The sequence below is a fragment of the Syngnathus scovelli genome, chromosome 3 (genome assembly GCF_024217435.2).
Source record: "Syngnathus scovelli strain Florida chromosome 3, RoL_Ssco_1.2, whole genome shotgun sequence".
Classification (NCBI taxonomy): Eukaryota; Metazoa; Chordata; class Actinopteri; order Syngnathiformes; family Syngnathidae; genus Syngnathus; species Syngnathus scovelli.
Genome location: NC_090849.1, coordinates 13,155,519 through 13,206,046, shown reverse-complemented (window position 1 = coordinate 13,206,046; position 50,528 = coordinate 13,155,519). Strand labels below are relative to the sequence as shown.

General features: G+C 40.2%; 1 protein-coding gene across 4 annotated transcripts; it reads right to left on the bottom strand.

Annotated features, from left to right (window-relative positions):
• Nucleotides 1–25,691: 25,691 nt before the first annotated feature.
• atad1a (ATPase family AAA domain containing 1a) lies at nt 25,692–50,175 on the bottom strand. Of its 4 annotated transcripts, none has more exons than XM_049763980.2 (11): nt 38,926–39,046; nt 37,851–38,073; nt 37,670–37,768; nt 37,084–37,204; nt 34,075–34,275; nt 33,470–33,576; nt 33,217–33,306; nt 32,897–32,947; nt 32,632–32,804; nt 31,280–31,421; nt 25,692–26,632 (listed from the first exon to the last, which is right to left on the bottom strand). In XM_049763980.2, exons 2-10 carry the CDS (start codon nt 38,019–38,021, stop codon nt 31,292–31,294), a joined length of 1,143 nt encoding a protein of 380 aa, XP_049619937.1. In that variant the 5' UTR covers nt 38,022–38,073; nt 38,926–39,046; the 3' UTR covers nt 25,692–26,632; nt 31,280–31,291. The 4 variants fall into 4 exon arrangements, with proteins under 4 accessions (XP_049619937.1, XP_049619938.1, XP_068506297.1 ...); XM_049763981.2 differs by lacking the exon at nt 25,692–26,632 and adding an exon at nt 38,447–38,499 and having other exon boundaries at nt 29,256–31,421; nt 38,926–38,986; XM_068650196.1 differs by lacking the exons at nt 25,692–26,632; nt 38,926–39,046 and adding an exon at nt 50,033–50,175 and having other exon boundaries at nt 29,256–31,421.
• Between the last annotated feature and the right edge of the window lie 353 nt (nt 50,176–50,528).

Here is a 50,528-nt window from a genome sequence, read left to right as displayed (position 1 = left end):
ACTATAATTTCAATAGGAAAGAAATTTTGTGTGCCAACTCTGGCTTGTCAGGTGGGAAGGAAGTAGCTCATCGTGCCCATATTAATATGTACAAGGTAGCCTGTGCCGTATTATGTGGACTGACTGCTGTCAGTCTGTAAGTGTAAACTCCAGTTCACTCAGGTGCTTTGTGCCGTCTAAAGCTGTTATAGCACCAGTCAGTTTGTACCTGCCTCTTGTCACTGCACATTATTCCTGATCTCTGGTGCTGAGCTTGTCCAAAGATTTCCTGTCCCAGCATGTTGTCTGGCTGCTCATAAATGTCACCTCTATTTGCTCCTGTGACTCCCACCACACAATACTTGGTTACTCACCTCTGGTGAGTGTTAAAGAGCAGTCAGGATTGTTTGTCTTTGGCACTCGTGGGAGATAGTCGGGCTTACCAGTATAACCAAAAGTATTTTCATTGATTTGGTCATTTTCTTACTCTAGATTGCACCCATACCACCACGGTGTGTACGGAATGACTATTTATGTTGACAACACATTTGCAGTTACATATTGCCCTGTAGTTGGTTGGAGACTAAACTTGGTTGTACCCTGCTTCTCATCCAAAGTCACCTAGGTTTGGCTCCAGCTCACCAGCAACCCTAATAAAGATAAATGGCAAAGAAAATGGATGGATAAATTTGCATTTAGGATTTTATCAGTAGCACCTCCTGTAATAGAGGTTAAAAAAATTCAACGATCATTATAACATTCACAAATTGGAGTAACATTCCAAAAATGTCTGTGTTTACATTGTACTTTCTACATGGAAAGGAAAACTAAAGTGAAATTAAAAAAACAAAACAAAACTGCATATCTGCCATTGACAGCTAAGGAAAATGACGCAATTTGTGTGTGACTTCTTATTTATATTTCCAGCAGGAGAAAAAACATCCCATATTTATTCTAACCTTATCGATTTCCTGAAAGCATCTTGCTTGGGCACTGATGATGACAAATTCTCATTCTGTAATATTTGTTTTGCAGTTTTGACCCTTTGTGTAGATAATGGTGCTTTGCAGAGGTTGAATACAACTCAGGCAGTTTAAATGACCTTCGGGAGACGATGCAGCTAGACACTGTTCTCTTTTTTTAGAGTTCAGTGCTCGATGACGCATGATGCTGCTCTTCTTCATTTCAACTTCATTGGGCATCGTTACACAAGACAGGTGTTTTCAAGAATTGATCATTAAAAAAAAATGAAGCAGGAAGAACAATTATATGATTGAGTGCTTGCCTTCAGTGCTCATAAAACTGCTGTATACTTGGAACAAAGTGACTGTCTGAAGTGTTTTTGCAAAATGACTTGGGTTGATTCAAATTTGCAGCCATGACCAAAAATAACCAACCGCCTCTTCAGCTGAGTGCATCACACAGCCTGAGAGATGACACTAGTTTTCCACACTATATACCCAACCCTTCATAAAATCAATACATCCCTTTTATTTAACAGTGGTAGTTTTTAAAAATGTTTTTTTACAAACAGCTCCCCCCCCACACACACAGGTTTTACTAACTATCTTTTTATATGACTATTAGGAGGTACGCTTTTTTGGATGAATTAGTTGACGATTCATTTTTCGTAGATGTTGGCATGTTTGGATGCATCTTGTGAAGATATAGATGCTCAGAAGCAGCAGGGAGTTAAAGAAAAGGGCAATAGTCTGATCTGAGCACTCAAGGAAGCCATTGAATTCTGTTAGCGAAGGATTTGGCGGAAGAGAAAGGACCCAGCTGGGCCAACAATCCAGCACAAAGAGCTGCTATGACTTGGCTATCGCACACATGCAAGCCTGATTAGCGTGCTTTTAGCCAGCCTCATTAAAAGTCACGCTAACAACATGGGGCAGTTGCGTGTTGTTGTTGATGTCAGCGGAGTATAAATTTATGGAGACGCATTAGTCACAGACCTCAATTTCTAACTTAAATCTACACAGAGTACGGTACTAAAATATGCCTTTGGATAAGAGGAGGGAGACAAGGAGTCAAAACTGGCATGGGCATGTAATGCAAATGTTTTCAGGTCATCTGTAGACAGAACTTTTCACAGAGGAAAAATGTTACCCGATCATTCTTGTATAGACATGTCCTCAGATGACATGTTCTTTCACAAGCAATGTTCTACCGCATCGGGACGGAGATATGATAACAGGCGAGATATATGTGGCTCTCGTACAATCATGGTTCCCTACTCCTGTATACTATACCCTTCGGTCCTCATCCGTCCGTCATCTGCATTTTAAAAGCACTTCCGTCACCGGTCCTTCCGCCTGTCTATCGTCAGTCCGTCATAATACAACAGGTGAGAAACCCAATTTGATTAAAATTGGGGAGTGCATTGATCAGGTGCTGGTCAACAAGCCCCACCTCCAGCCTTGGCTCCAGAGGGGTTCCACAGTGGACAGTGTCCGGGAAAGGGAAATCCTGGTCCAATAATTTTATTCTAAGGGGTTTACGTGAGCCATCATTTGTCTGGTTCCTCACTCGGGGCTTGTTTGCCATGGCTGATCCTGCCAGGAGCATAAAGCCACATTTAACTTTGCTCCTACCTATCATTGGGAGTCACAGACCCACATTAAGGTGACAACTCATGGAAGAGGTGATTAATCAAGATTAATTTATGACAAGATCTGCAATTAATTAGATTAATATTTTTAAATAAATCCAGCTCTAGTTCAAACAAACTAGATTAACGGTGATGTTGTATTTGCTAACATGAAAAAAGTGCAAAAGTTTAATTGGCAAGAGCAGTGCATTAATGACAAGTACTTGTTAATGAATCATTGAACACCATTTTAATGCTGGTTTGGGCCCTCATTAGACAAGTTATCTTTGCCAAGGTCTCTTGGCTTATTACTAACTCCAGTGGAGTTGGTAATGGATGACGCTGTACAACACAAGCACTTGTCTGCATTGTTACCATGGAGACCAGCCTGTCGAAAACACGACACTATTTTATACCACAAATAAAATCTAGTAATTCAGATGTTAGAGTATAATGAAGATGGCAGTGTTGCCGTGATTATAATCCTACTACACCAGGTGTATGTACAGACCTGGTTCCTATTAAATAAACAAGATCTGAGAAAAATATTCATCTATTCAATATCCAGCTGCAATAAGTTTACTTTTGCACATTACTGTCTAATACATCAGATGACCCATTTATATTCTGCTCTTCAGAGTGATATTTACACTTGTCACACCTCCTGTTCTTATGACCTCTGCTGAGTTTGACACAAAGCTTTTTATTGTTAATCTAATACACAAGGACAAGTGAACAATGCTTGAGGGATTAGTCTAGGTATTAAATCACCCTCTGCAAGAATTTAAGATAATTGTGTTATGGCAATATGCACACCAATGCATTCTTAAGAAGTGAATGGATTATAAGACATTTCGTAGATTTCTCCTAACATCAAATGTCAGTAAATCAAAGGTTGCAGACCTGAATAAAATAACTAAGATAAAACGACATTCTGATTGTGACTTTTGTTGTTTTAATCAAAATCCAGCATGTTATCTCAAACCAAAAGAGGACATGAATGAAATTCTCTTGTACTCGCTTTACAGTGATGCAATTGAACAGCCAATCAATATTTCCAATTCAGCTATGCCTTTGTATTATGAGCAGCAAACAAAGCCTTGTGTTTTTATGTCAACGTTCCTCAGAGACCCTTCACTGAAGGGCGACAATAAAAATCACTGACAGCAGATAAGAGACCCTCATGACACAATAAAAAGTGTTTGGATTTGCTTCTATCACAATAGAATGGATTGAGATAGTTTTATCAGAGTTGATGGTGGACACAATTCAGGTTCTTAGTTGTACTTGCTGTGCTGTCGATAAAAAACTGTAATGACTTCACATCTGGTGTTTCGTCAGCCGAATTTTCATCCAGAGAAATCTAAGTGAGGTAAACATCAGTGCCAGAATCACTTCTTTCATGGAGTGGCATAGAAATATAACACATTGTCACTGACGTTACTCATATTTGACACCTTCTATCCTTTAAAATGAGTAGTGTGAAGTGTCTATTTCTGGATTGCCACCTTTTCATTTACTATGAGGACAGTTCAGAGAATCAAGTTCAAAAATCGCCCTTCAACAGACTATTTGGAATTGGGTACGCAACTGTGAACTACATACTGATTGAAACTTTGTCTCATATGAATAACAGCAAAAAGCTTCATAGAGGTGTGTGTCCACCATACAAATTTATGAACATTATTCGCACAGTATTTCCATGAGATGGCTCGTTGAATCAAGATAAGTCTGACAGAACTGCCATAACCTGCCACTTGTATCTGTTTGTCCATCCATCCAACATTTTTACACCGGGTACCCTGAATTGGCCACCCGGTCAAACAAATGTTTAACCAAGATTCACTTTTAACAGCGTGTACTGTAGTGATTGACTGGCGAGGCTGTCAGCACCCGACTGCCTGATGTTTACTTGGTACTTTTTCTTCCTATCCTGTGGAAACCGGAAGTCAATTCCCTTCTTAATGTGGTATCATCCGCAGTTTGTCTTCATCTTGGATGCTCCATTGGCAAAGAGTTTAAATCAGAGTCTTTTTATTAATGTCAATTCTTTATTTATTAATATTATTTATTATTTATTTTCTTGGTGAGGCTGGAGATTTAATGCCATTTTTGAAACATATCTTCAATGCCAAGTTATAAATATGTTGTGTTATTCAAATTACTACCGTCATTTCCGGACTATAAACCGCACCGTACTTTATTATAAACCGCACCAGCTAAAATTAGGGGAAAATTTTGTTTTTCCCATATATAAGCCGCACCGGGCTATAAGACGCCTAGTTTACGATAACTACTCATGCACAATACGCCACTACTGTCTTCCTCGACACATATATTCCACCTCTCTCACTCTTACCTTTTTTGCTCGAGCCCCCCCTGATGGCCATTAGACAAAATGCATGTAAATTAGCCGCATCATTGCATAAGGTGTTTTAATGTTTCATTACCATTTGTAAGGGAATATACACAAAGAGGATTGTCAGGAAAGAGATGGCTCTTTGGGGACGCATACCTTTTATTAACATAACGTTTATTGACAGAGATGAAGGGGCTCTGCAAACATGCATAAATCTCGGCGTAGACCCTAATAAACTTAATGTGCAGGGACCACAAGCAACACACAACTAAAATGGGACTACTTACAGGGTTTGTGTATGAAAGGTTCCTTTCTTTAGTAGTGTCCATCTTGATCTTGGTCTGTCTCTTTGTATGAATTATGCGGCACTATTTGCCTGGCGGATGGACATGCGATCAACACACCACTCTTCCCCCCCAGTGACCGTGTCACATATCCCTCCGCCCAGCAAAGCGGTGCCGCGCAACAGAGGTCCACAGCCTTTTTATGAGTCTATAAGTTAGTCATGACAAAAATCACGGAAAAAATCCAAAGAAAGGCCGCACCGGACTATAAGACGCAAGGTTCAAAACTTTGCATCTTATAGTCCGGAATTTACGGTACTTAGCCCCTTCCATGTTTACAAATGGATATCAGCAATATTTAATAAAATTTAACATTTTGGGGGATACTGATTGCAGCCTATTAGTTTTCTCAGGTATTCTTTGTAAAAAATACAGTATAATAAAACTAGAAATTTACTACTAATGTAGGTGCTACAAATTCTGATCTTTCACTAACAGCTGACTGGTCCTGCTTCCACAGACAGGGCACATAGTGTTAAAATGCTAAAGTGAATGACTCACAGTCACAGCAAAAAATAACACCTCTGCTTGACACCCTCAGTTTTCACACTTGCGGTTGCAATACTAAAGAATATCACAAATCGCCCCAGTTTGTTCCCTGCTAAGAGATGGAAAATGTTAAACAAATGACACCAAATACAGCCAAATGACAGGGATTGTGCGCACGCCATCATCCTAAAGATAATCCATTGGAAATTTGCACGCCTCCCTGAAACTACATCTGTTTTTTGGGGCTTTGGCGGGCCACGGTTTGAGTCCCTCTATCGACAAAAATGGCAAAATGGCTACTAGTTGTTGAAGGTGCACGTTTGCTTGCTGGCGACGACTGTACGAGTGACCTTGAGCTAGGCCAGAGGTCTGCAACCATTATGATCAAAAGAGCAATTTTGCCTCCTCTTCTACCCAGAAAACATCGGCGAGCGCAGCAAAGAATAACAGAGCGCACGCACGCACGCACGCACACACACAAAATACATTTCACAATTTTCCCTTGAGGGATTTTAATGAGCAAAAGAGATTGATAATTAGAACAATGTAAAAAAACCCAAAAAAAACATGGATAGAACAGAATGGCCAGAAGGCAAATGTTTCTAAGAAGAAATTTCGGTGAAATTTACGATGATTTCTTGGGCTTGAAAATCATAATTATGAAGATATAATTACATTAAATTGGGAACTGAACAGAAACAGAAAGCTCAATAAAAAAAAATCACTTTCCTCTGTCATGATAGACCTATAAATATGTGCAAGTATGCTGCTATGGACTCTTTGGTAGACACAATGCTGGGAGGACCGAGAAACGAAGACATTGGAAACCTTGACCTATGTCCAGCCAAACCTTTGAAATACAGCTGCAATCACTGATGTAGAGGCCAAGCAGTGCAGAAAGATTTAGTCGCCGTGGCAACTTGATGTGACCATCTTTAAAGTACAACCGCAAGCAAAGCCTGCAGGTTGCCAAGTTTTTGTGCAACTTAGATATTAGATTTCATTTTGTGCGGTATGCTTCCTTGTGATGGATTAGCGGGTCACAACGAGGTAGACATTACTATCTGTCATTTAGACTTTGTAGAAGAGCCCACTAGCCAAACACAAGCAGAAGATTTTTTTTGTCTTAAATCACTGTGACAACACAGGAGATCTTAGTACAGCGCGTGTCTCCTTAATCATTTAACACTTTTCACTGCCAAACTAAAATTAATCCTCAGTGTACATTTGAATGAAGATGGTGCTGCTTCAAAATTTCAGCCTTTAAATACTCGTGCTTGAGGTTGTGCTGCATCCATGGCTGCACGTAACAGTTACAAATCTGAGTGGGTAACAGGCAAGATTGCAAAGGGCGTATGGGATTTTTTTTTCCGTTTGTTTAATCTATATAATTCATAATGCTGTGGTAATCTGGCCCTTGAGGAACAACAAAGTCTAGTTATTTCAACTAATGGGATCTTTTGTTGCAGTGCATGAAATTTTAGATTTTAAGACATCGTTTTGGATACTGAGAGATACTTCTTGAGTACTTAGTAATGAAAAAGGCTACCATTCTAATAGACATTTAATGACTACCATGTGAAATGCTTAATTTATATAAAACCCTGCCAGGGTTTACATTTTTAAATGATCACTTCTACTACATTCCCAAGAAAATAATGTCTCATCAATGGTGATCTATTCCTAGAACAGGCCCACGGGCAACTCATGTGGGCCAGTGTGTAACTGCTGTTTTTTTAAACACATCTGACTGTTTGTCTTTGCCTAATAAAATAGTTTTGCTCTGGTTAATGCTGAGATGCTTGACAAAGTTCTCTCCACTGTGAGGCCCACCATATATCTTGTGGATCCTATCGCAACATCACGTTTTAAAACCATTTTATGGATTGCTTCAAGGAGAACGTTCATCTGTTCACCCATTATCTGAACCGCAAACATGATAAATTGCTCTATTTAGAAAGGCAACTTCCCTGCGGCCTTCAAAGTGGCAGCCTTGAGGCATCTGAAGAAGAGCAATTTAGATCTGAACAATCTTGATAACTACTGAAGTGGTTATTATAACTCAGTTTTTACTATATTAAAATATTTCTGAAAAGTTGCAGTTCGGTTTTAGGATAAATTACAGCACTGAGTCAGCCTCTTTGAAGGAACTAAAATGCTGCTTACTTATCGTAGCGAGACATGAAGCCAGTGGCGGCCATATTCCATGTCACTTGCCAAGTATCCTTAATTTAAAATGTGTTGATTTCTCTGACAAAGCACGGCTCACCCAAGCCCCTTATGATGAGTGATATAAATGGACTTAGTTTTCCCTCGCCCGGACGCGGGTCACCGGGGCCTCCCTCTGGAGCCAGGCCTGGAGGCGGGGCTCGAAGGCGAGCGTCTGGTGGGCGGGCCTTCGCCCATGGGGCCCGGCCGGGCATAGCCCGAAATGGAAACGTGGGTCCCCCTTCCCATGGGCTCACCACCTGTGGGAGGGGCCGAAGGGGTCGGGTGCAATGTGAGCTGGGCGGCAGCCAAAGGCGGGGACCTTGGCGGTCTGATCCCCGGCTGCAGAAGCTGGCTCTTGGGACATGGAATGTCACCTCTCTGGCTGGAAAGGAGCCCGAGCTGGTGTGCGAGGCAGAAAGATTCCGACTAGATATAGTCGGACTAGCCTCCACACACAGTTTGGGTTCCGGTACAAGCCCTCTCGAGAGGGGCTGGCCTCTCTTCCACTCTGGAGTTGCCCACGGTGAGAGGCGTCGAGCAGGTGTGGGTATACTTATTGCCCCCCGGCTGGGCGCCTGCACATTGGGGTTCACCCCGGTGAACGAGAGGGTAGCCTCCCTCCGCCTTCGGGTGGGGGGACGGGTCCTGACTGTTGTTTGTGTCTATGCACCAAACAGCAGCTCAGAGTACCCACCCTTCTTGGGGTCCCTGGAGGAAGTGCTGGAGAGCGCTCCTTCTGGGGACTCTATCGTTCTACTGGGTGACTTCAATGCTCACGTGGGCAATGACAGTGAGACCTGGAAGGGCGTGATTGGGAGGAACGGCCCCCCTGATCTGAACCCGAGCGGTGTTCTATTGTTGGACTTCTGTGCTCGACACGGATTTTCAATAATGAACACCATGTTCAAACATAAGGGTGTCCATGTGTGCACTTGGCACCAGGACACCCTAGGCCGCAGTTCGATGATCGACTTTGTAGTCGTGTCATCGGATTTGCGGCCGCATGTTTTGGACACTCCGGTGAAGAGAGGGGCGGAGCTGTCAACTGATCACCACCTGGTGGTGGGTTGGATCCGATGGTGGGGGAAGATGCCGGTCCGACCTGGCAGACCCAAACGCTCTGTGAGGGTCTGCTGGGAACGTCTGGCAGAATCTCCTGTCAGGAAGAGCTTCAACTCCCACCTCCGGCAGAGCTTTTCCCACGTCCCGGGGAAGGCGGGGGACATTGAGTCTGAGTGGACCATGTTCCGCGCCTCCATTGTTGAGGCGGCCGACCGGAGCTGTGGCCGTAAGGTCGTTGGTGCCTGTCGTGGCGGCAATCTCCGAACCCGCTGGTGGACACCGGCGGTAAGGGATGCCGTCAAGCTGAAGAAGGAGTCCTATCGGGCCGTTTTGGCCTGCGGGACTCCGGAGGCAGCTGACAGGTACCGGATGGCCAAGCGGAACGCGGCTTCGGCGGTTGCTGAGGCAAAAACCCGGGCGTGGGAGGAGTTCGGTGAGGCCATGGAGAATGACTTTCGGACGGCTTCGAGGAAATTCTGGTCCACCATCCGGCGTCTCAGGAGGGGGAAGCAGTGCAACGTCAACACTGTTTACAGTGGGGATGGCGTGCTGCTGACCTCGACTCGGGACGTCGTGAGTCGGTGGGGAGAATACTTCGAAGACCTCCTCAATTCCACCTACACGCCTTCCATTGAGGAAGCAGGGCCTGGAGACTCTGAGGCGGATTCTCCAATCTCTGGGGTCGAAGTCACTGAGGTAGTTAAAAAACTCCTCGGTGGCAAGGCCCCGGGGGTGGATGAGATCCGCCCAGAGTTCTTAAAGGCTCTGGATGTTGTGGGGCTGTCATGGCTGACACGCCTCTACAACGTTGCGTGGACATCGGGGACAGTGCCTCTGGATTGGCAGACTGGGGTGGTGGTTCCCCTCTTTAAGAAGGGGGACCGGAGGGTGTGTTCCAATTACAGGGGAATCACACTCCTCAGCCTCCCTGGTAAGGTCTATTCAGGGGTGCTGGAGAGGAGGGTCCGTCGGGAGGTCGAACCTCGGATTCAGGAGGAGCAGTGTGGCTTTCGTCCTGGCCGTGGAACAGTGGACCAGCTCTACACCCTCGGCAGGATCCTCGAGGGTGCATGGGAGTTCGCCCAACCAGTCCACATGTGTTTTGTGGACTTGGAGAAGGCGTTCGACCGTGTCCCTCGGGAGGTTCTGTGGAGGGTGCTTCGGGAGTACGGGGTGCCGAGCCAACTGATAAGGGCGGTTCGGTCCCTGTATCACCGATGCCGGAGTCTGGTCCGCATTTCCGGCAGTAAGTCGGATTCGTTCCCAGTGAGGGTTGGACTCCGCCAAGGCTGCCCTTTGTCACCGATTCTGTTCATAATTTTTATGGACAGAATTTCTAGGCGCAGCCGAGGCGTTGAGGGGGTCCGGTTTGGGGACCTCAGCATCGCGTCTCTGCTTTTTGCAGATGACGTGGTGCTGTTGGCTTCTTCAGGCCGTGATCTCCAGCTCTCGCTGGAACGGTTCGCAGCCGAGTGTGAAGCGGTCGGGATGAGGGTCAGCACCTCCAAATCCGAGTCCATGGTCCTCGATCGGAAAAGGGTGGAATGCCCTCTCCGGATCGGGGATGAGATCCTGCCCCAAGTGGAGGAGTTCAAGTATCTTGGAGTCTTGTTCACGAGTGAGGGGAGGATGGAGCGTGAGATCGACAGGCGGATCGGTGCAGCATCGGCAGTAATGCGGACCCTGTACCGGTCCGTTGTGGTGAAGAGAGAGCTGAGCCAAAAGGCAAAGCTCTCAATTTACCGGTCGATTTACGCTCCTACCCTCACCTATGGTCACGAGCTATGGGTCGTGACCGAAAGAACGAGATCTCGGATACAAGCGGCCGAAATGAGTTTTCTCCGCAGGATGTCCGGGCTCTCCCTTAGAGATAGGGTGAGAAGCTCGGTCATCCGGGAGAGACTCGGAGTAGAGTCGCTACTCCTCCACGTTGAGAGGAGCCAGATGAGGTGGCTCGGGCATCTTATCAGGATGCCTCCTGGACGCCTCCCTGGGGAGGTGTTCCGGGCATGTCCCACCGGTAGGAGACCCCGGGGACGACCCAGGACGCGCTGGAGAGACTATGTCTCTCAGCTGGCCTGGGAACGCCTTGGGATCCCCCGGGATGAGCTGGATGAAGTGGCTGGGGAGAGGGAAGTCTGGGAGTCCCTCCTAAAGCTGCTGCCCCCGCGACCCGACCCCGGATAAGCGGAAGAAGATGGATGGATGGATGGATGGATGATTTCTCTGTCACATTTTCAAGTTAATGTGTGGCGTACGGTTGTACCAGGTCTGGAAGAAGCACTAAATGCAAATTTCAAATGGGGGATTACTGTACAGACAAAAAATCTGTAAAATGATGAGGACTTTGTTTTGTGCCGTTATCGTCAGACAATATTAAATTCAATCAAGAGGAGATCTTGCCGTATTGTCACCCTATTGAAAGACAACGCAGTTAAACACCACCAGTTACACTTAGGGGAGGGAAGGCCACCATTTTGTCACAGTACTCAAGACTATTATTTGGAATTATTCTCAAAAACAAGACGAAAACTGCCCGGAGAGCAACGCTCCACCCAAGCATTGAATGACTCATGTGTGAACTAAATGACTCACATAACACAACACATCAAAGTATGCCAAGGAAGGTGGGCACGCGCACAGTTAACATATTGCAGATGTGCTCACATGAAGGGCATGCTGGCAAAAATGCCCACCAAATGTTCTGTAATAAAATTCGCCTCACTACAAAGAAATTATTTTTAAATTAACATCCCAAAGAAACCACACGCCTTAAAATCTGTGATGCATCTGTTGCTGGTATGGCAAAGAGCCCATCGAAGTACTGCCACCTAAAAAGCCAAGGCTTCATAAGATTAAGCGGAATGTGTCTATGTGCAAACAAGCCTTATCGGCCCTAAATGTGTGACTCACTATTTGTTGCTCAATTGCAAAATTGTGTTCTAAATTTAGCAACTAATTGCTGTACTTTGTGAAAACTGCAAAAGATGCATGTGGTGACAAAATGCTGCTATCAAATCAGATTTTAGCTCAGGATAAGCTAATGAGAAATAGCCGTATAAAGGTATTCAGTCTGACTCACTCAGGTGAAAACTTGTTGGATATCCAATAATACACTGCCACTTAGAAATACCTAAAATTAGAATACTACTTAATAATGTTCCTTTTTTATGATATGTGAGTTCTAGTATGGATTGGAAGGGGAAAAAAAGAAATATGTTAGGAGGGGGTGGGCGACTGTCAGTGGGTGACAGATGTCAAACAGGCAGCTATAGCCTCACTTACCCCGGAGCAGTTCTGCAGCCGACATATGCCAAGGCAACAATTGTCAACAAAGCCATTATCAAGTCCTTGATTGTCAGATGTAGTTTGCTCCTGCCATTTGCTGAAAAAACATTTCAAACTTTTCTTGAGGGTTGTAAATACAGACCAATCTCCAAAAGATTATTTACACTTCATTCCAAAATGATTTAAACCAAGATTTTGAATGATTTCTTTTTTAAGTATCTTCTGGCTGCAATTCACACAATTTACAGTTTTCAGACCGAAGACATGCATATGAATCTATTATCTTTTCTCAAAATCCTGTGATGAGATTAGCACCATTTTGTTATTTTGTAAATATGAATGAAAATAATGAATAGAACATTTTGCCTGCCATTCAGAACTTCAGCTTGGCTTCCTCCCACATTCAAAAACATGCATCCTAGTTTAATTGAAGACTCGAACCAGCAATGTACACAAGTGAATGGCATTTATTTGTGATTTGACATTGCATTTATTATTTATCATAACTAATCATTATCAGAATTCCAATTTAAATACTATGAGAGGCTGGTTGTTGACATGAGTGCTTCTCTACAATTGGCGGCATAACCAGTGGATGAATTGTAAGAATGAATGGACTGTGGTGAATCCGCTTGCACAGTCACCATTAGAGCCAGGGAACATGCGAAGGTTTGATTGGCAAGATAAGACCAACTGGATAAAGTGACTTGTTGTCGGGAAGAAGCAAGGGTAACTAGCTATGTTCGGCTTATGAAATCTGAGTTCAAATTTTGGCAATCGTGGCCCCTGAACTAAAATGAGCAATAACCATTAGAAAATAGAAAACTAGAAAAAGATTTACTGACAATTAACCTGCGCAATAGAGACAGCTTTATTTGACGGGTCCAACATATTGAAAACAAAACATAAGAATGATGGCACATCAGCAAAGACAAAAATACTGGCATCCAAACCAATGTTTTCCACAATCCTTTGAGCTAATCACTGCCACTGAATGACTTCTGTAAATCTTAATCACACTTCTATATATCTGTTAATTGTTATTTTCATCCAACAATATTAATTTAATGTTATTATATTAGAATTTTTGTTAGTTGGATATTCAAAACAAGAACAAACTCAAAGCCATACCTGAAACAAAAAACAAATTGTACAAATGTATTCAGTGCAACAGTTCCATTGATCTGTCGGACTGGTGCGTGGAAAACATGAAATCAACTCCAGAGTGACAAGCACATGAAACACATATTTCTGTGGTATCGTCATGTGTAAAATACAGTAAATTATTAAAGTTGTAACACAGTACATAGTGTAGCTTCCAACTTTTAAATCAACTGAAGCAGACAAGATTGAAACGAACATCTGGTGATTCCCCAAAGGTGAAGCTTGAACACATTCCATGAGTAGCTGAAAACGCATTGCCCAGTAAATGTGCATGAGTGAACCGTACAGTAATTCCTCTGGCTACATTAGCTTTAAAATATAGTGTCATGCATTGTAGTGATTAAAAATATTCCCTGTCATGTACAAACAAAACTGCATAAAAATATGCCTCAGAGGCATTCTGGATTTAGATTTGTATACAGCAACATCCTCTTTAACTTCCTCACTGTGCTAAAGAAGGACATAGTGGAGGCGTGTGGCAAGACAGAAAGTCAGTAAGTCATAAAGAGAGGATTTATGCCATGCCTACGTCCCTGATGAGAAGTACAAGTTCATTGGTGACATTCTAGTCACCAAGATAGAAGGCTGCTGAAGACAGGGTGATAGCAAAAAAACAAAACAAAAGGCTTGAGGAAGGAGAGAGTTTGATTCGCCTTAAAGTACCACCTACAGAATAGTATCATAGCATCCGTGTTTTTGCCAGATTGTAGACCAGAGGACTCCGATAGTCCCACTGTGGCTTCATGCCTGGTTTGACACTTTTGTGGGTAACAGCTCTGCCTAACTGTGTAACATAAAATCACAACAATTTAGCAGAAATGCTCATAGGTGAGTGATTCCATAATATTTCCCTCTGAACATGTAACCGTTGCTGACTAACACATTTTCCTCCTTTATTTCTTTCAGTGTTATTTCTTAAAGCCAGAAAGTTGCCCTTGGAAATTACTTTAAAGGCACTGTTGATGGAGCGTAACATTGGCATGAGTATATACAGTATAATATTACCACACAGTATTTCATTGGTCCGACCGTCCATACGTGCAAGCATCCGTCCGTCTCTCCATCCTCTTTCACTTTCCTGAGGTTGGGTCACGGCAGCTAAATCAGGGAAGCCGAGACCAGGTGTGTCAAACTAATATTTGTCACGGGTCGCACCGTAGTCATAATGTCCTTCGGAGGGCCAGTACGACTATGAACAAATCACAACAAATGGATGAATAACTAGTTTCGAAATCAGTGGCGCGTAAAACTGTTCAAATATTTTAAAAATGGGAACATAAAATGTATGCAATATCTCTTTTTTTTTTTTTTTTAAAGTGAAGACAATTTGCAATTTTAGTATTGACGCATGAAGTAGATGCCCAATAAACCCACATAAAAATGATGTGGTCAGCTGTATCTGGCCCCCGGGCCTTGAGTTTGACACCACTGGCCTAGACTTTGCTCTCCCAAGCCATTTCCTCGAGCTCCTTCTGGGGGATCCCTAGTCATACCCAAGCCAGCCGGGAGACATCGTCTCTTCAGTGTGTCCTGGGTCACCCTCGGGGCCTCCCCCCAGTGAGAGATGCCCGGAGCACATCACCAGGGAGGTTTCTTGGTGGGATTCCTGAGCCACCTCAACTGGCTCCTCTCAATGTGGAAGAGCAGAGGATTGACTAAGCCCCTCCCGGATGACCAAGCTATTCACCTTATCTCAAAGGAAGAGGCCAGACACTGCTAAGGAAACGCCTTTTGGCTGCTTGTATCTGGGCTCTTATTCTTTTGATCATAGCCCACTGCTCATGACCATAGGTGAGGCTAGGAACATATATTGACCAGTGGATCAAGAATTCTTCATCACAATGGACTGCACCAATCTTCTTGTCGATCTCCCATTCCATCCTCTTCTCACTTGTGAACAAGACCCCAAGATTACACATACATCCAAGGATGCTTCTCCTTCATTCATGCCTGCCTCCCCTTCGTAGAGGTCTTAATACTTTTCCGTTCAAACGCCTCATCACGCCCCTCTTCCCATGGGATAGTAAGTTCACTGAGGATTATCTTCTTAACTACTTCCGACCACAGCAGCACATTCGGCATCAGGGATGTCTGGACGAACTGTGAGAACTTCAGTCTTCTCCCCAAGTCAACCTTCATTTCCCAGGATTGGGCCTTTTGCAGCAGACTAGGTTTTGCTTTGACCGTGGTTGGTGGAACCAGAACTGGAAAACATTCAAACAAGTACTGAAAACTTTGAGACTGAGCTGGTGTCTGCTTCCTGTATGTTGTGTTAACTAGAAATCTTGGTATAACATTGAGGTGATCTTATCTGAGCTGAGCACCAGCTGAGCTTGGGTGGTAAAAATTCACTCAATCAGAAGCCTCTGCCACCCTGCACAAAATAATTGGATAGGCACTTATCATACATTACATACAAGCACACGGTTAGACAAGAATTAAGTATTCACTTTGCAGCAGTGAATGTGCAAGATATGGCAATTTTGTATCGAAAGCCCCAGGTGGCAGGCAGCAGCTGTGGTAAAGGTGTAATAACAAGCGTCTTCTGCAGTGATTTGGATCCTTAGCTACATGCAGTAATTGAACCAACCTTGAACCCAAATGTCTGTGAAATAATCATTAGGGTTTCTTTTTTTTTTTGTTAGAGCCAGACACAGATGTTCGAGTTCAGTGTTCTGTTCCAGATTATTGACAACTGTGATGCTTGTAAAAACGTGAGGAAAATAATGTTTTCAAATTGAGCCATCAAATGAAGCGACCAAATTCCCTTCAGAAAACAGAATGTGCCTGCACTTTGAATTCATTTAGCAGGAAATTATAAATATGGGCTCACGAGGACTCCTCACAGGGAAGTGGCTTTATTGAAAAGGTCGTCTCTGCAGTGGTATGACGTTCTACCCACACAACTCTCTACAAGGGGCTTCATCTGAACTGCCAGACCCACTTTCCACTTTTATATCATACAAAACGCACGAGTGCATACACACTCCCTCAAAGCTGTTATTAGTGTCAAGGCAAACTGCACGAGAATCCATGGAAGGGGAGAAAACCTCGTATTTTTCTGCTTTTGTATGCCTGCTTTCCATTAGGTAAACCGGCACAAGCAAATGCAGCCTTTTCAAACTTTGAGTCAATATTAGAAAGTCAAAGCGAAAGCACCTTTTCCAATCAAGAGGAATAGCATTTAATTGCTCTGCCTGACATAAGTAAATAAGACCCGGATTCTCCCATTGATTTAAGTGTTCACGTTACTGATACACCTTAATGAAATACTATATGCACCCTAGGAGGCACGACCTTGAAATGAGGGTGTTCCCTGACAAATCAGAGCAGTTTTTCCACTTCTGCACTTGGGAGACTATACTAATCAGGTGTGTTACTAGGGATACAGGCTCTATAACTTTGCATTTATCAAAAAATTCAAAGGGTTCAGGCCAATCAAAATGGATTATTTCACAAACAATACTTAGAATAATAGTTCAATAGCAAAATGAATACCAGGTATGCAAGTGTCAGTAAGAATCAGTGGTGTATGCAGTGCATAAATGTCAATGACTGGGTGGCTGTGAAGGTGTTGCCATGTCTACATGAAAGGCAACTGGAACACAAAATGAACTGAAGACAAACCCAAAAGCGTTACCTGTTGTGGGAGAGAGCAGAGAGAAAGAATGAGCATAGCCCAAACAATTTAACACCTCAGGTGCAACCATTCAGGTAGCCCCACCCCGGCCTGCCATGGGAAACCTCCCACAACAGGCAGGGGAGGGCCGTGAAAAAAAGAACTATGGACTTCATCAATCGTGTTTGGAACCATAAACTTAGTTCATAAAATTCTAATTAGGAACTATGAACGGAACAAAATTTGTGAACTGAACTTTGAATTAGTTTGTGTAGAAAATGAAACAGGAGAGTGTTTTGTTAAACATGTTCAATTAACGGTTATTCAATTTCAAAAACATAATCGTGATTTCAATATTGAATAGAATAATTGTGATTTTGATTTTTACCCATAATCGAGCAGCCCTATTGTACGGTTTGATTCAGTTAGGTGTTTCTATGCTCTGCTGGTGACAGCTGCATGACAGAGCGGCTGCCAACTTGTGCTCGCGGCTTGGAGTTTGTGTGAAAGCACCACTCACAACAACTACATGCAGTCATTGTAATGCATACTTGCCAACTGGGTTGTGAAAAATTAGGAGAATTTTCTTTCATAGGCAAATCGTCTCAAAGTTTCTTTGCCAGGTTTCCAGGTTTTTGCCTAATAGTTACCTTTTGGAATATGGGTGGAGGCGGCAGAACTGAAAAGGTTAGAATATGGTTTTACACTACAGCAAAAAACAACCACCAAAAAATATAATGATGAAGTTAGCATAATAATAATAATAATAATAATAATAATAATAATAATAATAATAATAATAATAATATATTTAATAAATGCATAGTTTTACAAATATCAATATAACAAGTCAAATTTGTGAAAAATGATCTATTTAAAGCTGATATTTTATTACATTCCTTGTTTTGAATCTTAATACGTCGTGTAGGTGATGGAAAATTGCACTTGATATAAAACCATTTAAAAACAAAGACACAGGCTGGTGGAAATCGCAGAGCCGTTTTGATGCCACAATTCATTTTAGATTTCATTATCATCAGCTCTACTATTGTCTATTGCAACAATCAGACTCTTAAAATTTACCTGAAGATTTGCAAGGTAATTAGCATCATTGGATCGTTATGTTTACAAACTAAAACAATGATACTGAAACACTAAACTCTACGGTATCCAAAAAGTAAATGGTCTGTTGTAGACATGAAAATAATTTCCTGTCATTTGGACGGTCACTGTTTGTGTCACTATCACACATTGTGCCACTTGCCAGTTTGAGTTCGGAACTGAGTTGACACCATCAACAGCCACCTCCAATGCTTTTGCTGACACTTGCTTCCAATTTCACACTTTCATGCAACTAAATGAATGCCCCCTCTCCACTTCACGAACTGTGAGATCAACCGATTAGTATCTTTGCTGTAAAGTTTGGATACCAGCTACGTGATACAAGAGTCTGCATGCTCAGCCATTTCAAGATGGATCACTACACTTTGCATGCTCTTTTGCATGCTGTTGTTCAAAACAACGTACATAAAAAATAATTTTGAATTTTTTTTAGTCTTTTTACTCTTATTTTGCCCACTCATTATTCTCCCCTTCTTTAATTTGTCCTTGAAGTGAATTTATCTACACCTTGCTATAGATTTATGACAACTTGCTTAATCTAATATATCAACAAGACTTTATGAGGATGATTATATTCAGTTTCAGATTGACATGCACTGATAGTTATTCATTTAAAGTTTGTTATGCGTAATATTTTGCGGAGTTTCTTGAGCTATTGTGTGCGACAAGGTCGACTTATTAGAGACAGTTCTCAGTACTATGCAGTTCAATTCTACATTGCAAACTACAATCACAATAACAAACACATTGTTAAAGCAACATCATGTTTCTAATGGTAGTGTTTGACACGGACCTTGTATTGTATCATTAGAATGAGGAAGTAGCAATTATGTTATGGCTTGTCTCGGTTTTTCCGTCCTTGATATGTGATCTTTGAATATTGTTGAATATGCATATTTGAATTAATAGTATAATATTTGAATATGAATATTATTCAACTTGGGTGTCTGCTGTGTCTGCAAACGTCGACCTTGCGTGCCACCAGGCGGTGTGGCTTGGCGTACGTAGGCATTGTTGCACAACAGTAAAAACACGATACAATGAAAGGGTTGGTTGACAGCAGTGCAGTGCGAAAAGGTTTCTAAATTCCTTGCACAACATAGTCCAATACAATCCACACTGTATCAAGCAATCGTCTTTTTTTTTTCTCCCCCCCTGCAGTTTAATGAAAGACTAAACCAATGGAAGCAATAACAAGGTGGAAAATAAAAATGCCAAAGGGAGAGAAAGAAGAGGATAAATACAAACAACCAGTGGGCTGCTGACTGAATGTCAACAGCAGCCTGCGCTGAGTCACCGGGGTGAAAAGAATATGGGGGGTTGAAGACGGCGCGTCTCAACACTTTCTGCACTGAGTAGTCACCAGAAACACAAAGACAGAACTAACTATGCAGAATAAGACCCACGCTGCCATACAAAAGGTGTGTCGAATGTCTCCCTCTGCGTATACTAGCATGCATCATTAGTGGGAAGATGGCTTGTGTAACTGACATGACTAGTCTGTGATACATACACATCTATTAGAGGCGGGCAACTTGAGTCGCTGACTTGATGAATTCTGACTTGCTCGGCAAAACATTTTGAAAAGCGTGCCCTGATTTTGACTTGGCATTATTGAGGCTCAACTTGATTTGAAGTCCATGACTTGACAAGTAATTCTGCTTTCATCTGAAAATGTATTTCTTTTAATCTAGTGTGTCTTTTGTTTTTGAAAGAAAAGTTATTCTAATTATGTTCACTTTAAACCATCATAAGTAGGCTACGCTGAGCCAAAGGCTGACACTGCCTTGTTGCGCAAGTGTCATAAAAGAAAGCTTTATTAATTTTGGACTCATTAAACTCTTAAATTCTTTTTTTTTCCTAGAGGGTCAACCCTGAAAAAAAGCAAAATCTATGATCTGCAAAAGTAAGACACATCTATGTCGTTTAGCTTCATCTTCAAATATTTTACAGTAAATGTTTTTTTAAAAAGCAGAAGAAATAGCTAAGAATTGCTTTTAAAATGTTTGCATGAAGGCTGTTTCATTCATATGTGTTGTTTTAATTTTCTGTTTCCCTAAATAGTTGGTGGTGCTATACTCTCTTTATTTTATAAGCTATCATTTTTAAAGAATAGAAGTTGCACACGTGTACGTGTGTGTGTGTGTGTGTGTGTGTGTGTGTGTGTTTGGATCTCGCACAGAACACCATTTAAGCTTGTACTGCCTTTACCTGACAACCTGGGGGGGTGGTGGTAATGTGAAGGCTGTTCTTCAGCCAGACACTTGATGTTTCATTTAGTTTATTTTTTCTGTGACCTTCTTTGCTGACTTTCAACAGCAGTTGATGAGTGTATTCCATCAATCAGCTGCGACCTGCATTGATCTCACTTTTGTACTGTCGCCTGCTAAAACTCCACATGGAGAGATGGGCAACATAGTGCGAGAGTTTGACTACTGCTAGGTCAAATCAATGACGCACTCAGTCAGTATCGTCCCCTCACACGGGGAGGTAGACAAAAGTCAGAAAAACAACATCAATGATGCTTATTTTGCAGCACAGATTTAAATAGAATAAAAGTGCAGTCTAATAAAATAAGATATGGAACATCCAAAAGGCGAACAAAGGGGCAAGAGAAAATTAATAACAAATTGCTAGAACAAAGACTCAGGAAATGAAATGTGAGGGACTCATTTTTGGGAGTGATGAACCATAACTATCCATTTGCTTAGCCTAAAAAAGTATTAGCTTTTTTAATTCACACAGAGAAGACTGAAAGGAAGCTTATTTAACTGGCAAGAAATTAATTACAAAAGTTGTAGGTCCTGTTCTCATCCCATAGTCATGACATTTTAAATTGATGTGGTTGACCTACTGTAAAGAAACGCTATGGAAGCTTAATAATTCATTTGCATCAGTAGCCTTCTGTTCAGCGCTTGACAAAATGCCACCTTGACAAACAGCATGATTCATCCAAAAAGAACCCATGGCCAAGTTTCCCCCGTGTAGTATCCTGATTAAATTCCTTCAAGAAAGAAATTGTGCTAATTAATAAGGACTCTTTTGAAATAACTCAAAAACCATCATTATCGCTGACCTAAAATAATTTTAGCATTGTAGGCATCTCTTACACGCACTCGTGTGTAATTCTTTGTTATAGAGTGTTCACAGGACCTCTCGTACCCTTTTAACCTGCCAATGAATGATTGACATGACTTTGCCAACCGCCCCTGTGTCTCTCTGGACTGGACTGTCTCGACAACTGTTTGATGGAGCGGCATGACATTTGCTGCAAACACTAGCTGATCTTTGAGAATCAATCCCAATGACATTAGGCAGCTGCTGGGTATGAGTGAAAATGTCTTGACATTGCGACAAACATTTCATGATGAGATTACTTTCTTTTATACTTCGGTCAAGGACAAAATTAATTTTCTTCAAATCTACTATATGAAGGTATGTTGAAGGAAGGGATGGTAGTTAAGGATAAGTCTAGCCGTTGAGAATAAGTACGTCATACACTGCATGACAAAAAATTCCCTCATGTTGTTGGACTGCATTGACAGTGGCTCCGAGCATGGCAATCATAAGATCATTAATTTTCTCTGTAATGCGCAGCAAAGTGAAGCCTTTTGATTTATTTTTGTTGAAAGCCCATTTCTCTCACTGGGAAGGATAGTTTTGTGAAGCATGCGCAGCGCTTTAGTTGTGTTTGCATTTTGTCTGTGGTAATGAGAAAAAAAAAGAAAACCTTTCAGCAGGCAAATAAAAGATGGCCTCTCAATTTTTCTTTTCATCATACAATACAATGCGCCAGAAAGGAAATGAGCCCATTGCTTAAAGCCTAAGAGTCTACTAATTGCAGAGATGTTTTTGCAATTTACCTTCAATTTGAGCATATTGGCATTCATCTCATAATTTTTCATATGAGAGGGATTATATTTCTCTGTTGTGACGCATGCCTTCTTAAAATGAATGTGGAGAAGAATGATGTGATTCCTGCTACTCTGAGGGCTGTGTAGGCTAATGTGCTGTATATAGAAAGACAACATTTTCATTTGTAGGTGAAGTGGAAAATAAATTAAACTGAGAAATAATTAATATCCAATAATATCTTGATAGCTGTCGTCACTCTACTCTGAGAGAGCGCTCTGATCTTTCGACCACATCCAGAAAATGGAGAACAGGGATGAGTCCCATCTGAATGAAAGGTTAAACACAAACATATTGTGGAAAAACGTAGGATTATGACAAGATTACTGGGGAAGATGAGTTACAGTCTTTATTTTTTACATCTATGCCACATATATTGCAACATTGCTTTTCTCTATGAAAACAGGGTTCATGGACTTGCCTCGACAATTCAGCTAGGCACTCCAATTTGCAGTGATATTAAACTGAGGTCTCAAATTTACGGATAAACAGTTTTCTGGAAGACGTCACTGAGAATCAATTTGTTGGTTCTTGTTGGAAAAAGCATTCAATGTGTTGCTTTCAACTTGACCGTTTCATGGTGTGACAAGCGGGAAATCTTAGATCCATCTTGTTAATTATACAGGATGTGAGGTGATTAACAAATTATTGGACATATAAATGGCCCTTTTTCCAGCAACTCACGTATTCGCATCAGTGCCGAGACCTAAGGAAAAACAACATCTTGCTGCAATAACCGTGTCTCACTTGACATCAGCTCATCCAAAGTGGAAGTGAGTCATAGTATCTTTCTCCTGTGTCGGTGGAGAAGAAACAAACAACATGATAGACCCCTCCCCCGAATGAATAATTAGTCATCATTATCCCATCTCCGTTCTCGCAGTGGCTGCTGCGCTTTTGTCCTTTTCTGCAAGATGGGCCACTTTTGACAAGACTCTATACAAATATGAGAATCTGTGCTGCAGTGGTCCGGCACAGCCTGTCCCAGATTCTGATTAGCTCAACATGGTCCTAATGTTTCTTCTTCCTGTGATGAAGATGAAGTGTGAAAGCGGGGAGGGAAGGAAGGAAATGTATCTTGGGTAAAATGAATCATGCCATTAAAAATGAGGATTTTCCTAATGTGCTTTCTTTCATATTTGAGTGAAGCATGGTGGTGGGATGATTTATTAAATAGTATGTACTACTACTATTAATAATATTAGGAATAACAATATGGTAATAAAAACAATGATGGGTGGCTTGATGGCCAACTGGTTTGCACTTGACAGTTGAGATTTTGATTTGAGTTCAAGTTATGGCTTCGGTGTGGATTTGGCATGTTCTCTGCTGTGCCTACCTGAGTTTTCTGCGGGTACTCTAATATCCTCTAACATTCTCAAAACAAAAATGGGAGGTAGTGATGGGTACAAACTGATATTGATATTTTTTTGGCCAGTGTCATTCTGTTGCTCAATAGGGCACCTGCTGGATCTTACATCATTGCAGTGTAGGCAACCTGCATGTATGCATTATTGGGCACCTGCTGGATCTTACATCATTGTACTGTAGGCAACCTGCATGTATACATTATTGCAGTGGCTCTTAACCTGGGTTCGATCGAACCCTAGGGGTTCGGTTGAGTTGGTCTCAGGGGTTCGGCAGAGCTAGCACTGCGGAGGTCCGAACACACCTGATTTAGCGTGTACATTCGTGATAAGGCATGAACTGGTCTCGGAAAGGCACACTGATTTGCAGCTATGCAATTTGTGTTGGTTTTGTTCTTTGAACAAGGTGATGATCATGCATGGCTCATTTTGTGTACCAGTAAAAAACAACTATGTCTTGAATTTGAATTTTTTATTATTTTTTTTCGCTAAAGAGGGGTTCGGTGAATGTGCATATAAAACTGATGGGGTTCGATACCTTCAACAAGTTTAAGAACCACTGCATTATTGTTTGATTGTGTTTGTATTGCGTGTTATTTTGTATTAGTCTGTTTCCAGAGGTGGGCATACTGTCCCAGGGACAGAAAAAAGATTTGTGTATTTATGCAAGAGAGACTCTTTTCAGTTACTCTGTCAGCCAAAGTTTGGTCATCATTTTGTGTCCCTGCAGTGTCTTACTAAATAATTTCATTTATTTCATTTTTATTTCTGTTTCAGGAAATAGCAAGGCAACATAGTCAGCGTCATATTACAACAAACACATGAGTAACAAAAATCAATACGCCTGAGAGGGGAAGTGGGAAGGAAAAAAAAATTCATAAAGATTTCATTCCACACAAATAAAAAAAAAACAAAGAGCGAATGTGAACGCTATTATGAAATTTGTTATTATTATTATGTTTTATGAAACCTCTCCCATTATCCTCTCATTAACTTCTTCAAGCATGACAAAAAATGAAAGCTGTTTGCCCCAGAGAAGAATGACTCCTCAGCTTTAGGTTGGCAGCCAATATTTTGTACAGCAGCACAATAACAGACTTGGATTTCATTCTACACTTGGCTACAATGCAAAGCAGGATTGCGGTTAGAGTAAGGCAATTTAAACAAAACTTTTGGGAGTTTTAAGGGTGCAAATAAAAATAAGTGAATTTGAGGCTTTGCAAAGCTCTTTGGCAGCTATCAAATGCGTAGATACTCTGATGCATGCCACTTTTCTATTCAAATTGGGGTTCTCATCTTTTGGACTACAACTTTTTTTTTCAAGGGAGTCAGATTGCACTGCTATTTGCACTATTCAAGGAAAATGAACACTCAGTAGCGTCTGCACATTTTGTTCAGAGATGCTGGAAGGGCTATAAATTACTGAGGTGAGGCTACATTTTGATCTTGCTTGCAGTTTTAACACTGCAATGTCCCCCATTAAATGTGGTGCCTCAGATGTAGCTCTTGGATATGAGATCAAGGTGGCACAAAGTGCAATTTTAGTCAAACCATGCAGATGACTCGAGTGCAGTGAACTCGGCAGTCAACAGCGGTTTATGAGACAACAACTGGCTGATGTAATAAAGCTACCAATTCAAGTAGAAGCCATAAATTTAAAAGGGTCAAACTATCTGTGAGGGACACAGGTGAACATCAGGTAACACGGAGAGAATACGTTAGGCTAAAATAAACTATAAAATACCGGACACGATCATGACAAGGCCATTTTCGAGGACATGCACTCCTCAGAGAAGTCTCCAGAGAATATTCTTACTGATTCATTTTACCCAGGACATAACCTCTTTCAATTCTTATCCTTCGGTTGGTTCTACTGAACTCAACAATTTTGATGTGTCAGACACCATTTCTGACTCCGCACAGTCACACGGGTACTCTTCAGAGGGATCACATACGCACACCAAATGTGCTATAACCTTTACAGTGAAACTCAATTTGAACTCTCAACTTTGGAACGCACGCGCAGCCTCATAATATGTCCATGACACTCTCCAATTGCATCAGCAAACAGAGTAGACTATCCTTGAACTTTGCTCTCAACGCAGTTACAGCTGAGAGTGCAGTAAAGGTTGTGCATAGGCAAAAAAAAAAAAAAGTAAATAATCACACACACTCTGTTCAATTACCATATTCAGCTAATGCAGCGTTTTTTTTATTTGGACTAAAGCAGATGATGTGCAAAGTCAATAGTGTTTCCCAAACAGGGATCGTGAGCTCATTGCAGGGTCTCGGTGGAGACATTAAATCGTTTATTTTTGGGCTGCAACTAACTTATAGTTTAATAATTCGTTAAGCTGTTGTTTTGTTTCAAGCTCAAATGAAACTTAGCAACTTTTAATTTCCATCCCTTCATTCAAAAACATTAGCCCAAATTGACAGTGCACAAAGAAATTAAGATTCAGTTGTCCGTAAGAAAAAGGACAAACGTGTTGATTGTTTTCCAAACAAAAAGTAAATGCTTACAAATGTCTTATTTTGATTGAACTCAAAGATAATTAGTCCTCATCGGGGACTGAATAAATCAGAGAATATTTACTCGTGAGAGACTGATTTGGACAATTTTAAATTACTCAAGGTCTCATCGTTCAATAATTCTCAAAAATGTTTTTTGACTCATTCAATAATCAATTAGTTGTGGAATAATCGTATTAACTGTAATTTATTTTCAAAACAGTAAATATTTTCTGTCATTCCATAAACCCAGCAATAAAGTGTTATCTGTGGCACAGGCGTGTATCAGTTCATGAGTCTCATTGAAGCTCGGATGCAAACTGCCATGGAGGACCTTAATATGAGTCAAATGAGGTCATTTTTTTTTTTTAAAATGCTACTTATGAAAAAATATGTACAATAATTATTTTGGTGTCTTATTGTTTTTAAAGCGTATATAGATTTTTCATTCTCAGGGCAGTTCCAAGTACAATGTTGTGTTTGAACTTATCTTGATTATATCTAAAACGGTCCATATGGGCATGGACGCAATTCTTCTCTTCTGACCATTTCTCCCCTCATTCTTCTCCCAAATATTTTTCTTGGATCATGCAGCTCCTGAGCCTACCAGCACTGCACAAAGAAACAAAGAGACAGGGTTGTGCGTTAGGCAAGGAGAGGGAGTCAAAGAAGGCAACCACCCAGCAGCAAGACAGCTATCTCCTCCTGAATCAGTCATCCTTTCTCAAGGGTTTTTCCTTTTTTCCCCCCAAAATTATTCTTCCCTAGCCTTGGGAGTTTTTACCAGGGGATGTTGTTGATCTCTGTGAACTGTGTGTGTGTGTGTGTGTGTGTGTGTGTGTGTGTGTGTGTGTGTGTGTGTGTGTGTGTGTATATATATATATATATATATATATATATATATATATATATATATATATATATATATACATGAAGAAAATCTAGCTTCAAGATTCCACACAGATTACTGAGGAAGGATAATGTAGGGCAAAGCCTCACTGCCGTGCAAAGAAATGTACATTACAGCTGAAAAATCTCTGACCCGCACAGGCTGCTGCTGCAAGTGCCCTCGGGATGCAGGATTTCTAAATGGGGGTGGCATACAGCACCCACGCGCAAGGAGTTATCGGGATGAACCAGGATGTATTCACGTTAATATGAATTCATCCCGTGAGTCACAAGTTTCTCTATTAATAATGAGAGCAGTCCTATGCAAGGGTGCAATGAAAGACTTGACTCAGTTTTAATTGACACAGCCGAGAGGTACTGCAGGTGTCCGAAGTCCAAAATGGCAATTTTTCAGGATTCACTGACAAATCACTGTGCCCAATAATGCAGTTTTGTTTTGACACTTTAGTACCCACAGGGTGTGTTGAGCATATCATGCGGATTGACTTCAAACATTTCATAAATTCAAATGAGTTGGCTTTATTTGTAAATGTCAGCATTAAGTGTCCTAGTTTTCTTCGTACAGAGACAGATACGTTGTTGCACATTAGTTGTTGCTTTTTTACAAAAATTTTAAATCACTGTGATAAAAAAATATAGCTTTGAAGAAAATTGGACAAATCACCCACTGTCCTCAAACCCAACACCTTTCAACTTTGGATTTTATTTGCCAGTGTGAAGCTTCCCATTGCTTACTTATTTGATATTTCTTTGCAAAGGATCTCCTCTATTATTAGACGGCAGCAGGATATCATGCTGAGAGTGTGGCTAAGGGAACAGCCACTTGCCGATTTCTTCGGAATTGCTCAAACACATTTAAAACCACTGGAGCTTTTAGAGCACCGTGATCAAGAAGACGATCTGATAGGAAGAAAAAGTTGAGATTGGAAGACAAGGGCTGAGTGCTGCTGTCAAGCCCGCTATGGTCAGACAAAAGTGGATCAATCAGAATCTAAGCTTTCCACTCCAGAGAAATCATGAGATATCAAGCCAGCGGTGACAGATAAAAGATTCTTTCATCAGTGACTGGATGCCATCCTCTCAGGGAAAAGTGTATGGATGGCAAGTGTCACTCTCTGTATATAAATAGGTCCATGATACTTAATGTATACGTAAGAGTAGTTGAGTATTTAAGATCAGAAACACAACGTTGCAGAAGGTACGTGGAAAAAACCATTGCACTTTGCCTCATTAAAGACAGAAGGGTAAATAACACCTTACCATCTGTTCATGCAACAGGCTTACGCATTACGCCTGGGGGGGGGAGGATGTGAATGCACTTGGTCTGTCAAAATGATTAACTGCATTAATAGGTCATTACGGATGGTGAATTAGCCCAAGGTTCTTACATAGACAGACGGAAGAAATGTTCATCATTGAAACACATTCAGAGACCTAATGGAGCCTTGGTTATTTGTGATTATCATGATGTTGATACGCTATGACCAATAGGTATTAGCATGCTCCATTAGAGAAGTAATCGACCGTATAAACTTGGTTCCTATTAAACATTCCTTTGCATATGGATGAGAGAATAGAGCTGGTTGATGATGCAAATCACTTGTTGCTTATATATTTAATCACGCCCCATCATTTCTTCCATATGAAAAGGCCAGCGAATAATTGTCCGACAGTGTCAACAAAAATGTAACTGTCGTCTTTTTAAAGGACTTTGGCCAAAGGGCTACGGCGTATCTACAACATGGCACTTTTGCAATAACTTCGTCATCTCCCACACTAGGGATAGTGTGAATTAAAATTAAATCAATATTAAATTAAATCATTGCAAATTTGATTTCATTCACCAAACAAAGTAATAGCCGTGTGAATTCATTTTAGCAAGAGGGTGATTATTTGAAAGAGGTTTAAGGGCAATCAAGCGCATTGCTCGTTGTTCGTACCAAAATTGATTTTGATCAAACAAATACTGTTTATGCTCATGACACTCAAAAGAGATCGGGCAAGCAGATGAGGAGCCATTATCAGCCACCGCAAATTGCTTCTGACGTGAAAAGATTTCGCTTCCTGGAAGGGATTTTTTTTAATTTGCAGGTAATTAGTAATTCCCGACCTCTGACCATTTAGCCAGACAGCTATTAGTACCTCAGACTGTAATTTTGAGGTATTTATTCCGTCAAACAGTCTGAGAAAGCGTGAGTGTTTTTTGTTAAACAGTACTGAAGGAACAATACAGTGATTCAGACTTCAACAACTTGTTTACCTAATTCTGAAAAAACAGCGAAAACATACTAAAGCAGATATAGTACTGTGCTATAGTCAAGCAAAATCATTATTATTAGGATGTTTATTTGACGAATAACAACAATGAAACCTTGTATTTTTTACACTTTGTGTACTCAATAAGAATGCAGCTTTGACATTCATAAAGCCTGACCGAGGTAACATCTAAACAGGGGAAATATTGTAATTAAACAGCTTGTGATCAACATAAAAACATGATGTGGTGAGACACAATTACAAGTTTTCATGGAAATGGTTGACATATTAACTGTCATTTATTGTATTCTAACCACAGAAATACCTCATCATCAATAAATAAGTCCCAAAACAAAAATTTGAGGTACATTCTGGGCACATTAAAACCTTAATGCTACAAGAAAGATAAAAAAAAACAAAAAACAAACAGCCTTTCAATGTCAACCTGCTTTGGTGAAAATCAGTGCGACTACAGCGCCCCCGGGTGTTTACTTTGAGACACACACGCACACACACACTAATGGAGCCACGTTCATAAATCTTTAGACCAGTGGTTCTTAACCTGGGTTCGTTCGAACCCAAGAGGTTTGGTGAGTCGGTCTCTGGGGTTCGGCAGAGCCTCCACTGCAGAGATCCGAACACACCTGATTTATAAATTTGTGATAACGCATATCTGAACTGGTCTCGCAAAGGCAACAGCAGAAGTCACACTGATTTGCAGGTATGTAATTTGTTGTAAGTTCCTTTATTGTGTGGGTTTTGTTCTTTGAACAAGGTAATAATCATGTACGGCTCATTTTGTGCACTAGTAAAAAACATCTTTGTCTTGAGTTTGAAAAAAAATATTTTATTTTTCACTAAAGAGGGGTTCGGCGGTGAATGCGCCTATGAAACTGGTGGGGTTCGGTACCTCCAACAAGGTTAAGAACCACTGCTTTAGACCAAATACGAGACTGTAAATGCATGCAAACATGAAATGATACATCAAACGTGAATTGTCAACCCCTTCAACCCTGCATTTAAATTCCAAGCATTTCCCTTCCAAATCCAAAGACGCAGCAGAGTGGTGAGCGGCCACCCAATATTATCGGTATCAATATTGATCAATTGCATGGTGTAAAAACTTGTCATTGACTATGTATATGTATAGGTGTGTATATGTATATAATGTATATATATATATAATGTATATGACACACATAATATATATAAAATATAATATAATAAAAGATAATAAAAAACAATAAAAGAAATACATTTTTTTTTTAAAAAACAAACAAATAAAGATGTATGGGACAGTAAGCGATGATCAATGTTAGATGTCTTCGTTATAAGTATAATGGGATTTTTGGACCACTAGGAAAGACATTGCTACATTCAAAAGAAGGGTGCAATTTCAAAATACTTTCAGACCGAGAAGTGCCATTAAAACACGCCTGCCCCAGCATACACAATCCGGCTTTTATAACTTGATTATTTATTATCTTTGTATTGCTGGTATAGAGCAGCAGCTGGTATAGAGCAGCAGGAAGTATGTTGTTCAATATCGTGCTTCTATCACCAAGGATATGTTCCCAATGTGTTTCACCCGGAGATCATTTACATAAAATCACTGCGCTGGCAGATCGGCGATAATGCAAGACGGCGCATTAGTTGTTGCCATGACTCACAATTTAGAAACCAGCAGGCTCATTCATATGCATCAATGTTCATCAAGTTCTCTGCATTGAGCTTTTAGGACTGAATGTGGGTGTGAAGAATTTATTTTGGTGTGCTAACAGCCTACTTAGGCTTTTCTTTCTTGAAAAACATGCATGACGTAGCAAGTACATATAACTAAAACCCAATATCTGTTTCTGCTATTATTGTTATACATAATTTCATTTACTGCTTGTGTGTCTTAGGTTTGAGAAAACATGCCGTATTTCAAATAGCAACAGCAGGTACAACTGTTAAGTTTTGTACATAACTCAAAACTTAATAGGGAAGTGCCACAAACTCAGTGCTGCCTCCGGTTCAATGCACAGAAGAGACAGGTAAAGACGAAAAGCAGTGTGTACCTGATGGACATCACCGAGAACAATAAAAGAAAACCTTGAAAGATGTTTAGTCCAGTGGAACCTCGGGAACAGTAGGTAACATGGTCGCCGTGCCCCGTTTGGACTCCCTCATCTTGTCCAATCCAAATAGTAGGTCGAGCTGGGTGATTGGACGCAATTTATCCTCATTCATGGGTCTGCAGCACACAACATGAAGTGTTACTAACAACACGCAGTCAGAGATATGAACAATACACTTTCTCACAGTCTTAAGATTACACCATGTACAATCTAACATTGCTCAAAACAAGACTAATAATAAATACTGTATTTTGCCTTTACAAAGAAAATAAGGCATTAAGAAAGACAGAAAGGCATTAAAATGTATTTGTGCTTGTAGAATTGTATTGATTTTTAGAATTTTATTTATTTTTACATGGTGTAGAAAGATGTATTTAATTAATTTAATAATTTCCGTAGTTCAACTCAAAGAGGCACTCAAAATACTCAAATCTTCTTTGCCCATTGAAATGCATGGAAACACCAATAATTATTATTTTTTTAAAACAGAAAAATAACACCCTACAGTGTTGTACTTTATAAAATTATACTGTAATAACATACTTAAATAGATTAAGTAAATTCAAGGTTCAGACAGGACATGAAATATCAGGTAGCGCCACATTTCTCTCTTGCTTTTGTTCACCGTGCAACTACATGGGGGTTGCTTTGAGCGGCGTTACCTTGACAAAAAAATTGCACGCCTGTTCGCAATTGATCTGGATGAGAATGAGAACGAATGAGATTGAATGGGAAGGAATGTAAACGAACAAACTGAAACGCCAACATCCATCCACACTTAACATGCGACGGATTACAAGGCGAACTGTGGATTTTTTTTGAGGAAATTAAAGGATTTTAGGTGAATTAAGGGTTGAAAAATATGGCAATAATCTTACACAGAGGATAAAAAAATGTGTATTTGTGTGCAAAAATATCCACTGCTGAAATAAAAACGTAAGTAAAAAAATGTCCTTAGGATAGTTTGTTCTATGCGCCTCCACTAGTCCAAACATAGTATTCTGATTAATATTACATTCCTGTTATATGAATTAAGCAGCATAATCCACCTCAGGTCGTTGCCAATTTGCCACTTGCCGTCGACTGAAAACGACATCACCATGCATAAGCCAGGGGTCTTCAATCACGGGGCCTGTTTCCTGATTTGTACGTCTCCCTGCTGCGAAGAGTTGACTTTCTTTTCAAGGTGTGAGCATTGAATTACAATAATAAACCTTATTACGTAATAATTCTCGATTCATGATTTCATTTAAAGTCAAGCTTGAATTTGGGACTGCGACTGTTATGGCAAATTTTCCTCAGCTGAAATGATGGTGTGGCTCATACATTTCCTCTTCCTCGATCTCTCCTAACTGCTGAGCGATCTGCCTCATCTGTTCCTTGCGTACGTAGTCTCGAACTCTGTACATGGCGGCATCGCGGCACAGTTCCCTCAGATCGCTGCCCGAGTAGCCTTCTGTCTTCTCGGCTATCTCCTTCAGATTAATAGTGTTGCTCAGCTGCCCAACAGAAAGCAAAATGGTAACATGACAGAATCGTAAGGCAGTCTTTCGAGGTCCACTATGATTTTTGCATGCACGGATCATCTTACATTTTCTTCTGCTAATATCAACCGCAGGATGTCATGTCTCTGTCTTGTGTCCTGCACAAATAAAGAGACAATTTTGTTAAAATTAAAATGAAGCACAAGGTTTGTGTGTGTGTGTGTGTAGGGGGTGGGGGGGATGATTATGTGATTAGCTTTTTCAAGCAGGGCAGCAACTGATAACAGTTATTTCTGTAGACACCATTTCATCATTAAATAATGACTGGTGTTTTAAAAATATATTTTACATCAACTATGCAGTACAACATTCCTCAGAATATACAATATTGCTCATATTGAACATGCTTTTGCAAGGAAGTTCATACAGGAAAGCCAACATGAAATGTGGTGGGCATTCTGCGTAGGATAGCAGGATCTACATCTTGTGGTCGGTTTGTCGCCCCCATGACCATCACCTGTAATTGAAACAATGATAGTGTGAGCCCATGCTAATATAGCATGCAAGATAACAGCTACATAGTTGATTGACAACAACAAAGATCTGATGCTATTGCAACTCCAAACAGACCCAAGCAGCTTCATCCACATTACAGTGCGAGTAAGTGCTGGTGACTTTACTTGAGTGGCTGAGGAAGTCTCCAGGCCATCCCACAGACTCATGAACTGGGCCTTCATCATGGCAGTGGCCTCGTGATCAAGGCTGGAGCGGTTCCTGAGAAATGAGTCTGGCAAACATAAAATCGAGCACTCATTCACCTGAAGATGAAACTGGGTTTAATAAAATAATGGTAGCATCAGACAGACCTATTTTTGGATTCTGGAGTATGCTTTGTGTGGGTGGTGACTCAAAACAGCAGTTTAGAAGATTAAACCTTTCTTTCTTTCTTTCTTTCTTTCTTTCTTTCTTTCTTTCTTTCTTTCTTTCTTTCTTTCTTTCTTTCTTTCTTTCTTTCTTTCTTTCTTTCTTTCTTTCTTTCTTTCTTGTTTAGGGACTGTAATGAGGTCCTTGGGGAAAGAAGGGTGACTAGAAATGCAACATCTTGCTATCTATTCCCATGTGTTCAAGTTCATAGTAAGAATGACCAAAGTCGATATTAGGGGCCTCATCAGATCCGGCACACGACGAGTGACAACGTCTTTCACTATATGTACAGTATTTATAAAAAAGGGAAACATTTCTCAAATGAATATGTGCTGCAAGCCGTCCTGTTTGATCCACTCACCAATTTCATCAATAAAAATGATACATGGTTGTAGTTTGACCGCCAATGAAAAGACAGCAGCTGTCAGCTTTTGTGATTCGCCATACCACATATCGGTCAGTGTCGACGCCTGCAGGTTGATGAATTTGCAGCCAGACGCTTTGGCTGTTGCCTTAGCAATCATGGTTTTCCCACAGCCTGGAGGACCAAACAATAAAACACCTGCAAAGGCAAAATTGTAAAAAGTCTGAGTCAATTCAAATAGAGACTATTATTTTGTTGGGCTATTATGTCGCTCTTTAAAAAAACATTCTGAAGATGAATGAAAGAGGGGCGCACTGGTTAGCACGTCTGTCTCACAGTTCGGAGGTTGCAGGTTCGATTCCACATCCCTGTGTGGAGTTTGCATGTTCTCCCCGCGCCTGAGTGAGTTTTCTCCCGGTACTTCGGTTTCCTCCCATATCCCCCAGGCATGCATGGTAGGCCGATTGGGCATTCCAAATCGGTCGTAGGTGCGAGTGTAAGTGCGACTGGTTATTTGTCTCTGTGTGCCCTGCGGTTGGCTGCCAACCGGTTCAGGGTGTCCCCTGCCTAGTGCTCGATGACTGCTGGGATAGGCTCCAGCACGCTCGTGACCCCCGTGGGAACAAGCGGTACAGATAATGGATGGATGGATGAATGAAAGAATCAATGAATAAATAAATACTATACAACTAAGAAAAGCCACAGCACTGTTGCAAGAAAGAAAGAAAACAAAACATTACAGCTTTCTGGGATTTTCAAGAAAGCAACATTATTTCCAGCAACTTGCAGCACTGGGAATATTCTTTCCCGAATTGATCGTACACCCATTAGATGTAGCTTGGCTCCCATGAGCATACTTTCACCGAATAGATAAACAAAGCTTGGAGGCTGAAAAGGGAACAAGTCTCCCAGAGCGCTAATTTCAGAGGTTGTCTATTTCCTACACAAAACTTTGAGGCACACAGGCACAAACAACAACAAAAAAAACTCCACGAAAGAAATGTATTTCTTGACTACATGGCGCGACTGATGTGAATTTTTGAGGCCGATACCGTTTCTGAATTGGCAGTAAACAATTACGATACCCGATTAATCAGCCAATTAATGTAAAAATCATATTAATTTTTATTAATTTTATTCGTTGTGTCACTTAAGTCTTACAAGAATTAGAATTGTAGGCAGAATATTTGATTAGCGAGAGAGACAGACATGTCTACAGTCTGTGTTGGCCGTGTTCAAGCTGGCACAGATGTTAATGTCTCAGGAAATATGCTCATTGATGGAGTCAGAGCTTCATCGATTGGACAAATTGCGTAAGGGCATTATTCTGATTGACTCCATCAGTGAAGAGCATTTTCTCTTTCATAATCATATACTATCACCGTTTAATCTCTGGCCAATTATAATTATTTTAAAAATGCTACTATCGCCTGATTTTATTTGACGTCCGTTTAATCGGTCAAGTTTTACTTTAATCAGATTCCAAAATGTGTTTTTTTTAAATAGCTTTTGGGCCCAGGTTCCCTCACATAATGCTGTTGTGAATGAGATAAGCCCCTTTACTATTGCAACCCAGGCCATTATCACTGTATGAATGAATGGCTTTGGTAACATTGTAAAGGTGCCATAGGTACGTTAAGTAAATGTCAACCATTCATATGCAGTGATACGAGTGGATATAAAAAGCCGACATACCCTTGTGCAAATGCCAGGCTTTTGTGGTACCCAAAAAAAAAAAAAAGAAAAAAAAAAAAAAAATGAAATGAGGAAAGATTTTTGGGTGACTTTTTCCACCAATAACCTATAACTTTTGCAAAAGCTGTAATAATGTGGTTGCACAAGTGGTACTGTTAACCAATCATATACAAACCCATATTCATGAAAGTCAGCAGACCACCAATAAAGTACCTCTGATTAACTCAAAATAAAGTTCAGTTGTTGTTGTATGCCTTTGATTACATTTTGTGGTCACAGCACAAGCCATGTTCTGCAGGGAGCATCAGAAAGATCTCATTGTTCAAAGGATTCAGCTCTGAGAAGGGTACAAAAGAACTTCCAAGGCATTAATGGCATATCAGTGTAATGGGGTTTGCACTACATCCGCTGAGGTTGGCAAAACATTACCAAAAACAGCCACGAGGCCAACAGCCAGGCAAAAGAAGCTGCAGGAATATCTGGCAAATACTGGCTCTTTAGTACATTTGCCGATCATCTCTTGTCTTCTTCATATGTCTGGGCTTTAGATTGAGGGCGGCAAGACAGAAGCCTTATCTCATAAAAAAATAAAATGTATGGACCAATGAAAACACAGTTGGAAAAAGGTATGCTTGGCACAAACACAACACTGCTCGTCAAAGAAGTGTTTAAATCGTGGTAGTTGCGTGATGACTCCCATTTAACATGATCTTCAATCTGATTGGTTAATTCTAACACTAACCACATCCTCAATTATAATGGGGCGTGTACACTTATACAACCACAGTATCACAGTTCTTTGTTTTTACTTGACATTCAAATGAGCAGATCGAACATTTGCAGTTGATGCTATTTGGGCTGGATTTAAGATGTATATTTTGAGTGATAGTATAATTCAGATGACTTGGCATAATACATTCAGCGTAAAAAGAAACAAAACTGCATAAAATCAGAAAACATTTCAATGAAATTTGACATCTTTCAATTGTATGTATATGATGTGTGTCGGATATAGTAACTGCCATTATAAGTGCAGCATAAATGTACTGAAGAGCTATAGCTACTATAGCTCATAAACATATTATAAAACATCTGCTATAAATCTATAAAACGGTAAAACTGTGGCCAATTAAATATGGTCCAAATACAGTCCACAATTTAACAATCGACATAACTGCTGACAACAGCAAGTGGGATCCCTTCATTTCAATCAATGGGGAAATAAGTGTGTTGAATTCAATTAACAGAAATGTAATCTTGTGTTATAAGAGATTGCCCATTGTCGATCTGTTTACAACCTGAAAGATTCACCTTTTGGTGGCTGAAACAGTCTGGATCCTGCCAAAAGGTGTCTTTTCTGAAAGGGCAGAATGACTGTGTCTTGTAGCTCATTGATGATCTCATCTAGACCTGCTATATCTCTCCAGGACACCTGCAGAAAGACAAAGTACAGTTAAAAACGGGGCATTTGGATAAGACTCAAAATGTCTCCGTCTACTATATAGGGTAGTTCTTATGTTCAGACAAATAAATAATTATTAGATGTTACCTGGTGACAGTTTCGACTGTGTCTCCAGTCTTCTTCAGATGCAGATTTTTTTTTTTTTCGTCTGAACAAAAGAACTACCCTATATAAAAGTTGAGCATTTGTCTATGCATGGGCTATTAGGATATACAGTAAAACTGTCCGGCCATTTAATTGCGTTTGCTCAAAACGAGGGCTGAGCGATTTGCGAAGACAATCAAATTGCAGTTGTTTTCCTCAGTATTGCAACTGCCATTGCAATTTCTTTTAATGTGTCTTTTTGCTACTTCTTCCAGAGAGGTTATGTTTTCATTGAGGTCTCAAGAGTCATTGTTCTTGATGAGAAGGACATATATGAATTATAACCATTACCTTCATAGTTTGTGGATCCACTAGTTGTGATGCGATGTTCATCTCATACTCAGTCAGTTTGACCCCTTCAACACCAATTGTCTTCATAAGCTGTTCGGCCTGGGAACACAAATCTAATCAATATTGGCCCAGATGCTGCACACTTTGGTTTAGTTTTAACAATGAGATAAAAGACAACTACCCTTTTCTTGGCTTGGCTTTTCTGTTTAGCAGTTGGGTCCATTGCGTCCACAACCCATTTGATGCTATAGTAGGTGGCTGCTCCAAAGATCGTCAGCCTCAACAGCATGCCCACCACCTCATTCCTGGTCAACGGCCGGAACAAAGCCTCTCGAGGAAGATCTTTCAGCATCTTGGCTGGCCAATGTCAGTCCATTGACTTGGTGACGTAAATAGAAGTATAACTACAGAAACAGATATGTAAAGTTTCGTCATGCAGGGGTCACTCATCTTTTTTTTTTTTAAAGTCAGTGCCCATTTTTGAGTGCTGATCAATGCAATGGGCTACCAGGCACACTGCTTAAATAACAGCTGGTCAACTTACCTTGAATTAAATAATAAATAAATAAATATTGTTCATACATGTGAAGACACTGATCGTTCTAATGATTTATCACAACAATGATTTATCAAGGGAGAAACAATTAAGATCAGAATGCAACATTTTTGTTCCATAGCTGCTTTACATTTTCAAACGATTACTTCTTAAAAATTCCAAGGAAATCACAATGTCCAATCACTGGTGAGCTATTTTTTTAGAACAGGGCAGCAGGTTACCTATGTAGTCTGTATGTTGGTGACCCCTGCTGCAGTGAAACACATCTTGCATACTGAAAAGCATAATGAATACATTGCGTCTAAAGTAGCATGTATTTATGTATCAAATTGCTTTGGCGAATCCCATAATCGTGCGCTTTAGTATCTAGTCCTAAAAAAACAATACGATCCATAAACAGGATCCGTATAATTATAGTACATTGAATTTAATAACAAATTATAAATTAAGTTTACACGTTAATTTCAGATTTATACATAAAAGCGGTGTTCTACATTTGATCATCGTAGAACGGTGTAAGGTACATTTAGGAATTTTAAAGACATGTGCACCACTGGATACACCGTAACCTTGCATCAAAAGCCGCAGCTAACAAAGAACGCTTGTCCGTGATATGCGTCATCGTCGCGAGAGCACATAAATATGGCTCAATCGTTTTCATGCAACGCGGTACACAAAAGTTAAACGATATCAAGCTTACCAAACAAGATTAGGTGATGTAAACACACAGGCACCAAGAGTGCATCGCGAATGTAAGTCGGGCAGAAACGTGAACTTTAACTCGTTCCGGGCCTTTTCTTGACTCTCTCTTTATTGGAACAAAAAGCGGCCACTGGGTGGCAGAAAAAGCACAGATGTTAATGCTCCTCTGGTCAGCACCAAGGACAGCGTCCATATACAGTACGGCGTAAATGAGAGAGAGAGAGAGAGAGAGAGAGAGAGCGAGAGAGAGAGAGAGAGAGAGAGAGAGAGAGAGAGAGAGAGAGAGAGAGAGAGAGAGAGAGAGAAAGAGCGAGAGAGAGAGAGAGAGAGAGAGAAAGATAGATAGATAAATAAATAGACAGACAGATAGATAGATAGATAGAGAGAGAGAGAGAGAGAGAGAGAGAGAAAGAGAGAGAGAGAGAAAGAGCGAGAGAGAGAGAGAGAGAGAGAGAGAAAGATAGATAGATAAATAGATAGATAGATAGACAGACAGATAGATAGATAGATAGATAGATAGATAGATAGATAGAGAGAGAGAGAGAGAGAGAGAGAGAGAGAGAGAGAGAGAGAGAGAGAGAGAGAGAGAGAGAGAGAGAGAGAGAGAGACAAACAACCAGCTCATTTTGTCTTCCCTTTTCAATTAATTGGTACAAACTGTTGTTAAACGTTCATCACTGTTTGGATTTTACTCATTTCCATGGCTGCATGATGGAGAATCCTGCCTGTCTTTTGAGCAGCTTTAAAGATACGGTCTTAACAAATGGGCTTCCCTCAAATTCAATTGATCACACACGGGTCAAAGTGATTGTTAATTGTTCCAGATTGTGCAATGATTGAGGAAATGCTTTAACAGATGGCTGTTTCGTTCTGGATTTTCATTAGGAAAATAGATGTAGGCTGCTGAGAAGAAAACAATATTAAAATCCTAAAACATCAGATTGAAAATGAAGCAGCGCTTCATAAAATACTTGTTTTTAGGTCTTATAAGGGCTCCTGCAGTGGTCAGTACTTTTAAGACTCTTATTATTATTCTTTTCAACAATAAAGAAAATATTTTAATTAATTTGCAGTTGATAATAGTCTTCGTAAGAAATCATAATGTGTCTTGTACAGCCCAATCAAGATGTAAAATATCAATCGTGCACAGACTGAGCTTCAAGGATCGGGCAACTAGAAATCCACACTTGCTAAAGAAAAATGACACAACTAGTACACACACCTCCCACTTTCAAAATGCTTCATAAAAAGCCTTAATCCCTCATATGGCACTGCGGCATGCCCCAGGAGATAGTAGACAGGCAGCACCACGTTGACGGTTCCGGGAAGCAATGTGCTAGTTTGTGTATCTGCAAAGTGCAGCTGGGGTTCCACATTCCCACAACACCTTGCACCATGCCTAAACATCCATCCTCAAGGGAGTGGTTAAAAAAATCAGATGGCTTGCCTGACATGCTTCGTTGTAGCATTGGTGAAAACATTTTAAACCCTAATTGTAATGTTATGTAGTGTAATTAATGCATTATCATGGATCTCAGACTTATTTCACATGTTTTTAGAGAAGCAAGGTGACCATTGTAAGTAGGTTAAGTTGCTTTTGGTACACACGCAGATAACTTTGTGACAGTGATTAGTTTTATATTGGTGTGCCAACTGTCAAATTTTCCAAGCATACCTTTTCAAACTTACAATACTAAAACTAGGACGTTTGTTGAAATTGATTCAGCGTGGCAAAACCAGCAGCAACTGACAGGAACAATGTCTGAGTGTGATGCACCACTGCTCAACAAAGATTTTTTTTTTTTTTTTTAATGGAGCTGAGGCTCTCTGTTCTCTTTATTCATTCTGTAACTTCACAAGAAAATAAAAGATGATTACAGCTGTTTCTCCTGACTGACAGCGTGTGCAGTTTCCTTAACTCCTAGGGCCCTAACCCCTCACCATGGTAACCAAGACACTGGCAACATGAGGGGGAAAATACTGAAAAAGACTGAGAATGTGTTCTTTCCTTCTCTTCGGTCACATCAGATAGGTAAGAAGGCTTTGCATTCCCAATGGCCTTTATGAATTTCATGCATACAAATAAGCCTGATTCTAGAGGCAGTGTGAGGAGAAAACTTGTTATTCAGGTGGATAAAAATGTGAGAGAATGCGGTTCAGAATTTGATTGTATTTAAGGTTGTGTATGCGTTTATTACCAATTTCAAGTAATATTTTGTCACACATTATGTGTACTCAAATGCGAATAAATAGAACAACTAAAACATATTCCGATGGATGATGATAAATATAATTAACTCGTAAAATTATTCAAACCAACAACAAGAAGACATCATCAGACGTTTTTGTTAAATGTAATCCATAACCATTCTATTTAAATTAAAACAAATGGAACAGTTCGTCATTGAATTCCTGCCACATAAATCTTGAGAATGGTACATTTCTTCAGTGCACTTTAACTAAACAAATTGAGCGTGACATTAGAATCATAGAAGATTGAAGCATTCAAGTAGCCTCTGTCTAATCCCGTTTTGTCATCTTCTTTCAATTTTAATGTTAAACACGATTGCATGCCACCACCTCAAAGTGGGTCAAAGTGGAATTACATATGAAAATAATCGCGAAATTTTGAGTTCATAATGAACAACAAAAAAAAAAACATCAGCAAAAGAGAATATGAAGCCTCTGAAGGGGGAGGGGGTCGGTTGTTTACTGTATCTTAATATTACAGTTATTTTTATTCATAGTGAGGCAGCAGTAGCACATTTACTTTAAGGCTGATTGACACAGTTTTCACTTGTACATCATAATTCTCATTCTAAAATAGTTATTTTAATCTATTTATTACTTCCTTCATCTTCCAGACCGCTTATCCTCACGAGGGTTGCGGGCGTGCTGGAGGCTATCCCAGCAGTCTTTGACCCCTTAGGTGAGGTACACCCTAAAATGGTCGCCAGCCAATCATAGTTACTTTAATCTAGCCACATTCTAAAAATAACAATCAATGCTATTTTTCAAATATCGCCGACCAACCTTATGAGCCAAGTGTCAAAAACAGTGCCAGTCACAGCCACTTCTTAGGTCCTGACCACTCTCCTGAAACACTGGCGCTAACCCCATAATCACCACCTGGCACAAAGCAGTCAGAGAAATGGACATCAAACTGTGGAGAACATGCCTAGTTCCACTGTTAAATTTTAACAGTCCCGGGGGCCAAGGGGTTGATAGTACACAGTGTGTGTGTGTGTGTGCGTGTGCGTGTGTGTGTGAGTGTGTGAGCGTGTGTGTGGTGTGTGGTGTGCGCGGGCGCGTGGGTATGTATGTGTGTGCGTGGGAAAAAAAAAATGGCTCCATGACATGAATGTCTAAAAAAAACACAAGAATGACAGAGCTGCTCTGGCAAGGATACATTTGAGTTCAGAGCATGTGAGACTTGTCCTGTCGAGTGAAACAATTGGCTACTTCCAGCTCCCATTCATCAAAGTGACAGCACTTGGCCACTTGGAAATGAATGAATAAATAAAGTAAACATTCAGTAAACATATAAAGTGGGGCCTGCTGGAGCTTTACTATTCGAGAGGATTGCTTACATTGTTGGTGAAAATGGCGTGCCCTTCGATTGGAACTCGACATGCATCAATTTACTGCTGTCTTCAGCATTACCTATGCATCAAATACAACTGATTCTGACTTTGGAAAGTTCAATCACCATCAATTTTTACAATCCTCTTGCTGATATAGAATGTGTAGCGGAGATGTGCTCCTCTCCCAGTAAAATAAATTAAAAAGAAATAATCTTGGAAAGTTTTTGAAATATTGACAATACATCCGCATTCTTTTCTGACATTGACAATGCAAAGAAATATATTTGTATGCACATGAAGTGCAAAGGAAATCTTTCACCATGACTCCTTTGCTGTTGAGCTATGATCTGCCAGATATTCATTATTAATCATTACATTTCTTTGCTGCTGTGTTGCCTTGGTAACCACTTAGATAACTAAGTTTTTACTGTTCGAGGTTGAAATAAATGTATTTACTTGAATACATAATGCTACTGTTTTTAAAAATTTTTTTTTTGCATGTGCCAGTGTCTCAACAATCCAGTGAATTAATATGTAATAATCTTTTGCAAATAAAACATTTGTCAACTTTTAACAAATCCAGAAAAAAATTGGGTCCTGTGACCTTGCAGGATATAAATACAATACAGCCAACAGCTACAGCACAGTTTGGATGGCATTCCGTAGTTTTATCACAACATGACAACAGAAAAACCAAAAACAGATGAACCCTGACTTGATAACTGTAGCTGACATTTATTTGAACTGCATAAGGGGAAAAAGAACAAAACTAGTCTGAGAGCTGTATTACAGTTTTAGCTCCAATTGTGGGGGCAATATTGCCGTGCACACAAGCACATGAACGTCCCAACTGTCAAACAATGCCTTTGTATAATGCATTCCAATTGTGTGCAATAATAGTGGCCTAAAAATATTCTATTCATTTCATCTGTCATTCACAGCCATTTGAATGCAACACTGCTCATAGCTTTTACGGCATCCCTCAGATCAATCAACTTGTCGAGAAAAGCGCACAGAACCCTAGAAGAATTTTGTTTTTCTTTACAGGGATGAATACTTCTATTTTTCTTGTGAAATGGACTCCCTCATCCATGGCGAATCATTTTTAAAGTGACACTTTAGTCATAAATTACACATAGGCAGAGTGAGTGCACCCACTTCAGTGTGGGGTAAGCAGCTGGTGGGTGTAGGCAGTACAGCTTGGTAATGATTATCAGTTGTGTTTATTTTGAATCAATCACCATCACCTATTGGTTTTCTTCATTCCCTCTCAGTTTCGGTGACAGTGCGTTAGAGGCTGTGGCAGGACATTCCAGGCAAAATTACCTCTATTGAATCCAACCTAGTAAATGGAAAAAGGCCTACCATTGTCACTGACTGAAAGCCTGACCCTGACCTACCCATCCACCCTTGCCTTCACACATTCCTTTTCATTGGACCCCTAGAGATCCAGAGACATTTTCTTTGGCTGATTAAAGTCGCCCCCTTCCGTGGAGAGGGTAAATTCATGATTAAGTCCAATATATAGTTGGGACCAGATGTATTTGTCCTACGATGCACAGCACCACAACAGATTTCAAACAAACAATCATTTACCTGGATCCTAATAAAATCTGGGAAATAAATTTTAAGTTGTGGCTATGATATAAGAAAATGAGACCAAGATAAATCATGTGACCTAACATGTATATCAAAGGAAAATTGTTGACCCGTTAGTAGACAAGCATAAGATTAGATGATGTGATAATTATACATTATTTATTTTTTTAGATTAGAATACATTTAAGTATGGCATAATTTTTAAATGCTTTATTAACTCCCAAACACTAATTTAGATTGAACATGTTTTCTCAACTAGTCCTCTCATCATAATTAATCCGAGTGGTTTTCACTTACAGATGACAAAACTGGAGGCAGTAAAAAGTGTAGGTGGCTGTAGTGAAGGCTTTGCAAAGCATCCCTATTTTTCTGTCAAAACACACAAAGAATAAAGAATAAGAGCACACTTAACATCCGCTTTTTATGTCTTGTTGAACTGCTTGTTTTGTCTCATGCAAATGAGTCTCGGCTCACTTTGACCACAGTACGGCTGAGCCAATGCCAAGTTCAGTTTTCATTACCTGACAAGTCCTGCTGTCCTCCAGATTGTGTAGAAAAAAAGCAACCGACGTAATGAATTGTGTTTTTACTCATGGAGGACGTCATATCACTTAATTAACATCAACACTTCATCTATGTGTAAAGTGTACATTGCCAAACACATTATGTGTCACTTTGTGTTGTACTAACAGTTTTTCATATAATTGTTTTTTTCTATTTCCTGAATGTTTTTTAAATCCAATATTTACCTTAAAAATGATATATTTCTACTGCACTATTTTAGATTGGTGATGGATTACGACGCATTGTGAGTTATACACATTTAGGGTATGTCATCCGCACTTTAAGACAACCTGGTTTACGCCACAAATTTGTGAAGCAGAATGAATTCGGATGGTGTCAGCCAGGTTTATTTTTCCTCCAAAGCACTGGAACTCCATCAGTGGGGTGTTGAGCCCCAAGTCCCAGCTTATTGAGTCCATCAGCGTTCAATGTTGCCTTGGGGATGTTGGCTGGCAGCCTAGATGAGCTCTCTCTTCTACCTCCTACTCCTCATGATGTGTCACTGTAGTTTCAAGAATTATGTGCTGCTCTAAACCCTAACGTTCAACATCTCTCTGCGTGGCTTTTTATGATGATACACAAGCCTAGATACAGTATGAAACAGCAACACTCAGGAGAACCACTACACACACAACTAAAACACTCGTTGTTTGAGTAGAATTTCTATTCCATCTCATACACTGTGTGATACATAAATAAATATAGAGAGGAACCAGGTCTAAGGTCAAGCTCATACAACAGAGTTGGCCACAAATTGAGTTGGATCTTTTTTAATTCCACTTTTTCCTTTGGGAATGTTGCTGCAAAAGGTCAGAGACCAGTGTTCTGGAGAGAATTGTGTTTGACCTTTAGAGTTCCACTGTGTATTCCTGTCCAACTCGTTGTTCTGCATGTTTGTTAACTGATTTGGCTTTGCGTTCACTTCAAGCACCAATTTAATATGTCCATTCTCAACTATATCGTACTTTGCTACATAAATCCTTTATGTTACTCAAAAATATTGCTTGGGCATGTCATTTTCAAAAATAAAAGAACAACTTAAAAATACATTATCTATGAGCAGCCCTCTTCCTGTGAGAACAGGCTTTGCTGGAATTTGTACCAACATAATGCAGTCACATTTAAAGTCGGCCTGAGCTGTCACCACGCCCGGCTGAGGAGCTTGTCCATTCTCCACATTCAAAGTAAAGTCTCAAAGAGCTTATACACGCGCACACACACACACACACATGCACTGTAAAACAATGATGACGGAGCATCAAGAGTATTTGCTCTTGTCCTTTGGGTGCTCAAGGATGCCGGTGTTGAATCAGTAATCTTTGATTTTCCAGACAACCATTTCCCCATACCTCTCAGATTTAAAGGATTCTGGACTGGTAGATGCACTTTCTTGAGGGTATAACAGGCTCATTTGTTCTTTTGCATTGATACATCTCCCAGTGGCCAAGTGTGCAGAGCTGTAGAGAATACATTCATACAGACCGTGATTACACATTCAAAAGGTCAACGGGGTGGCAATTGCCTGTAATCACGCATCTAATTTGGGAAGTACGCTTTCATAAGCTCCTGAAGTGATTGAGTTCACATGGAAGCCAAGACTGTCACGTCAAAACAGAAATTCAAACATATTTTTTGACCCATCAAGGGCATTTGGGAAATTATTTGCTGAGAGTAGAGGGTTTAAGGATTAGGTTGTTTTCATTTTGCCTTTGAATTGACAGATTATTTCAAATGTCCTCAGTTTTAGTGATGATGATGACTTTCAGCGTTGTCAAAGAAAAGAGAAGATTGTTTGTTCACTTTTTCAAACCCGCAAGCTACTCATTCCCTGAGGTTTCATCAACTTTAGATACATTTCTAATGAGTTTCAAGCTAAGCAGAATTTAGAAATGAATCCACTGAACAGATGGCATTTGGGATCAGTACCAGACTTTAAAGGACACCCAAGGCTATTTCAAAGCACTACTGTCTGGAGCTCAACTTCAAACTAAAACCACTAAGGACCTTCTTTAACCTAATTTTATTTGAGAAATTATCCTGAATTTATGAGTGTTTGTCTATATACGCCCTGCACTTGGCAGTTCGGGGTGTACGCCAGACGTATACGTAAACCATGTAAGCCAAATCATGACATACCTCCAGTGAGTTTCACAGATGGCTTCCATGTTTGGAACTATAAGCAGGTATGTTTTTTTTTTAATCTCCAAACCTTTGCCTTATCATCACTTTGGTAAATCTTTAATGGTTAATGTTCTCTCATTATTCCATAAAAATGTGTCATTGAAGCTTTGAGTTTTGTCTCTGTAATTCTTTATTTTATTTTAATTTCATTCATTCATTCATTATTATTATTATTATTATTATTATTATTATTATTATTATGGTTGATGGTTGGGTCAACCGAGTTGTTATCTGACTGTGATGAAGGAAAGAAGGTTCTGATATAAACAGTAGTAGGTCAATGGTCAGAAAGCTTTCTTGGCCTTTATCTATCTAACAAATTGGTTAATGCCAGAATAACTTTAAGAACCAGCAGGCTTTCTTAAAGTAAAAAATACTTCAGCAGGGAGACGAAGGGGCCTCTTGTGCAGCCACAGTTCCCCTCTCATGTTATCGTTCTTGTTCGTGTCCTTGGCGTTATTCTCCTATGAAGCATTAGCGGATCAAGTGCCAAGGTGAACTGTAGGATGAGGTATGTGAATGTGTGACTGTAATGCTCCATCATGTGACAAATGACAGATTGATTGCTCTCCTCTGGCTATAAACACCTTTCGTTTTACTCAGGTTTAGAGGCATCAATTTGTTTTTTTCCCCCCACTTTTGAGAAGTCACAAGGGGTATTTCATTTTATGATATTTTGGATCATCTCTCGCTCTGACAGGCAGCCTTCACCCCTCCTTATCTTTCTTTACAGCAGATTTAACATGGTGGATGCTGCTGAAAATGGTCAATCTTAATCAAAGAGCTTTCAGTGAGGAGGAGGAGGACACTGTAGATACAGGTCAAACTAATACTCAGAGTGTGGCCGCTTGAAACGCTTCCTTTATGGATAGGCGATAGAGAAAGTATCACTTCAGGGGAATTGTATGTCAAATTAACCCTTACAGATTTAAATTGAATATATAAAGCACCTATTAACAATTTAGCTTACAAAAAGCCCCTCGAAACGCGTTATGTTTGAGTATCTTGGTGACTTATGAAAGAGAAGAGATAGATGTGACAGAAATGGCACCTTAGCTGCACATATGCTTCTCTTTTCTTGCGATTTTAAGTCAGCCATGGAAGGACTAATTGTTTTGGAATGTTGTGAAGTGGTTTTAGTAGAGAGGTCGACAAACAATAAGGGGCTTGGTGATCCCCATTATTTTGACATCATTTACACTGTATTTAACAATGATTTTGAACGGACGAATTGTGATGATTCCTGCTTGTGACACACCAAAACATGAAGAGAGGGGGGGAAGGGCGTAGCCATATTCCTCATTAAAAGTAGCAGTTTTTCATGGCATTAGTTATTTAATTGGCTTTTTCGCCTACATTTTCTTTCATTCTCAACATACTTCCTCAATCAAAACAACAGTAAATTTAAGATTAATTTTAATTGTTACATAAATGACATTCAGCATCACACCTCCACTATAATGCATTCCACCCTCTTGCCTATAAAATGCTGTTTAGCTGCCAAGTCAAGTCACATCAAATTTATTTATAAAGCCCTTAATCACAAAAAAGTCTCAAAGGGCTTCACATTCACACAGTTTATAATGTGTATGACATCCCCTGGTATTAACTCTCAGGAGGGCAAGGAAAAAAAGACATCTGGGGGAAAATAAGAAGCCTTCAGAAGGCACCACAGATGTGGGAATCTCCTTTTCAGATTTGGTCTAAAAATGTAACAGTACTGACAACCACATTAGTTTTCCTTGCTTTCTTTTAATGTCTCTTGAAGCCAGAAAGTTGTCACTTGACATGGCTTTGTTTTGAGTCATGTCTGTGATCTGCTTTTTTTTTTTTTTAACTACAAAATGAAACATCTGAATGAACAGCCTCCGAAACAGGTGATTTTGTCAGGGGTTGTAGTACAGGGCAGTATTAGCACATCTAAGCCATCCATTGGTGACATTACAACTCAAAACTATAGAATACAGTGAGACGCCAGTGGGACGTGGGATATGGACCGGCCCAGCCTGCATTGAGCAAAAACCTGCATATAATCGCATATATTAACACCTATTGAACGCATTTTTGATAAAAAATCTGAAAACACTGATAAACCTCTGGTATGGGTTAGCTCTCCCCAACCCAAAAAAAACCCGTTTTTTTCTTAAATATTGCAAACAATATGTGAGCAAATATTGTAGGCTGTCAATTTTCTGGATTTTCTGAGAAAGAGGAAAGATACGATTGGAATGTCTGCTGGTTTTGGTGTATATAGTTCAATAGCATTTACCTGAGGGAAGGCGCTAGTAGTGGTTATGACCAGAATGTCGAGGGTTGGAAAAAATTTTGCCTGCTCTTGTCTTAGCTCTTGCATTGTGCAAGTCTTCAAGTGATCTTCTCAACAGTTCTCATTGTGAAATGTTTCCACCTTCTTTTCATCATTAAATGTCATCTATTTAACGTCAAATCATAATATGCAGTATTTATGTTTCAGGAGGCTGAATAAAAATAGAACAACATGAAGGTCATGTTTTATGATCCGACAATTGGAATTGCATCTGAACGTTATATCGAATGACTTCTTTTTGAAGAGCATACACCTGAAAATGTAGAGAGAAGGCTTGAAAGCAAACTGTGGCTTTGAGAGTTCTCTCATAAAAATTACACAAATGTCCCTGACGACCCTCTCATTAAAAGGCAACGCATTACCATTCACCCTGACATGAGTTAAATAGTTAAAAGCTATTTATACAGTGGAGTTCAATCACAATCCATCCATGAAACTGGCATACTTCCACTTTGTTGTAATGTCAAAACAAGTTTGGAAGTTTTCATTGACATTGTGTTTGAATTAATTCATCCTATCTTCAAACAGGCCCCGTCATAAAAGCTTTATTAGCTGGCTTAGCAATTCTAACCTATTATTAAATTAACACCTGGATATGACTAAATTAGCAAAAAAAAAATTTAAATAAAAAATAAAATAAAAACAATTCTAGGATGCAGACTCTACAACATGGACAGATTGATATATTTGTTCGGAACTGTCCAAGTGAAGGAGAAAGGCAGATGACGAATGAGATAGTTGATAATGGAGAAAGGCTGAGGAGGACAAAGGGTCTTGAATGGGATAACTCAGAAATAAAAAGCTGGAGACAAAGCATATTTGCCGTATGCTGAGGTAGAGTCGAGACTAACCTTGAAGACAGCAGAGATGTGGATGTCAATTAGGCAAGTCTGCAACAGGCAAGGAAGTGGAAAAGAGGTCTTCAATCTCATCTAACCCAGGCCCAAAACGCAAGGAGGAGAAAACAAATTGACATATCCTAATGTGTGACTCAGGCGGAATGTGGTGAGTGAGGTGAGGGAGGCAAATGGCTTCATGAATCAAACATTCTTAACTCATAAGCTCTTTTTCTTTTCACATTAAAAATTCCACTGAGTTTCCTACAATCATCTGGTTCTTGTTTCAAAGTTTCAAAGGCTTCAACTGTTAGCCCACAAAAGCCAAATAAATGCATGGGTCTCTCCCCTGCTCTTTCCAAGCTTTGATAATGCCTCAGGTGTCATGTAGGTTGAGCAACTTGACTTCCCCATTCTGTGTTCATTTATGTTGAACCGCAGCCAGGAAATACTGTAGATGGCTAACTCGTGGCTTGGACACACTATAAGCACTTTAGATGCTTACTATGCA

What these genes read in the sequence shown, in the direction of transcription:
- atad1a (XM_068650196.1), bottom strand. Translation starts at nt 38,021, where the DNA reads ATGCTGAAAGATCTTCCTCGAGAGGCTTTGTTCCGGCCGTTGACCAGG. An exon ending in CATTTCATGTTGGCTTTCCT is followed by an intron (nt 32,948 to 33,216) that starts GTATGAACTTCC and finishes TTATTTGTGCAG; the next exon opens with GACACAAGACAGAGACATGA. An exon ending in TGATATTAGCAGAAGAAAAT is followed by an intron (nt 32,805 to 32,896) that starts GTAAGATGATCC and finishes TCTGTTGGGCAG; the next exon opens with CTGAGCAACACTATTAATCT.